Consider the following 71,490-nt stretch of genomic DNA (forward strand, 5'->3'; position numbering starts at 1 on the left):
CTCAGGCTTCGACAATGTCCGGCTGTAGTACCCGATGACTTTTTCCTGTCCGTCGATTTCCTGGGAAAGGACGCCACCGATGCCGCACGCACTTGCGTCTGTGTCCAGAGCAAACTTTCCGCCAGGTATAGGGTATGCCAAAATGGGGGCTCTACATAGCATGTCTTTGAGTTTACTGAACGCCTCTTCTTGGTCGTTGCCCCACTGGAACCTCTGGCCTTTTTGCGTTAAGCGGTGTAGACAGGCGGCGATGTTGGCAAAATTTGGGACAAATCGACGGTAGTAGGTGCAGAGACCCAGAAAGCTTCGCAGCTCATGGAGATTTCGGGGCTGCGGCCAATCTCTGACGGCTTGAATTTTCTCCTTATCCGTCGATATGCCCTCCGGCGTCACGTGATGCCCCAGGAACTTCACCTCTCGTTGGAAGAGACTGCACTTCTTTGGGTTCAGCTTGAGGCCTGAAGACGACAGCTGCTGAAGAACATCCTTTAAATTCTTGAATGACATTGAACTGCCAGAGACCCCCATTAACGCCAAACGCTGTTTTCTCCTTATCTTTCTCGGCGATCTCTACTTGCCAGTACCCACTCTGCAGGTCGAGGGTGGAGAACCATGACGTCCCGGCTAATGTGTCCAATGTGTCGTCGATTCTTGGGAGCGGATAGCTGTCTTTCTTGGTGACATCATTTAACTTTCGGTAGTCCACACAAAACCGGGTGCTTCCGTCTTTCTTCTTGACCAAGACCACTGGGGAGCACCATGGACTTGACGATGGTTCTATTACACCACTCTTTTCCATTTCACTTATCAGCTTCTGGACCTCGTCTCTTTTGGCCAGGGGAACACTTCTTGGAGGCTGTTTAATGGGTCGCGCGTCTGCTGTATTGATTTCATGCTTCACCACTGATGTTCTTCCTTGGTGCTCTTTTGTCAACGCAAAGGTAGAGGCATACTTCCATAATAGCTGCTTAGCCTTGTTCCTCTCGGAAGGTGATAATTGGTGTGTCCACTCTTTTATGTAGCCGTCGAGGTGCTTCTTCTCCATGGCTGCTGGCTTTTCGGTGCTAGTTTCCAAATTAACTACAGCTTCAGCTGGTGTGCATTGTCCAACTTCGGAAAATTGGCAAATTTGCTCTTGCTTGTTTGACAGGTTCAAAACTCTAACAGGAATCAATCCGTCCTCGTTGCTTTTCACCAGGGCATTCGCTATTAGGATGTTACTGTATCTGTTTTCTGCTGGTTCCACCACCCACAACTTCTCGGCTCCACAATCTCCATTCATTGGTACCCATATTATTGCTTCGGCACAGGGCGGTATTATCTCTGGATGGTCCGTAGTCAGACGTCTAATGGGTGTACTTTCATCGTAGCCCACGTTTAACGGAATTTCGACGTTAGACCAGGTCATCACACGCTCTTTCATATCCAGATTGATACCGAAGGCAATCATAAAATCTGCGCCTATTATCACTTCGTCTACGATATCGGCAACTATAAAATCGTAATTTACCGATTTATTGGCAATAGTTAGTCTCAGGGTAATCTTGCCGTGTACGGCCGCGGGCTCCCCCGTTGCTGTGCGCAGTCTGACTCCATTAAGTTGCGTTATGTTTCCCTTTACCAGATCTGATCTTATGATGGACTTTGATGCGCCAGTATCTAACGTCAGAACTCGCTTGTCACCATTGATGTACCCAGTTGTTGTTAGGTTGTGACTTTTCTGTTGTACTATTGCTATGGAGATTGTGGGGCCATCGTCGATGGGAGCCAGTTCATGCCCCGCTGGACTGGCTCGATTTAGTTTAACGGTGACTCATTGGTGGACTGTTGAGCCATTCGTCTACCATCTTTCGTTGGAGGTGGTGACGATGACCTGGATCGTTTGCGCTTAGCTCTGCATTCGCGCGCAATATGACCTGCTTTATCGCAGTTGTAGCATCTAACCCTGGGCTTAGTCTTCCCTACTAACTTTGTTTCTTCTATTACCTGCTTCATGGCGTCCTTGATCGAGTTAACGAGAGATTTGGGTTCGCAACCTTCGGTCTCCAGTTGGCGAATCTTGTGGGTCTGGGGCTTAACAATTATTCTTGCCGTCTCTTGGGCAAGGGCAAACGACACAGTTTCGGCAAACGACGCTTTTGGTGACGCATATGTTGCACATTTAATCTCAGGGTCACGTATGCCATTCACAAAGGTTTCGATTTTCATACGGTCCAGCAATGGGTGATTCTCTCCTGGATACGCCATTAGCACCAAACGTTCCACCTCAGCTGCAAAGTCTTGTAGCGTCTCGTTTGCCCTCTGTACTTTTCCCCTTAGTTCCATAAGGTAGATGTTTTGTTTATGTTCGCCACCGTACATACGTTCCAGTGCAGCAATAACATCTTCATAGTTGCTTCTAGAAGCGACAGGAATACTCTGTATAACATCCGCAGCACTGCCCTTCAATGCCAGAAGTAGTGCAACCGCTTTGTCGCTGTCGTTCCACGAATTTCTAGAAGCCACTGTCTCGAACTGTAACTTGAAAACATTGAATGACGTAGAGCCGTCGAATACAGGAGGTTTGATTTTTAGTGTGTTATCAGGAGCTCGCACCGGACCACCTTTAATTTCCAGTTCCGAAATTTTCTTCTCCAGATTCGTAAACCTGTGGTCGTGGGCCAGAAATTTCTCGTCAACCGACTGCACTTTCTTATCCAAATCTTTAATTTGGACCTCCACGGTTTCCACTCTCCTTCCAATAACTTCTGTAATGTACTCGAGTTTCTCGTTCGTTATTCTCGAATTTTCTTCGAACATTCGTCTCGTGTTTTCTTCTAACTTTCTGGAATTCTCTTCGCTCCTTCTGAAATTTTCCTCAAACATTTTGGCCAGCATTTCTCTGAAATCGTCACCCCTGGCAGCTACTGACGAGACTTCCCCACCGTTGGATTCGCTCATTTCCGATAAATCCACTTCATCCTTACTGTCAAACTCATATGTATCGATGTTCATACCACGGCGCTCGAACTCATCCAACAGACGTTTTTGTAGTTCAGCCTTGTTGCCAGTAGAGGACAATTCCAATTTATTCAGCTCCTTCTTCAAGTCTTCCACTCGTAGATCCTTAAACTTCATCGTAGTATTATCGTAATCTCACTTCCTACACCAATTGTTACGTTCTTGGGTTTTACTAAATCCCGTGTAGACGTTGTTTTATTTCCCGATACAATTCGTACCAAATAAAACGCAGGTTCTTTCGGAGTACGATTATTACAATGATTTTATTCACACAATTTTACTTTGCACTTTACTTTACACGACGGTTTCAATTCGCGATCAGATTCACAACTGACTCACTGCCTTTCCATTCCCTCTATTTATATGAGCCCTGCCTGTCGCTACAGAAGTTTCTAGACGATCTGGTAACACCTAGATCACGAACAATCTACCAATGCAACAAACACATTGAGTAACAATAACAACAACAAACTTACTGAGTGAACAATAACAACAACAAACTTGAGTAAACAAACTTACAATAACAACAACACATATACAGGCGAGGGAATAACAAAGAAAGAGGAATAACAACAACACATATACAGGCGAGGGAATAACAAAGAAAGAGGAATGTCATTTAACAAGAATTGTCCGACAATAACAAAATAGAAAATGAAAGAGGAAATGGAAGGATGTAGAAAAATCTATACAGTGGTTGTTGTTGTGAAGTTATTCAAATAAACTGCGTAGTAGAAATTTACGTTACAATTCAAATTCTTAAATTAACGGAATTCATCTAAATTAACTTAAATCTAAAGTTATATTCGTAACAGTATAATAATAAGTAATTGTATTGTAATACTCTAACCAAGTTCGATATGACATTTTTGATTTATGTAAAACGACCCAGCAGGAAAATTTTGTACACATTATATTGAAATAAAAAATACGATAATACAATTTGAACTTTACGATATATAGGGAACCAGAAAAAAAATAAAACACCATTTGTGAAATGTTTGACATTTATTTTTGATATATTCCCAAATCTGCAGACGATGGAAAAATAGTGCAGACGCGCTACGAAATCTTTTTTGAGCTCGGCTTATGGGACAAGTGTTTTGTAACAAGCCTGCTATGTAGTAAGCAGGCTTGTTACAAAACGGTTGTCCCTTAAGCCGAGCTCAAAAAAAGATTTCGTAGCGCGTCTGGCTTGTGCGCATCTCCTCCAATTTGAAAAACCACGTTCCAAGACGTTGTTTTCTACTAGGTCTTTCCATCTAATTTCTGACCTTCCCCTACTACCGGAACCATCAGTAGGGTCGCTTTTATATGCCTTTTGAGCTGGGGCATTCGCATTCGTTCGCACAACATGGCCTAGCCACCGTAGTCGCTGCAACTCAATACGAATGACTATGTCGATGTCCGCGTATAAATTGTAAAGATCGTGGTTCATTCGACGCCAATATACACCGTCGACGCAGATCTTTCGGAGAATTTTTCTTTCAAACACCCAAAGAGCTGCCTCATCTGCTTGTGCAAGTACCCATGCTTCAGATCCATATTTCAGCACGGATAGTATCAGCGTCTTGTAAAGTGCCATACTAGCATCTGTTAGCCATCACAATCCTTCTCCGAATTTCAAAACTGATGTCATTCGTTTTATTTATGGCGGCACCAAGGTATTTAAAATATTTAACTACCTTGAAGCTGTAGTTCTCAAGTTCCACGGTTAGTCCGAGTCTACTGGACGTCTTGCGCATTGATACCATCAGATTGGTCTAATCGCCGTTTACTTTGGCAGACTCCTTCTCAATTTTTTCAAAGGTGGCTCTTCCCGCTCGCAATGTTCGACCCATTATATCGATGTCATCGGCGTAGGCGAGTAACATGTGTTGTTTGGTGTACAGAGTGTCATTTCTGTTCACCTGCGTCCCGTATGACCTTTTCCAACAGGATGTTAAAAAGATCACACGATGAACTGTCACCTTGTCTGAATCCTCGTTCGGTATTGAAGGTCTCCAATAGGTCCTTTCCGACTTTAACTGCTGACCTTATGCCACTTAAAGTTATCCTGCAAAGCCGTATTAATTTTGCAGGAATACCGAACGTAGACATGGCTTTAAACACCTCTGTACGGATAGGGCTGTCGAATGCGGCTTTATAGTCGACGAATAGGTGGTATGTGTCGATGTGTTTTCGTGGGTCTTTTCCAGGAGTTGGCGCAGAGTGAAATGGTGGATTTTTTAGGCCTGAAGTTATTGACCATTGGCTTCAATCTGTGTGAACCACAGCTCATTGGATATAACTTGCTATCCAATGAGCTGTGGGAGGAAGGCTAATTCCTCTTAATCGTCTTGTCTCCTTTTTTGTGCACGGGACACAGGATGCTGAGGCTCCAATCATTGGCTTGCATTCCTCTAGCCAAATTGTTCTAAACAACTGGTGCATGCTCCTGACCAGCATCTGACCGCCAGTCTTGAATAGTCCGGCTGGTAACCCATCGGCACCTGCTGCTTTATTGTTCTTCAGCTGATAACGTCTATTCTGACGTCATGTTGACTAGGTGGTATACACTATATACCGTCACCGAACCGAACCTTGGCTGCTACAAGGTAGTGGTCCGAATCGGTATTCGCTCCTCGAATCGATCGTACATCTAGTACACTGGATGAATGCCTTCCGTCTATCACAACATGATCAATTTGATTTTTTGTTGCTTGATCAGGAGAAATCCAGGTGGCCTTGTGTATATCGAGATGCTTGAACCTGGTGCTGCTTTGCTGCCGCGAAGTCAATAACCATTAAGCCGTTGTCGGATGTTTCTTCGTGAAGGCTGAATTTTCGGACGGCTAGTTTAAACCAAGGGTTTTTCCGAACTTTCAAGGCTTGGGAACTATGCATTTCCACCACTGTAATCAGCTCAACGAAGACTATTTACCGTACTACTTTCATACAGATTCCGAGTGGAGCCCCTAAACTTCACTTTTGCCGATTATTTGCTATAAATATGTCATGACAAAAATATTCTATTCTAATAATCTATATGTGTTTTATTTGCATATACTTTTGAAACCACGAAATGGCTAACACTTATATATAAAATAGTAAACATTATCCTAATAATACAATTTCATGTGTGGCTCGCGTACTTCAGTGTTTAATCTATGTTGAACATTCATTGCAGTGTGATAACACATTCTGTTCACTCTGGTATATATATTTTTTGAATTAATATTAAGGACCTCAAATGACTGACTTATTCTTCCTTTGATACAAAATCATAATTTATTATTAAAAAATTAAATGTTCATTTTGGTTTCATACATCACAACAGTTTGACAACACTGCTTAATGTATAATGACATTCACTATGAATTAAGGACACAATGTTACACAGCTGTTACTTGTTTATGTCCGGTGTTGGTTGTTCATACAGTCGTTGCCTATAGGTTCGTTCGTTTACTTTCCCAGTAATATTTACTCAGTAAGAATTTGCAGAGAGTAAATACGAATTTTTCCTTTTCAAGAGAGAAAACTGCAAAAAGTAAACGAACAACATCCAGTAAAAAGATTGTTTCGACACAGCTGATTAAAACAACAAACAAATTGGCGCAAACTATAAGACAGCATTTTTATTAGAAAAATGGATAACAAGCGGAAAATTGATGTTGTTTGTTCCCCATAAACATTTAAAAGGGTTGTGACCTGTTATTCCTGTATCTGCAATTGATATGGGGGTGGACATAACCGATGGTGTTCCAGACATGTTAGGGATGCACACTTTTTTGTTTCGATTTGGAAACTAAAAAATCGTTCGCCAATTACTCTTATTTTTAAATACTTGCGTTTTCTTCATCCATTTTGGTATTTAATGATACAAAATCAAAATAAAATTCACAAAACAATCAATTTTCTTGAGAACAATTTTTTGTTTGTTTACAAAACATAACAAAACATCTGATTAAATATCAGCTGATGGTACAAGAAAATTCTTACTGAGTAAATTTTCCTTGTAAGAATTTGCAAATACTCAGTAACACAACTGTCAAATCTGCTCTCTCAATTCACTCTCTTTTACTGGACTTTTGGGTAAACGAACAACATTTTGTAATAATTTGTACAAATTCGTACAAATTATTGAGTAAACGAACGAACCTTATATCAATTTAATTTTTTGTTTCATTTTTATTTCATTTTAAGAAATGACAACATATTCCTGGGCTAATGGCCTGGTAAAAACTCTCAAGGATCCCACTACCCATATTATATCAAATAGTTTGGCTGCTGTCATACAAGATAAATATGCCAAAGCAAAACATCATTATCTAGTATTGCCGTTCGAAGACATACCCTCAATATTTAATGTTAGTTCAAGTTCAAAAGGGGAAGATGTGAAGATTTGGAATCTAAAAGATTGGTGTGATCAGAAATAACGTAATGGTCTTCTGGGAAAATTACTGGATCAATTTCGGTGCTTTTACTTCAAGGGCTTTTATTGTAATCTAGTCTTTGTGGTTGATAGGAATTTATAAACGGCAATAGCAAATGAGCATCATATCGCTCATTTGCTGCAAGACAGACATAACTAAAAACACGATTGTGCAGAAAATGAGCGATATGATATTAATAAAATTTTGTATTCCATTTTCCGGGACAGGATCATAGAAATGCATGAAATTTCCCAAGGATACCAATACCTACCAGTGGTATACATTTTAGATCAATTTTCCTCTATCCGATCCTACCAATTACAAAGACTAATTTATAAATAATGACGATTGCAAAATTTTCGCACCTCTCCCTCCTTTTTTGGTTCATAAAAGTTTAAAAATTCTATTGGATTTTTAAATTCAAGTTTAATATCTTACTCATCAATTCACTTTTCCAGCTCACCCAACAAAATCTTCCTCTTCTACAAGAAATGCATTTATTGGCCTTAAATGTAATTGAAGTTAAAGGCGAAAAGAAAGATAACTTCCTGATAGGTTTCCACAATCAGCCGAGTATGCAACGTTTACATTTACATGTAATATCCAAGGATTTTATATCGGATTGCCTGAAGACCAAAAAACATTGGAATAGTTTTAATACGGCATTATTTTTGAATTATGAAGGTAATTAAAAATAAGCAGATTTTCCACACACAACGAAAATTTAAATGAAAAAATACTTTGTTTTTCAGATTTAATTACCCAACTAAAGGAAAATGATAAGGTAAAACGTTTGGATAGTAGCACCTTGAAAGAACTTGGCAATATGGAATTAAAGTGCAATCAATGTTCATATGTAGCGAAAAATATACCCACGTTAAAACAACATTTATTAGAGCATTATGAAAAGCGTAAGAAAATGAAGGAAGAATAAAAAGCAAGAATGGAAGAGAAATTCGCAATTTTTGTCTAAGGAAGTTCCAGAGACTATATAATGCTTAAAATACACACCTACAAAACTGGGAATGGCCTTTGAAAATTCGTAAAATAATAGGCCGGTGATGACCATTGAAAATACCTAGTTGTGGTCTTTTGAAAATCCTTTAAAAACCTAAGAGCCTTTTAAAAAAACTTGAAAAATCCACGCATTAAGGGCAGAATGTAATCTTTTAAAATATTCTTTAAAAATCTAAGCCTTCAGTGCGAATTGTCTATTTCTTTAAAAAAGTCCAACTCTGTTTGAAAGTTGTTTGAAAATCCAATATTACAGAGCTCATCATGGTTCTTAAAAAAAAAACATACACTTGCAGGGCTAGTTATGTGTCTTCATCCTTATGGCTAATGAGGATATATACAATTTGATTCGGTAAAAATTTTGCCTCATCGAAATATTGGTTTTTAGAACCCATGTTTCTTTCTTTCGAAGATGGCGAATATCGATCCACTCCTTCGGGTACCTCCCCACAAAGAGTCCAAAGTTTCAAACATTTATACGTCAAATATCGGGCGAATGGAATGTCCGATTTGACCCAAAGTTTGCACACCGTTATATCTTTACCAATCCTAGATCAAGCCCGAAGATTGGACCCATTAGTCCACTCCCTCTGGTACCTACCCCACAAAGCGTCAACATTTTCAAACATTTATACGTCCAATATCAGGCGAATGGAATGTCCGATTTGACCCAAACTTTGCACACCGTTTTATATTAACCTATCCTAGATCATGTCCGAAGATGGAACCCATTGATCCCCTCATTCTGGTACCTCCCCCACCAAGTTTCAAAAATTTCAATATTTATAAATCCAATATCAGACGAATGGATTGTCTGATTTGACACAAACTTTGCATACCGTATTATCTTTACCAATCCTAGATCAAGTAGGAAGATCGGACCCACTGGTCCACTCCATCTGTTACATCCCCCACAAAAAGGTCAACACTCCATCTGTTACATCCCCCACAAAAAGGTCAACATTTTCAATATTTATAAACCCAATTTCAGGCGAATAAAATGTCCGATTTGAACCAAACATTGCACAATTTATAACCTTTACCAAACCTAAATAAAGCCCGAAGATGGGACCCATTGGTCCACTCCTTCTCGAACCTCCCCCACAAATGGTCAGTATTGTGTAAAAGTTCATTTTTTAACGGAGTGTCCGATTTGAACGAAACTTTGTACCACCTACTACCTTAACCAAGTATAGACGAAGTCCAAAGATCGGAACCATAGGTCCACTCCTGCTGGTAAAAATTGTCAATAAATGCAATATCAGGCGAATGGAAAGTCTGATTGAAGCTAAACTTTGCATAACCTATTATCTTTGCCAAGCCTCGATCAAATCCGATGATGAGACCCAGTAGTCCCCTCCTTACGATACCGGTACCCTCACAAAGGGTCAATATTTTATAAACATATAAATTTCATATGAAGCGAATTGAAGAGCCGATTTGATCACGTCTTTGATACAAATATATATCTTATATAAAATCTGTGTTTAATTCCAGAGATGGCCTGTCAGAAACAGTGACGTAAATGACATACATTTCCGACGTATAATACATACGTCAGAAACGTCGGAAACCTACCCAAATCCATTAGGTTTTTGACAAAATAGCTATTTCCTTTAATCAATTTGGAAATTACGCATGCTTTACTCAAATCCATAAAAAATTGAAAATTTTCTTCTCAAAAAAATTTAGAAATTTTTATCAGTTCTAGCAAGGAATAGTCAGATATATGTAAAAAAAATATATATTCTTGAAAATAACCTTATTTGCTGATAATATTGAAATAAACGACGTTTACTACATTTATTACATTTTATACAGGTATATGACGTTATCGACGTTTACACCTTTTTGACGGTCGAAAACCTAAAAATTCGTCACACGGACCATCCCTGTTTAATTCCGAAGACCTCCACAAACCATAGGTCGGGGGTATATATCCGTCGGCAACATCGACTGACACTTTTTTCTTGTATTTTTTTTTAAAACTTCCGTGTATCTCAAATTACTCAAACTTTTGTTATCATTTGTTGTTGTTTCTTTTTATGTCATTGTGTATGTGTGTGAGTGTACATGAGGGCCTTGAGTAATCTGAAAACAAAAAATTAACACCTTCACGTGATAATCGTCATATCACATGCATTTTTTTTTGTTAATTACCCAAAACAAAAATCACCTGCCTTTTTGGGCTTATGTAGAATAATGAACCCTTTTTAAATTTTCCTAACAATTTTGCCAAAATTTTTGAGAACCCAAATCCAATAACAATTTTACTTTTAATTTAAAGAGAACTTTTTTATTATTATATAAGACATCTATAATACATGGAAACGAAAGAAACAAAAAATCTGCGTTCTTTTTTGTTTTGATACTGATTGTTTAACACAGAAAAACAAATAAAAAGAGAACAGAACCGAACATGAAAAAAATGAATTTCACTTGTTTTGGGGAAATATTAGTCTATTCAATTATTATTATTAATAGTAATATTTGTGTGTTACTTCCTCATGTTATCTATATATTTCTCTTTTCTGTTATTTGTGTGGTTATTTGTTTTGTTTTTTTATTAATAATGTTTTTTATTTTATTTAAAGACAACAACAACAATAATACATACTTTTTTCTTCTTCTAAATATTAATTGAAACTAAAAGAAATACACACTTTTTTTTAAAAAAAAGTATAATAGTGGGGGGGTCTTTTCTTAAACTTAAAGCCAAGGCTTTTCTTTTTTTTTAAGATGGAATTCTTTGTTTTTTGGTCACTTTATCCTCAAAATGTTAGATGAATAACCGGGGAAAAGGAAAAACAAATTATAAATTGTAAAATGAAAACAAAAATATACACAAGAAGTTTTTTCTTTCAACACTAATAATTTTTTGCTGGCGCTTTGGCTTAATATTTGATTATTATCAGAACACATTAAGAATAATACAAATATATAAGCTAAGAGTAGCAGTATTGGGTTGTGTGATTAGCATTGTTTCTATTGTTGGGGGTGATTCGGTATTTTGCACGTGCACCTCCTCCTTCTCAAGCCGATGGCGAATTTACTTCTTGTGGTGGTAGTTCTTGTGGATTTCAGGCTTGATGTTGTAAACATATTGCAAGATTTCTTGAATGACGGGTTCCTTGCGGGAACCGATGGCACGTTCCATATCGGCCAATTTGACGCGGGTATCGGCATCGATTTTGGCAGCTACACCTTCGCGGGAACCCATGTGCTGCAAAAGAACAAAAAATGGAAAGAGTTAAGATTTATTTCCAAAAGTATTAAAAAAATAAAAAAAAACGTTTCCCCAAGTAGACATGTCCAAAATTGATTTTTATTAAAAAAATATATAGCTGAATTCAACATTTCAATAGAAAACCATTGCTGAATTACTTTATCTAAAAAAATGGTGCTGAATGTGATTTTTGTATAGAAAAAAGTAGCTAACATTCGCATTCAGCACAAAAAAATTAAATTTCCAATAGAAAACCATTGCTGAATTACTTTATCTAAGCAAACAACTTTTCTGAAGTAACTGACTTTCGCATTCAGCACGTTGCTGAATTACTATATCTAAACAAAAAACTTTGCTGAATATGATTTTATATAGAAAAAAGTAGCTGACTTGCATTCAGCACAAAAAATTACAATGCTCTGTAGAAACCCTTTGCTGAATTACTTTATCTAAGCAAAAAACTTTTCTGGATGTGATTTTTGTATAGAAAACAGAAGCTGACTTTCGTATTAGCACAAAAACTTTTAAACTTTCAATAGAAACCCGATGCTGAATTACTTTATCTATAAAAAAAACTATGCTGAATGTGATTTTTGCATAGAAAAAAAGTAGCTGACTTTTGCATTCAGCACAAACAAATTAATTTTCAATAGAAAACCGTTGCGAAATTAAGTATATCTAAACAAAAAACTATTCTGAATATGATTGATTAATAACTTTCGTATTAAGCACAAAAAATTAAATTTTCAATAGAAACCCGTTGCTGAATTACATTATCTAAGCAAAAAAGTTTGCTGAATATTTAATTTTTTATAGAAAGAAGTAGTTGAGTTACGCATTCAGAGCAAAAAAAAATCGTCGCTAACTAATTTTTCTATAAAAACTGCTACATTAAATTAATATTTTTATAGAAAACTTGCTGAATTCGCGTAAGTCCTGTTGATATGAATTTTGTCAAAATTGCTAATTACTGAGAGAAGATCGTGGCAATATTTATTTTTTTATAGAAATTAACTTTATCTTTTTATAGAAATTAACTTTATCTAGTTAATTTATCTGCTGAATTAACTTTATCTAAACAAAAAAGAAAAATATATTTCTAAAGAAAACTATGTTTGGTTTTTTTTTTTTAGAAAACCGTTTCTGAAATAACTTTATCTAAACAAAAAAAAACATTGCTGAATATGATTTTTAATCACTACAGCTAATATTTTCTAAAGAAAACTTTTGGTGAATTCGAATATTTTTCCAACGAATATATAAATTTGTGGCTTTTTTCATAGAAACCCGTTGCTGAATTAACTTTATCTAAACAAAAAACATTGCTGAATATGATTTTTAACCGCTAGAGCTAATATTTTCTAAAGAAAACTTTTGCTTAATTCTCGTTTTTCAACCAATATATAAATTTGTGGCTATATTTTTTATAGAAACCCGTTGCTGAATTAATTTAATGCTATAGCTAATATTTTGTAAAGAAAACTTTAGCTGAATTCGAATATTTTTCCAACGAATATATAAAACAGTATGCTGAATATGATCACAAAAAAATTTTTTTTAGTATAAAAAACTTCGCTGAATTAACTTTTATAAAATAAAACATTGCTAAACGCATTTCAACAAATGTCAGCTGAATTATTTTTTTCTAAACAAAAAAACGTTGCTGAATTCACTTTCTTTACAGCAAAATTTACCGAATTCATTTTAATTAAAGAATATTATGAAACTGAATTTATTTTTTATTTTTAATAAAATAATCGAAAAATGTTTACTGATTTGAATTTAGCTGAATTTACAATTTTCACAGAAGATTGTCGTTGGATAATTTTTTTCATGTAAAAAAATTTCTGAGTTTACTTTTTCTAACGAAAACCACTGCTGAATCGAGTTTTATTAAATATGGTTATAGAAAATCGTTGCTGAATTGACTTTTATTAAGGAAACAATATAGATGTGTTGTTGATTTTATATATACCAAACAAATGTTGGCTGAATTTCCCATTACCGCAGAAAATGTTCGCTGGTTTAATACTATCGTATAAATAAACTTCGCTGAATTAGATTTTTCTAAAGATCACGGCCTTGTGGCTAGGTTCCCACCTATAAAAAAATAAATAAATTGAAAAACATTCCTGAACTAGAAAAAAATAATAGCTTTTTGAAAACATAGCTCAAATTGAGTTGAGAATAGCTTTGCTGAATTGCCTTTCTTGTTAATTTTTTTATAGAAAGCAAATTAAACCAAAAAAATTGTAGTTGAATTGGAATTCACTATAGTAAAGCATTTTTTCTTTAAACAAATATTTTGGAAGTGTTTTATTCGTTTGAAAATATTAGCTGAATGAGGTTTATCTTTGAAAATATGAGACAAAATTTAGTTTGCTGACAAAAGTCTTTGCTGAAATGAATATTCAATTCTGAAAAAGTTTGCTGAATTGAAATTTAATATTGAATAACGTGGGTTAATTATTATTTCCCAAGATAAGTTGCCACTGGTGTAAAAATCAGCTGAATAAATTTTATTGTGCATAAAATTTTGAAACTATGGAATTAGCTTTTATATTCAAAAAATGCTTTGCTGAATAGGATTTGCAAGGGATGAACTTTTTTTAAATACTGCACGTAAAGACTGTCTTTTGACTCAAGCTGTCTGTTCCTATGGGCACACAATTTTTTCTCGAAATATTTAATCTGCTTGATTTACAAAAGGTACTGAGACTATAGGAAGTAGAAGATGTAGGAAGCCGATGTCAAAGTCTGGAGACTATTTAATATCTTCCCACTCCATTCATTCCCATTATCCACCTACCATGTCAATCGTATTCGCATCTAACTAGGGCAGCGTTTTCAAATCGAAAAATGGAATATTGTATTCAAGATCGAATAGGAATATCCAGATCCCGACTTTAAAAATATTATGAGTGCAGATTCAGAGCTATAGTTTTGTTGTGTTTTTACACGATTTGAAACTATTCGGAAATTTGTGTTCCTTATACGACATGGGGAACACATTTTGTGTACCCAACTTTTAGCAGTTTTAAGAAGATGACCTTGTTTTCTATAATAAATAGATAAAAAATAAATAAATCTCAATATTCACTGTGTAACTGATAAGGAAGAAAACACATACCAAACCAGTCTGCTTCCAAATGTTCCATCCTACATTCTATATGCAAATCTATTAATTGCTTTCTCCTCTTTGAATTTTAGTTCGCATAGCATTTTCTACTTCTTTCCATAATTCTTATAAATTATAATTTGTTAACCTATTTTCAAATAATAGAGTCATACATTCTCAAATTTGTTGAGCAGTTATAAAATTGAAAATCTCTACACCACCATGATATTATTTGGTAACATCCAAAAAAAGAGCCTTCTCCACCCCCTTCTTCACTACCCTACACTCCATATACACATTGACCCCCTTCCATACTGTTGTTTTTGTTTTTTCTTTGGTTCATTGGGTTATTACCTTGGCTTCAAATTCCTTGAATTGACGTTCCCTTTCTTGGCGATATTTCTCAATTTCTTCGGTAGCTTCATCCTTGGCTTGCTTCAATCTTCTTGCCTTGCCTGTGAAAAACAGAAAAGAAAACAATAAATATATTAATTTTTATTAATAAAATACACCATCTTTTTATATCTGTAATTATTTTTCATCCATCATAAGCTTTGGTGGTTATCATGTGACCCAACAATAGCTGTCAGTCAGTAGTAACACCATACAATTACGTTTTTTCTTCTCCCTCTCTCTCTTTCCCCCTCCATCAACTATTATAACTTCACCAACACAATGACACTTGTTTTCTTATTGGAATTCGTTTTTTGTACATTAATTTCACTTGCAGAATTGTGCAAAATAATTCCTGTCCTTTTTTTGGTTTTGTGTCTACTTACGTTTTCTTGCTTCTGCAACTTTTTCGGCAGCCTTTTTCTCAGCGGCCAACAATTGTTGGATACCTTGGGTTTGGCTGGTCATTTTTTGTATTTGCACTTGTATTCACTACACAAATTGAGAAAAAATCGGGGGGTAAAAAGTTCCAAAACTGCACTGTTCACAAGACAAGTAGATAAATACAAGTGACGATGTTCGTCGTGGAATGTGAAAAAACGAAAAATGTCATATGACATTGCTTTGGATGGTGGATGGTGTGGAATGCATTGGGCATTGAGATGTGTTTAGTTTGTTTTGTCATATTGTCATAAGGAACAGAGTTGTATTTTTGATGTGTTTGCAGTAGCTGTGTTCAGTTTGTAACGGTGGAGTGGAGAAATAAATAAAAATAAACATAAAATAATAATAACAATAACAAATTAAAATAATGTTTTGATAATTATTAATTTATAATGAAGTAAATAAAGTCCATGTGCCACGTTTTCATTAGATTTGTGATAATAAAACTTATTTGTTATGCCGCAAATTCCTTGTATTATATTAAACAGTGAGCAGCAAAAGTCATGGTACCCCATAAAATTTATTAAAACAAAATCGATATAGTGCCAAGTCCATATTTTTGCACAGCATAAGTCTTGGTACCCCTGGAGAAAAATAACAAATTATTTAATATTACGTAATTTTTACAATTAAATTGACTTACCTAATATTGGTAGGATATACCTTGAGTTTTAAAACTTCATTCAATCGTTCGGGCATTGAGTATACAAGTTTTTTAGTGTAGTCCGACGTATTTCTTTGAGTTGGGCCTTACTGGAAATTGTATGATATCGGATTCGTTTATCTAGATGATCTCATAGGTGCTCAATCGGATTTAAATCGGGCTTTATGGAGGTGTTATCACCATGTGTGGTGTATTGTATACGATCCAATTCTTAACGCCAATAGCAGTGTGTTTTGGAACATTGTCCTGTTGGAAGTAATAATTATGGTGTTTTTACACGATATGTATTTTACATATGTGCTGTCACTTATTTCATCCATATGTAATTCCTTATGTGTGTCAAAATTAGCAGCGTACACAAAACGTTTATTTTTGTGTTCAAATCGGCATATGTATTTTACATATGACATAACCTATAAACAAAAAAACACGTTTATTTTTTCTTAAATCAACATCATTTTTTTTATTAAACACCTACAAACGAAATAAAAAATTGTAATTGTTGCCTTTTCATCCTTTTCTTTGACTTGCAATTGAAATATTTTCTTCCAACAATGTGTTTCATTCAAACAGCTTATTTCCTTATGTTTCACATACGAAAATAGAGCGCGTCCTATTCGGAAAAAATACATATGTAATTGCATAATGTTTTGACACATTGAAATTTCCGAATGTTTCACATGAAGAGTCCGATTTCCATATGTTAAAAAGTGACAGCACATTATCACGAATGTTGATTTTTTGAGCACTTTGATTAGAATTTTGTTTCAAAAAATTCATGTAAACTGTTTTATTCTTTATTTCCTCAATGAATACAAAATAAAGTTAAATTGGTGGAAGGAAACCAATTATGCAGAAATACATATATCTGCGAACACAAAAGTAAAATATTTATGTCAAAAAATCAAAGGAAAACAAAAATTGTTTATAGAATTTTTGTGATTTTTTACATTCCAAACGATCACAGCATTGAAAAAACATTTGCATTATTGTAGTTTTATAGTACGTTTACATTTAACCGGATTTCGTTAACCCAGTGGGTTTCAATTGTCAATTCCTTTACATATATGTTAAATAAATCCTCATAAAGTAGGTTAACCCGGTAAAAAGTTCTAATGTATATGTCGTTTAAATCCAATAAAATGTAAACGTGAAAGTTAAAATCTCTTATTTTACAGTGCCTGGAACAATGTGTTATCAAGTCATAGTGAATAACAAAACGAGTAATCATTTTACTGTGGATTTTACCGTCTTTGAAACAGATGATCAAATATGTGATCAGCTGTTGGTTGTCCTCGTCTCGTTTGCTTTGACATCATTCGTAAACACGAGATTTGTCCTCGGCTCGTTTGCTTTCACCTCAATTTACAGGGTTGTAATAAGCAAACGCTGTCCTATACACGGCTGCCAGATTCGACGATTTATCGTCATTTTGACGCTTTTTTGGTCAAAAATTGAAAAATTACATTTTTTATTTTTTTGTAATTTGACTAATATGACAATATTTTGTCATGGCAACATCAAGCTAATATTATCTGCCATTATGGTAGAAAATCCATCAAACCGCCAATTTTTTTTTTTTGTTTACATTTTGACACGATAAGTTAAATTTTGACAGCTCCGGTGAAATCATTTTGCTTATTACACAACCGGTTTTTTGGACCATGAAGCGAAAGAAGAAATAAAAAAAGATGAATATTTGGCAAAAAGATAGATAGATCAGCATGGCATAATTATAAAGGGTAGTCTCATTCAGTCACATGTTTCCATTTTTAGGGTATATTAATTTGTAACTCATCGAAATATTCATTTCCGACCCTATAAAGTATATATATTCTTGATCAGGGTAAAATTCTAAGACGATATAGCCCGTCCATCCGTCCGTCTGTTGTAATCACGCTTGAACCGAATACGCTAAAATTTGGTACATTGGGTTCATAATAGGTTCCAAATCTCTCCACAAAAAATTATGAATATAGGTCCATTTTTTCGGATAGCCCCCATATAAGGGTACCCCCAATTTTCGGTATTTTGGGGTTCTTGAGCGTATGTTTTGAACTGAATTTGAACTAAGCTTGGAAGAAATAATAAGATGGGCAAAGTTCGGATGAAATCTAAATTTTCTGAAAGGGATTTGGTCCAAAGAAACATGGGGTCTAGAACCAGTATTTCGATGAGGCATATTTTCAACGTCTTAAAGTGTATACACCCTCATTAGCCATAAGGCTGAGGGTATAATTATCCTTTAAAAATTTTTAAAATTTGTATTATGGTTTACATAATCCGTTTTTAGAAATGTCGGTATAGGTCCACTTTTTGGTATGTTCCCTATATTTGCATTTCTAGTACCTGCCAATATATCTATGGTGGAGGGTATCCAAAGTTCGGCCCGGCCGAACTTACCGCTTTTTCACTTGTTTTCATTAATTTGCTTTTGACAACATTCAGCTTTAAAAATTTGAAAGAAAATACCTTCCTAATGAAGGGTATACCAAATATCTATATTACAAAATATAATAAAAATTTATTTACAAAATGAATGACTAAATTTAAGTCGAAATAACTGTACAAATATTTTTTGTTAAAAAAATTGTAATTTTGACGATTTTCCATAAAAATAATCTGGCATCCCTGCTCATATATGCCATTGAATGAATGCTGACTTCTGTTTACAACAAAAACAACACAAACTTCGTCATCTGTTGTCTTTTTGGTCTTTTTGGCAAATTTCCTCGATTTTCCCCCAGAATTCATTTCAATGAACTAGTTCCTTCCGGAACTACAAACAGCTGATCAACTGTTCAAATTGTGATCAGCTGTTGGTTGGTCCTCCTCTCGTTTGTTTTGATTCTCATTCGCCACGGTTGGTCCTTGGCTCGTTTGCTTTCACCTCAGGTTTACAGGGTTGTAATTAGAAAACTCTGCTGGCTGGACTGGACGCAGAGGACGTAGTTTCATCAGAGTGACTAATTTAAACGCTTTTCCAGCAGCTGGAAAACCCCCGAACAAGGAATTTCATTGCTTAGTCATTATAAACTCTCTCCGTGGAGGATTTCATACGCAAGCACAATTGGGAACACCTATATGACATTGCAAAATTCATCAGAGAAATCGACGTCAAAAGAAGGCACGTAGACAAGGTCTGGAGCATTGGTGGTGGCGCTGTTTCGCTAATCGGGAGGCGAGTCAAAACCTTAAACCCCGAATTTCCTCGATTTTCCCCACGAATTAAATTGTTTATATGCATTTACAAATCCGTGTGTAAATGTCATAGATAAATAAACGAATAGAACAAAACAAATACCAGAATATGAAAAGTGGAACATTTCGCAGTACACAGTGGGATCCCTTCCTGCTGATAACACAAATTGTTTCCGTGCAATGTTGTGTTTATTTCTCGCTGGGGCTATTAGTGTTTATAGCCAATTTGCTGGCTGGAGAAAACTATCGACTGGACAACATCTTTGAATATCATGTAAGAGAGCAAAGCACAAAGGAATACCTTGCAATTTGAAATGTAGAATATGTAATAAATATTTCTGGGTTTCCTTTTGCAGGAGATACATGTTTCCGATTTGGGTGGCCGCCTGATAATATGCGCTTTTGTTACAAATGCCTTTGTGGGCTCATTGGCGTTATGGTGCATAGTTAGAAGAGCCAAATTGTGCTTGGACTTTAGGTGAGTAGTACGATTTTTATTTGGGCTTATGTCTGAGGTCTGGTCACGATTGTGTACCATACAATTTATTTGTGTTCTTACGAAAATCCATGCTTTCCATACATCGTAAGGTATTGTTCCTTAGAATTGCATGTGGTAAAAATTTCAAAACAATCTGCGACTGGCCCTAAAAATGACTTGTTCCTCTCTTGTTTTATTGTTATTAATGTATTTTTTTCTTCCAGCTGCACATTTCATCTATTCCATTTACTGATATGCTGGTGGTATAACAGTGCATTCCCCTCGAATATCTCATGGTGGCTATTGAATGCCACCACGGCCACTATTATGTGCATAGGTGGGGAATTTTTATGTTTAAAGTCTGAACTCAAAGAGATTCCTGTAGGTTATTCAGCTTTAAATCAAAAATGCGATGTCTAAAACGATTGACTATGCAAATTTGTATTTTTTTGTTAGTAATTTTATAATTTATGTACTTTTTATTAAGTTAATTAAAAAAACAATAAGAAATTATATTTTTGTGTAATTAAGAGAAATAGGAATAACAACCAATGTTTTATTTGGATATACAGCAGGTTCAGGAGATACTACTACTATAGAATATGTATGATATGTGTGTATATCAGCCTTCAAGAACTCGGTATGCCAAATTACAGCCAATGCGGCTACCGTGGTATGGGGGTTATAAAAACATGAACCGATATATCCGATAGTAGCAACAACCTATGTGCAACATTGCAATGATCTATCTTAATAATCATGCAATCGCAATTTCAACATTCTTTACAAAAGGGATGACTCATAGGACCCATAAAAAATATCCCCAGGATTCTTGAATAATATTCTTAAAAAATAGGGACAACACTTAGAACCCTCGAAAAAATTGGAATGACTCTTCGAACTTTTGAAAAAAATGGCGATGGTCTTTAGGGCTCTTTAAAAAAATCGTTAAAAATTAGGGAAGACCCATAGGAACCCTTGAATAATAGGAATGGCCCTATGAACCCTTGAAAATAGGAATGCAATTTAGGACTCTTTAAGAAAAATTCTCTAAAAAATACACAATTAGGGTTGGTCCTTGAAAAAAAAATTCTGAAAAAATTCACATTTAGGGTTGGTCCTTAAAAACAAATTCTCTAGTTTTGTTTCTGGAAAAATATTCTTTAAAAAATCGACCAAGCCTTGGAACATGAACAATTTTAAAAATATCTGCATCTACGCCTTGGATAGTCTTTAAAATAATCTGCATCTACGCCTTGGATAGTCTTTAAAATAATCTGCATCTATGCCTTGGATAGTCTTTAAAATAATCTGCATCTATTCCTTGGATAGTCTTTAAAAAATCTACGCCTTGGATAGTCTTTAAAATAATCTGCATCTATTCCTTGGATAGTCTTTAAAAAATCTACGCCTTGGATAGTCTTTAAAATAATCTGCATCTATGCCTTGGATAGTCTTTAAAATAATCTACGCCTTGGATAGTCTTTAAAATAATAATAAAATAATCTGCATCTGAAATCTGGATAGCCTTTAAAAAATCTACGCCTTGGATAGCCTTTAAAAAATCTACGCCTTGGATAGCCTTTAAAAAATCTACGCCTTGGATAGTCTTTAAAAAATCTACGCCTTGGATAGTCTTTAAAAAAATCCACTCCTTGGATAGTCTTTAAAAAACCTACGCCTTGGAAAGTCTTAAAAAAATCTACGCCTTGGATAGTCTTTAAAAAAGTATACGCCTTGGATAATCTTTAAAAAAATCTACGCCTTGGATAGTCTTTAAAAAAATCTACGCCTTGGATAATCTTTAAAAAATCTACGCCTTGGATAGTCTTTAAAAAAATCTACGCCTTGGATAGTCGTTAAAATTTAATTTAAAAAAAATCTACACCTTGGATAGTCGTTAAAAAATAATTTTAAAAAATCTACGCCTTGACTAGCCTTAAAAAATATTCTTTAAACAATCTACGCCTTGAAAAAAATATTCTTTAAAAAATCTACGCCTTGAAAAAAATATTCTTTAAAAAATCTACGCCTTCAAAAAAATATTCTTTAAAAAATCCACGCCTCTGTTAGTTCTTCAAAAAAATATTATTTAAAAAATCCACGCCTTTATTACGCATTCAAAAAAATATTCTTTAAAAAATCTACGCCTTGTTAGGCATTTAAAAAATCTACGCCTTCAAAAAGTTTTCTTTGAAAAATCTACGCCTTCAAAAAAATATTCTTTGAAAAATTACGCCTTCAAAAAAATATTCTTTGAAAAATCTACGCCTTCAAAAAAATATTCTTTAAAAAATCTACGCCTTGTTTGGCATTTAAAAAATCTACGCTTTAAAAAAATATTCTTTAAAAAATCTACGCCTTATATAGGCGTCATTGAAAAAATATTATTTAACAAATCTACGCTTTGAAAAAAAATTCTTTAAAAAATCTACGCCTTGTCTAAAAAAATATTCTTTAAAAAATCTACGCCTTGTCTAAAAAAATATTCTTTAAAAAATCTACGCTTTGAAAAAAAAAAAATTTCTTGAAAAAATATTCTTTAAAAAATCTACGCCTTGTCTAAAAAAATTTTCTTAAAAAAAATCTACCCCTTGTTAAACCTTCAAAAATATACGTTAAAAATCTACGCCTGCCTTGAAAAAATATTATCTCCATCTAGTCCAAAAAAATATACTTAAAAATATCATTTTTTTTAATTTTACTTAATTTTGTGTCTTGAAAAAATATTTAATTTTTGTTCGTATTTTGCTTTCCCCATTTCAAATCGTCCGATATATCGTCCAACCAAAACAACAGTCGATAAAACCGTATTATCTTGCCATTAAACGAAAGTATTTAGTAATCACATTGCAAATGGTTAGAGAGTACCCATACCTTCGCATAACCTGATAATCGTTGCTCTCGTTTCTTCGTCAAATCAAATTTCGTCGACATTTTTCACGCGTTGAATTTTGGAAGTGTGTGTCTGTCGAGGAAACGGATAAATATATACACGCAGATATATCTTATATAGTATATTTCTGCGCTTGAAATATATTCAGAAAAATAAAACAAGAAAAACATTGACAATTTATTGTAATACAAAAAACTTTAAAGTGTAACAAAATTTTTGATAATTTTGTCACACCATCCAGCAGCTACCGAGCAAAAAAATAATAGAAAAATTAAAACGATTTAGTTTTTTCTATACGACGAGTGTGTGTATATGTGACTATTACTTTTTTTGGGTGATTGATACATAACTTTTTTCCCTCATGCTAACTATAGAGCGCTAAATCTACAAAAAAAATCAAATAAAAACTATAAAATTTTCGATATTGAAAACGGACTAAAACAAAAAACAACAACAAAAATCGTCGAAATTTTCCTAAACGGAAAAGAGCCGAAAATATAAGAAACTGATTGGAAAGTAATATGAGTAATGCTATTAACCAAAATGGCACAGGTCTAGAGCAGCAAGTGAGTAATATTTTGTATTTCACATGATAGATAATTATAAATTTATTTCTAAGCTTTGTTCCATGCCTTCTTTGCAAATTGCCTGGCCTGGCTTGGTGTGTATTCATCATTGTAGAAATTCTTTGTCGATAAGAAGCAGAAAAAACTGAGTAGATTTCTTTGAAATTGTGAAACAAAAGAATTATTGATTTCATAACATTTCTCTTTTTTACACATGCACATGCAGAGACAAGCAGGCAATGCGGTTGTCGTCAATGTGTTTAATTTTCAAAACAAGAAAAAGTAGAGAAAACTGTAACAAATTTAATTACATTTGTGTAGTTTCACATATTATTTTTAGTTTCTATTTTTCTTTTATATACATTTTTTGCATGTTCTTTCGTTTTTTTCTTTTTTCCTTTCATCTTGGGTATTAGAGGTTATGTATTTGGCTTGTGCTGTGTGCTGCTGACACCACATAGAGCAAACGAACGGCATACAGTGTGTGAAAAAGAGAGAGAGAGAGAGCGAAATTATTTTATTTGCCGTTGGTAACCACGTTATTGTTGTAATATAATTTCATCGGAAAGAGAGGAGTTGGTATACTAAACATTTGCGCTTGGCCTGTCTTGCCTCTCTCTGTTTGTCCTAATGTTGTTTTTATTTTTTTCTCTATATACGACTCTCAATGTATGATGATGATGCCTTCCCTTTGTTTTCGTTTGTTGAGTGTATAATAAACACACTCACACACACGCACACAATGGTTTGCTCACTCGCCCGCTTACACATGTATAACTGGTGTTTGAGTGCATTTCATGGGGATCTTCAGTTCGAGTGTATTTTCTGTCATCATCGTGTTGTTGTTGCTGTTTTATATATGGATTACTGAAAAATTTAAAGGTTATGCTTACTGAACCACATTGTGTTGTTCATTTGTTGTTGTTGGTTTAACAATTACAGTTTTTTTGTTTTGTGTTCTAGGTAGGTAGATGGTGTTATTGTTGGAGTGCATTTTTTTTTTACTTGTGGTGGGTACACATGTGTGTATGTATATAGGGGAGTTTGTTGACAAATGTATTTATTATTGTCTGGGTAAATACACAACGGCGAACAAAATACATTATTCATTGTATGAAAGATTATTTTCATTATCTGAATAACGTGTGTTTTAACATTTATTCCTCATCACATGGGGAAAGAAGTCAAGAAAAAACGTAATTTGAGTTTTTAGCAAATTTACTACTCTTCTCCTATCTCGGAAATCAACAAAATTCGTTTCATTTTCCTTTGCACTTGTCGTCTTCTCGATGACATTGATTTCAATGTGTTTTGTGTAACGAAAGCAAAACTGAGAAAAAATTCATTGAAATTGCAGCGGTTTTTTCCGAGGTCATCCACATTAGAACACTTTGTGTGCGTGTGTGTGAATGTACAGTCAAGCATGATTATACAGAATAGAGGCGATTAATAAATTAATTGACAGTAAAGGCGATTAGTGAGAAGAATGAGAGTAAGAATTTGTCATTTTCAGAGAACAAACGGGGTATTGCTGCAAGTATGACAGCAGCTTTAATGCTATGTTTACACAGAGGGTTCTTTTTAATGAAATTTTTTATTTAAACTGCGAATAATTGTACATATTACGGGATGATAGCCCAAATTTATTAGAACTTTTAAGAGATGATCATATTTGTATTGGGCAATGTATGGGCCACTTGTATTTGTAGGGTTTTAAGGTCCACATATTAGGTTGGGGAAAAAGAAATCCATTATTTATTTTTTTTTTTTTGCGGATGGTTGTACTGATAGATTTCTCGTAAAGTATCGATCGAACAATTTCACATTTATGCTCGTTAGAAGGGTGACATTTCACAGTAAAAAATTATTTGCTTTTTTTGTTTGGTGCTTTCAGTTGTGAGTTGTAGGGTGTTAAAAATGGAAGTGAACAAAGAGAAAATTCGGTACTTGTTATAATTTTTCAAAGCGACAATGCAAGCCAAACGACTAAAATTGTGAATGGTGTTGTGGCAGACAATGAAGCTGATTTTTTCGGCGGCGGCGTAGATTCCGTTCAGGAAATGTTGATGTTAAAGATGATGTTGTTATTCACAGGTACCCAACGAATTGTGTTCGTCTTCCCACTATCCGCAACCTGTGGACGCGTCCGTTAGCATTCAGCTCTGCTCCCCGTAGGCGGACCTCTATATAATGGACCCATTTTAACTTCCGAACTTCTTCCTTAAGGTGTATTCCTTTTAATCTTTTTTGTCTTATATAAAATTCTGCATTTTGATAATATATTTTCTTTAATATGACCCTTTTGCCACAAGAAAAGGAATGTTGCAGAAAGCAAGATGAAAACATATAAATGACATTTCAAGATTAGTTAGTAGTTCTTCGTCTTCTTTTGGCGTTGCATTCTGCATACAACATTTATGTATTGGATGGCGTTGATGAAGAAGGGCATGTTTTTATGTTTTATAATTCTAATAAAAGAATGTGGTTTCCTAAAGCAACAACAACACCAGCATTGCATTGCTTGTTCGCTCGCGCTCATTAGTTTATATTTTATGTATGCCCATGGCAACTTGTCTTCTGACCCTACATGATTTTCTTTTGCCACCAATATAAATTGTTGGTTCCATTTCATTTACACATGTCACCCCACCGCAAGCCAATTATTAATGTTTATATAATATTAATATGCAAGAGATTTGCATGTGTGTGGAAGAAATTTTCAATGGTGGAATTACAGGTGACTTTTTTTGCATTTTATGTTAATTTAGGTCCATTTTAAATAAGTAGGCTGCCTATGATTTTATGTTAAGCTAGTTCCATCTGAAAAAATTAATAGTATTAATATTCATTATATATAGGATATTTGTATACTTGCGCATTCCAAATTGAAATGCTGCTATGCCACATTATTCAACAAGTGATATTTAGCTTATCGAATGGAAATGGACAATTTTATAGTAAATTAGTTTATATAGGATTATATTATGGCCACCTATTGGTAATGAGTTTATATAGGATTACATCATTATGGTCACCAAGTTCAGCATTCTGAAAAATAATATTATTAGATGTTATCAAAAAAATAATACCGCATATGGCTACTATAACTTTTTCTGCCCAAAACTAAAACTGGCAACCAGGCGGCCTATTCATTGTTCATAGGCAGGGTTTAAAATGCAGCATCAAAAAATATTAGCATTAGTCTTACAGAGCTACTGCTAAAAAATATTGACATTACGACTAAATCAGCAAACGACTAGCTTTTTTAGTTCGTAGCATCCGTGCTAAGCACGTATTGCACATGCGAGCTTTTTTTGTTATGACTAATCGGCAGTACGACTACATATTCATATTTCGCTGTCGACGAATAATCAGCCGAGGGTTGTTTTTATGTTTGTGTGTTGCCAACGCAGAAATTAGAAAAAAGGCATTTCATTTTGTGCGTTTTTATTTAATTTAAACTTGTCAAATCGCAATTAAAAACTGTCAATAATAGTACTAAAAACTGAATAATATATTAAATTAAACTCTTTAGCAAGTATTACTAATTGTATTTGTTCGAAAAAATGTAATTATCATAATCTCGATTTTTAATTCTCTCATATAATTAATAAAATTTCAATGGACAACACTGAACTCGAAAAATGCTCGGGTTTTGTTTGCTAAAAATCTTGCTAAGCAGCCACAGTCAAGGTGCTTAGTCTTCATTGAAAGCTTTGGTTGTTAGTCGCGTTGACAATTATGTTGTAGTTGTTCATTGCTATTTTGTAGCTGCTGACAAAATCAAGAAGCTTTAGTTTTGCTTGCTAAAATTATTCGTAATGTATTGCTATTTGTTGCAGTTGTGCTTGGCTGTGCTGCATATTTTGAGGATGAATTTAGTTAGCAGTGCGGCAATTTTCTGTGTTTTTGCTATTTTGGCGTTAGCATTTTAAACCCTGTTCATAGGAATATGAATCTGGTTAATTCCACATTAGCTAAAATATAAATCCCTGAAATTAAAGCTGACATAATTATTTGATCCAGTATGTGGAATAATTTTCTTTGTATGTTTTTATACATTACGATTTTTCCCCATTTTAAATTGCATTGTTTTCTTTACTCATGGTTTGAGGTTAGGTAATGTCATAATCAATCAATCTCCTTAAACAATTTGAAGAATAAATATTATTAGGTGTTATCTACAAATTATATCCACAATACATCTCGTATTACTATTATTTCCGGTAGAGATCAAATGATTAACGAGTTTTGTGAATTACAATTCAAAATCCAATCTAGCTACATCATGCGCAACCTTGTTCAATTCAGCCTGCCAGACATCCCACTCATCATAACAACAAATGCTCTTCAAATATAAACTTCAGATTAGAAATTAAAAAAGTATTAATACTACTAGCCTATTTGTTGTTCATTTCAACAATATAATTCCGTTGTTGTTGCTGTACATTCGACTCTGATAAGTTTCACATTTCCGTACATTCAAAAACACAACAAATCATCATCTGCTCTCTGTGTGTAGGCCAACCAACAAACGCCAACAATTTTCGCTTGGCAACACAAAAAAAAAAAAACGAATAAAAAAATGCTGATGATCTTCCTCTATACAACGACATAATGAATGTGGTGCGCGGAACTTTACACGATAATATATGAACTCTCTAGTTAGCTAGCTGGCTGCCAGTGTTGCTGTTGTTGGTGATGATGACGACATGCTTTTTTTGTTTTTTGATGGTGATACACAAATAAACTTGTGAATTTTATGAGCTTATAATAAAATAGGTGGAGAAACGATGACATGCCGGGCATTTTTATATTTTGCATGTTGGCTTATTTAACTGACGACGCCGCCGCCAACATAACACAATGCATGGCCTTAGAGATTGTAACATGATTGTTGACATTCATATTCTCTTGCTCTCACACTCACTCAGTCTGTACTCTATAAAAGAAATATATTTAATTATTTGTTGTTTTCAGGCGGCTCTACTGTCAATGACATTTCGTAAATTCTTCTCTATTGGCGCAAAATATTATTAACTCGTGTGCTAATTCTAATTTATAATGAGAGAAAATAAAAAAATTTTCCGTCATTGACATTTGCACGGCCTTTGAAATGTAACATTATTTGACATTCTCTCACACTCTCCGCTCTTTAAACCAAACCACTTATTGTTTGCGCCCCACATTGCCAGATGAACTCAACTCTTCTACCATTAATGACAATTGATAAACGCTTCACTATTGGCGGGAAGTATTTAAAAACAATACGCGTTTTAATTAATTATGGATTTTTAAATACACGATTAAATGTTAAAAAAAATAAACATTTTACTTTTCTTTCTACTGATTTGCACTACCTTCGAAATGTAACTCTCGCTCTCACACATTCTCCTCTATTAAAGAACGCAGGGCAAACAATGATTACATTATTGTTTGTGCTGCGTTGTCTAATGTTATCTGATCTATCCACCAATAATGACAAACTCTTTTCTATTAGCGGGAAATATATTTTATTTTTTGTTAAGCGACTTGGTTTAATATCCATGTAAAAAAATCCCAGTTTAAGCCCTAAAAATTTAAAGCTGTTTGCTTTTCAATGTATCGATTTATGTGGCCTTTTAAACACTCCTCAACAAAAAAATTTTATTTCCCAAAAAACTTCCATTGACAATCTCTTTTCTATTGGCGCGAAATGTGAGTTTTATTTATTAACTAGCCCAATTCTAATTGCTAATGAATTTTGGTGTTAACGAAATACCAATTTGTGTCCTTAAATTAACGAAAGTTTACTTTTCTTTTGTTAAATAAATATTTTCTCAAAGACGACGGAGTTTACTAATTACGGTGGCTTTCTCTCTCTATCTATTCTTAATGACATTTGACAATCTCTTGTTTTCTTAACCAAATTACAGACAGGAAATGTGTGTTTCATTGATTATTGCGTCTGCTGCCCTAACAATGCACACACAGATAAGTACTCATAATAAAAACAATACTTTTTTTTTATTTCAATCAATAAATAAAAAAAACATTTACTTTTTTCACATTGCCAAAGGCAGCAGTTTTACTGTCATTGGCGTTTAACGGCGGCAAAAGGCAAACAAAATTGTCAGTAATGACAAACAGCTCCATCGTTTATGTCAATTGGCAAATTTCCTCTCTCAACTCCTCAGAGAACATAAAAACAGCAAACATATTGGCGGGAAATGTCAATGGTATTATTGATTAACAACGCCAGCCAGCACTGCTGCTTCTAATTTATAAGGTATATTTTTTTGTTGGAGAAAACCCACAACTTGAGTCATAGAAAAACAAAAACAATTTACTTTTCTTTGTTCCGATTTGCTTTTGCTTTTTAATGTGTTCTTTGCCCCCCAACGGATGTAAAGATGATAACGCAAAACTCACAGAAGTGTTACAAAAGTAGAGGGAAAATAGGTAATAATGGCCGCCAATGGGTATTTGTTGGGTAGAAATATAAATTTGTGTCGTTTTGGCTTTAAAAACTTTCTCTTTTTTTTTTTTGGCAATTTCTAATTTTTTTCTTTGTAATTTTTGGGTTAGCAGCATTAATTTTAGAATCGGATGATTTTGGGTGTTATGTGTATTAAATGACATGGCCACACATCGAATACTAATAATCATGAAAAATTATTAATTATTTTTCTTGGTAATTTAAGTCCAATTACATTGATTTTTCTTGGCAAATTATTCCACTATAATACAAAAACAAAAAGGCATGGACACACATCAATTTAAATCTTCTCTACATATTTTATTTCTCCTCTACACATCACTCATTTTTTTCTTTATCTTAAAGGTTGCTGGTCTGGACTTGAATGGCGGCAGAGCTAATAATAGCAGCCCCATAACAACTAAAAGTTCTCTTTCTTTAAGCCAAGCCGACGTTTATGTGCCACCACAATTAAGGGGTGACACTAATTTTGCACCAAAAACTTCAAATTCAAGTGATTCCCGTTACGAATCGCGTGGCGGTGGTAATCGTGGTGGTGATCGTGATTCACAACGTGGTGGTGAATTCCGTAAAGGAGGCGGTGGTCGCAATTTTAATTCACGTGGTGGTGATCGTCAAAGTGGTGATTTTAGTAACTTTAGCGGTCGTGGCGGTGGTAGAAGATACGACGATAATTATAACGGTAAGTAGTAACATACAACAAAATAACCTTAAAATTTCCAATTTCAATATTGAAATTCTTATCAGATGTTACCCCCAACCTAACAGTTAGATAATAGGGCTAACTAAATTGAACGGGTCGAGGAATATTTTGAATTTTCTAATTTCAAGGTGACATAATAATAACCACATTTTTCCTCTTTTACAAACTATTTCAGGTGATACTGATTCAAGACGCGGTGGTGACGATTGGAATCGCGGCGGAGGCAGATCTCAAAATAATCGTAACTTTGAACGTCGTGAAGACGGTGGTGGCGGCAGGAACTATCGCGGAGGCGACGGCGGTCGTGACCGACGTGATGACCCGCCACGCAACAATCGTTGGCAAGAACCTGAACGCCGTCCTGATGATGGCGGTGAACGCAGCAAGGACACAGATTCCGTCTCTGGCGATGCCAGTGCCGGTGGTGGCAGCAACAACAGAGGTGGTGGCGGCGAACGCCGATATGGCGGTCGCTGGAATGAAGAACGCCGCGGCGATATTGATTATACCAAGTTGGGTCCGCGCGATGAACGCCTTGAAGCCGAGCTTTTCGGCACCGGTAATACCGGCATCAATTTTGACAAATACGAGGATATACCCGTGGAAGCGACGGGCAAAAATGTCCCAGCCAACATCACATCCTTCGATGATGTGCAGCTGACAGAGATTATTCGCCATAATGTACAAATGGCTAGATATGACAAACCGACACCGGTACAAAAATACGCGATCCCAATTATTATAAGTGGACGCGATTTGATGGCTTGCGCCCAAACCGGTTCAGGCAAAACGGCTGCCTTCTTATTGCCGATATTGAATCAGATGTATGAGCATGGTATTCCGCCGCCACCCCAAAACACTCGTGGCTACACTCGTCGCAAGCAGTATCCATTGGGTTTGGTGCTGGCACCAACTCGTGAATTGGCCACACAAATTTTCGAAGAGGCCAAAAAGTTTGCCTATCGCTCGCGTATGCGTCCCGCAGTGTTGTATGGCGGCAATAATACTTCTGAACAAATGCGCGAATTGGATCGCGGCTGCCACTTGATTGTGGCCACACCCGGCCGTTTGGAGGACATGATCACCAGAGGCAAGGTATGTTTGGATAACATTCGTTTCTTGGTCTTGGACGAGGCCGATCGTATGTTGGACATGGGTTTCGAGCCCCAAATCAGACGTATTGTTGAAGATTCGAATATGCCCGGTAGGGGACAACGCCAAACGCTTATGTTCTCCGCCACGTTCCCCAAACAAATTCAAGAACTAGCATCTGATTTCTTAAGTAATTACATTTTCTTGGCTGTGGGCCGTGTCGGTTCCACCTCCGAGAATATTACCCAAACCATTTTGTGGGTACATGAGCAGGACAAACGTTCGTATCTGCTCGATCTATTGGAAACCATTAGGGCAGGCGCTGAATATTCGAAAGATTCGTTGACGTTGATTTTCGTTGAGACGAAAAAGGGAGCCGATGCTTTGGAGGAGTTCTTGTATCAATGTAATCACCCAGTCACCAGCATCCATGGTGATCGTACCCAGAAGGAGCGTGAGGAAGCCCTGCGTTGTTTCCGTTCTGGTGATTGTCCCATATTGGTGGCCACTGCCGTGGCTGCTCGTGGCTTAGACATTCCCCATGTAAAGCATGTCATTAACTTCGATTTGCCCTCCGATGTAGAGGAATATGTACATCGTATTGGTCGTACCGGACGTATGGGTAACCTGGGTGTAGCCACCTCATTCTTTAACGAAAAGAATCGTAACATTTGTGCCGACTTGGTGGAGTTGTTGATTGAAACGAAACAAGAGTTGCCCAGCTTCTTGGAAGATATGATGGCTTCGGAACGTTCACATGGCGGCAACAAGCGTCGTGGAGGTGGTGGTGGTCGTTATGGCGGTGGTTTTGGATCCCGCGATTACCGTCAACAGTCTGGTGGTGGTGGCGGCGGTCGCAGCAGCAACAATCGTTCATCCGGCAATCAAGGCGGTGGTGGTGGAGGCGGCGGCGGCTCCTACCGTAGCAATGGCAATTCCTACTATAACAGCTACGGCAATGATGGTGGCAATTATGGAGGAAATTCTTCATCTGGTCCCGATTGGTGGGGCAATTAAATGATGTGTGCGCCCACAAAAACCACAACCACACAGAGGAGAAGAGAGGAGAGAGATGATAATAGAATTTAAAGAAAACAAAAAAAATATGAAAAACAAAAACAAACACATTGAATATATTATATATAGAAAATAAATAAAATAATACATAGTTGATCCAATAAATATAAACAAAACAAAACAAAAAAAATATCAGAATACAAACAAACGAAAAGAAAATACAAAAAACGGAAAAATCCCAAAAATCAACAATATGAAACAAAAACAAAATTCTTTTTTTTTTTTTTTTGAAATGCATAACATATATTACAAGAATATATATATAAAAATATAAATATGAAAAAATATTTTATTTATAAAAACAACACAAAAAATCAACTTTTCTTTTTTTCTTCACTATTACAATTATTTACAAATTAGTTGTTTCCTAACATAATAGAAAAGAATTCAACACAACAAGAAAATGAATATAAATGCTGCAATTTTTTAAATCTATTACTAAAAACAACTTTAAAATACATATATAATTTCTTATTCTTAAAAACAAATCCACCACAATCCCAACAACAACAAAATATTCAAAAACAAATGCAAATGAAATTTATGCTTTTATAGCAATATGAATTTTTTCAAAAACCATATTTTGTTTAATTTTACTTGCAAAAAAAATTCTCACAAAAAGCAAATTTTTGTCTTAAAACAACAACAAATTTAGAATCACATAAAAAATAATTTCAAATAATCTTTAATAACAAAAACAAAATTAAATATAAATGTTTTAACTTGAAATTTAAAAAAAGAAGAGATAAACAAAACAAATCAGAAAAACCACAATTGCTAACTAAATTCAAAACAAAAACAATAAAACTAGATAAAAAAAAACCGTAAAAAACCCTAAAAACTAAAATTGTGTGTGTGTGTTTTGTTCATTTTGTTATTGATGGATGGAACTGTGTAAAATTTAGAATAGATGTAGGTGGGAAAAATTGATTGGAGCGGCTTGATGAAGTACTGTTGTAGAGCTTACACACAAAATTTGTGATCATAGGATAATAGAAAGGACATTGAAAACCTCCTCACTGGAAATTTCAATCTATGTTTTATAATTATTCCAAAGATTGTTATTGGGGAGGGATAAAATTGGATGAGGTGTTAGATATGTTAGTTATTTTGGAAATTGTAGAGAGTCAACCACTTCTATAGGTCGAAATTAGACATCTGCAAGAATGTACTCGTACAATGAATTCCCATCCGCATTCATGGGTGTTAAGTCGTATTCAGAGTACACAACAATTTTGAATGAGTGCAAATGAATTCAACCACCGAAGATGTGTTGTTCTTCATTGTGCTCTGTCCGATCAAACGATCAAACTCGAAAGCACAACATTCAGTATGATGGATTACAAGAACAACTTATACAACATCAATGAGTCCAATGAGTGAACATCATGCATTGTATTTTGTATTCTCTGTTTTCATTCAACACTTAACATTAATGGTGGGCATTCATTGTACAGGTACATTCATGCAAATGTTTACCTTGTACAATCTTTAAAACTTTATCAGTGAGCAATAGTGAGAAATAATGTATTTTATTTTATTTTTTTTATTAAATACAAGTAATTAATAACTCAAGAAAAATAAGTATCTTCCGTCGTTTCCCCAAATATTGCAAATTAGAGTACAAAGTAATATGAGGACAATTTGTAGTACTGAATATCCCCCACACTATGGGGTATCCAATTCGAACCCAAATTAAAACGAATTTTTATATGTTTAAAAGGGCGTTTAAAACATTTAAATATTGAAAAAAGGGAAGTACTGCTATATAGTGGATACATTACTAGATATTCATAAATGTTGCTCTTATTAAGAATATATACTTTAAATGGGCGGAAATGATTATTTCGATGAGTTACAAACGAAAACAAAAAAACATAACATACCCTTCATACTTTTGTAGATGGTATAAAAACCATAATATATCTTCAATTAATTCGGGTAATTCGAATACTACTGTATAATTCGACACTCTCATTGTGTAAAACAGGTTCGTGTACGAACTTGTCGCATTTGTTCAAACTTTTTGTGTTACAACATACATTCATACCGAAGTAAACATACACAATGAATACCGGTTCGTCGAGTTTGAAACGTGGATTGTATGAATCAAACGAATATACAACAAATTCGAAACTCTCATACCTGAAGCAATTCATGTTTGTTGTACCCTCACTCATTGCACTTCATTTCCAACAAATTTATAGAATAGAAGCCATTACTTTGTGTGAGTGACTCATGGGTGGTGTTTTTGTGCATTCATGCAGATGTCTAGTCGAAATAATCTATGGGGAGCGCAAGTAGATCCATGTGATGTGCGGACTCTTATCTGCATATTTTCAATTCTAGCTTTGATAGCGTAATTTAGAATGGTGGATAAACATGATGGTAGCTACTATAGGGTACTCGTGGGAGGAGTCGTCATCCGACATTGTGACCACTAATTTTTGATAGGGTTAAGTAAGCAATTTGGCTCATTGACAGCTTCCTTGTCTGCCCGAGTATGTTGGGGCACAAGTCTTGGATGTGCCCCCTCGGGCTCTTGAACGACGTAGGAAATCACTGAAATAAAAACAAATTCTTCATGTTAGATTAGAGCGAAATGGCGGATTTATCAGAATGTCTCCTCTTATTCTTGGTGGGGACATACTCATTCACCATACAAAATTGTGTGTATAACAGATTATAGGGTAATCCTTCCGTACAATGTTGTATCCATTGCGTTAAATTTGGCTATTATACCTTCTACCATGAGGTATCACCCAGCCTGTTACAACTTAAAATATTCGTCGAAGCAGTGATTACTTGGAATTATTCCTAAATTAATGACGATTTTATTAGTATTATATAATTCATGACCTTTTTTAACAAACCTCGTATACGGCAGAATTTTCTTATTCTTCAATTTGTTTTCCTTTATTGGTTAAATTTTGCCGTGCCTTGTACGCGAGATGCAAAATTTCAAACTCTTCAGCATCGTAGGGCCTTCGATTTCACTCATAGCTCAAATACATCAAATATTTTTCCATTATATTATTTTTTTTTTTTGTGATTTTTAAATTTATAAATTAATTATGTTCTATTTTTGTAATTTTTTTAAATAAAAATACACCATCTTAATGTGGATTCGCTTAAACAACATTTTCGCGCCATTTACATACTGCCAAAGCGAGTAAATGTCATAACAGTCTATAAATACGTTGCCAGACTCCCAACGGCGTCACTTTATTTTGAACTATTTCCCCCTCTCAGCCAAAGGGAATAAATGTCATAACGGCCAATAAATACATTGCCAGAATCCCACTTTTAACTTTTCAACGGCGTTACTTTATTTTAAGCTCTTTCCCCACTCAACCAAAGAGTCTAAACGCAACCATAGAGTCTAGAGTCAGCGACAGTCGTTTGCCGTGTGTTTCTTATAGGCAACGGGAAATCGCGACGGCTGACGTTCGCGTCTAGCGGCATGACGCTAGAATAGATTTTATTCATTTTTGCTCAGCGTCATACTCAAAATTTCTCTCTTGCTCTCAATTGAGTTGCCATATTTTAGGTAAAAATCAACAGTGCTACCAAATTTCAATGAGAATTTATATCAAAACATATGGCAGTGCTGTTAAAAAAAAACAAATATTTTCAAAGATTGTGGATGTTCCTTAACGAATTATTAATAAAATGGAAGAAAAATAATTTTTTCAATAATTTTATCCAAGTTCCTTGACATTATTGTTTATTAAATAATAAATTGATTTTGGTTTGCACAACGTAAAATTTTCTGTCAGAAAATGAAAACAAATAATTGACATTTTGTGCCGCTAACGCTAACTCTTTCGTTTGGTTTTCACGCCGGCGAAAAAGTATGACGCTGACTCGTGACTCTCTGGTTGCGTTTAGACTCAAAGAGAGAATGTCATAACCACTCAGTCAAAGGGAGTAATTATCATAACGGCAAAGAAATACATTGCCAGACTCCCAACCGCGTCACTTTATTTTGAGCTATTTCCCCCTCTCAGTCAAAGAGTGTAAATGTCATAACCATAGACTAATGAAGATATAGACGACGAAATACTCAAAAAATGCGCGGTCAAGTGACTCAAAATAAAAAACTCAAAAATGTTTAAATACGTTTTTTGGCAAAAATTGTCTATTTTCCTTTAATGTTTTTATCTGAGAATATACATAGTTTTTGCTTAAAACTAACTATATTTAGTGGCATTCCAAATTAAAAGGTTCAAATATTTAAGTAAATCAGCATTTAAAATTGATTGGCGCATTCATCAGACTCAATTCAGAGAGGACTGGTGAGAGCATTTCGTCGTCTATACATTCATTAGTCTATGGAGGGGTGCGAGGAAGAAAAACAAAAATTTGCCTGTTCAGAATTTGCCGTGCACGCAAATTCTGCTTTGCTCTGTTCGTTGAAAACAATTTTGTTGACATTTCCTTTTGAACCTATTCGCTTTACTGACACACAGCCGGCTTTTGTTTACAAACCTGTTGCTTTAATTTGTGCAAGTGAAATTTAATTTTTAATTTTTGCAATTTATATAAAAAATATATAAAATATTAAAAACAAATCTTTAAAATGCAAACACTTTTGACTTTTATTTTCTTTCTTTTGTATTTTGATTCGCAAAAAATTTGCTAAATAAAAATCTGCCTGTGGAAAAGCAGACTAATGAAGATATAGACGACGAAATACTCAAAAAATGCGCGGTCAAGTGACTCAAAATTTTTAAATACGTTTTTTGGCGAAAATTGTCTATTTTCCTTTAATGTTTTTATCTGAGGATATAGTTTTTGCTTAAAACTAACTATATTTAGTGGCATTCCAAATTAAAAGGTTCAAATATTTAAGTAAATCAGCATTTAAAATTGAGTAGCGCATTCAGCAGACTCAATTCAGAGAGGACTGTTGAGAGCATTTCGTCGTCTATGTCCTGATTTATATTAGGCGAGTTTACTTGCTGCAATTTTTATCGTTCTCTTTTGAACTTGCTTCATGCGTCTATACAAGGCAATTCGGTTGCAAACATATATTTTCTGAATTGAATTATTTTTTCTGAAATGACACTACAAACAAAATACACAAAACGAATTGCCAGAAAATTGTCGGTACGAGCAATTTTTTCCCATTTCTATTCCCCTTGCCCCTCTCTCCAGACTAATCTAAATTGGGACATTTTCATTAGTCTATGAGTCTAAACGCAACCAGAGAGTCACGAGTCAGCGTCATACGTTTTCGCCGGCGTGAAAACCAAACGAAAGAGTTGGCGTTAGCGGCACAAAATGTCAATTATTTGTTTTCATTTTTTGACAGAATATTATACCTTGTGCAAACCAAATTCTATTTCTTCAGGAGATTCCATGTTATACAAAATGCCGTATTTTTTGTTTCCTTGATCAATTTTTTTTTTTGTTCATTTTATTATTAATTCGTTAAAAAACGTCCAAAATCTTTGAAAATATTTGTTTTTTTTTTTAACAGCACTGCCATATGTTTTGATATAAATTCTCATTGAAATTTGGTAGCACTGCTGATTTTTACCTAAAATATGGCAACTCAATTGAGAGCAAGAGAGAAAATTTGAGTATGACGCTGACCAAAAATGAAATAAATCTATTCTAGCGTCAAGCCGCAAGGCGCGAAAGTCAGCCGTCGCGATTTCCCGTTGCCTATAACAAACACAAGGCAAACGACTGTCGCTAGACTCTATGGTTGCGTTTAGACTCTATGTCATAACGACACAGAACTACGTTGCTAGACTCCAACTTTACACTTTTCAACGGCGTCACTTTATTTTGTAATTGTCAAAGTAGTATTGCCCTTAGCGGCGTAACAGTATATTACCAAGGACACTGAACTCCAGCATCCATGCAAACAGCTGATCAAATATGCTTTGACGTCATTCGTAAACACGAAATTTGTTCTCGTCTCGTTTGCTTTCAACTTCATTCGCCAGATTGGTCCTCGGCTCGTTTTCTTTCACCTCGTTTATAGGGTTGTAACTAGCAAGCTCTGAATGTGAGCTACCCTTGCTACTCTTGTTGTTCCCTTAAACCTCATTCGTAAACAATGCAACTCCTTTTTCGTCTCCATCCCACCTCATTCGTAACTTTCCGTCTTCTTTTTTGACTTCTTCTTTACCGGGCATTTTGACTTTCCCATCCCATTCGTAACAGGTGGAACGTTTTTCAACATTTCTGCAGTCGGATGAAGGTGAGGTGACGTGTTTTGTTGTCGTGTTAAAAGTTAAATTTATTGCGTGAAAAATTGTTTTGCATTTTCATTTCTTTTCCGGAAAAGAAAAAATACTTATTTTGCAAACTTCCACGTAAATAACACCAAACACCCATCGGTCCAAGGAATCAATCAATTTTTGGAAACTTCGAGAAGTTCTTTTCTGCCCAGGACAATGTCAACCAAATTAGAATATAATGCCAATGATAGCAATGAAAATGGTTGGGATTTGGATGACGATGATAATTGGGATGATTGGGGTGATGCTGAAGAAAATCCCACAGAAGACAAGGTAGAGGAAACAAAAACAAATAGTGGCAGTGATCAGCTGCAACAGCAGCAGTGCAGTAAGAAAACAGTTGCGGAGAATAATAATACTGCACCCAAAGTCCTGCAAAAAGGGGATACAAACTGTAATCAACCCCAACAACGGAGTCAGGAAACAGTCAAACAAACTTCCAGTGCAGGTGGCGGCGGTGGTGGTTGGGGTAGTTTGTTTGGTGGTGTCATGTCCACGGTCCTTAGCACAGCCACCGAGTTGACAAGCACTGTGACCAATAGCTTGGACAAGGTAATTGGTGTCCCAGATCCTGAGGAAATGGCCCGCATCAATGCCTCGGAGGAGGCAAGACTTAAGTCACAACAACAACAGCAGCAACAACAAGTGAAACCAAATGATGATGACAATGAAAATGATGAGGAGGAAAGATCAATTACGCCCAATAAGGCTGTGCCTGTTTTTGGTTTAAATCTGGTCAATAATGTTACATCCCTGGGTAGTAAAGTTTTAAATACCGGCCTAGATACACTGGAGGGTATTGGCAAGAAGACCATGAATATCTTACAAGAAAATGATCCACTGCTGAAGAATAAAATCAAGAAATTGGGATTGGAGAAGGAGAAATGTAATTTGACAGAGGTAAAGGAAAATGGGGGAAAATAAAAAAAACAATTTTTATTATGAGATGTTTTTTTTTTTTCTTTTACAGATCCTCAAAGAAGCCAAAAAAGAAACCGAACAGTTAGAACAATCCATGAGGGAAATGAATTTGGAAAAAATGAAAGCCCAGTTGAGATTTGAGGTTTTGTTCGAGAACAATTGTGGTCTGGTGCATATGGAAGCTTTGGAAATACTCTCCAAGGAGTCGCAATTGAAAATCCAAACCCTTAAGGAATCGGTTAGCGGCAAAGCTTTGGAAGAACTCTTGGAAACATTGAATGAGGTTAAGGAATTAATGGAATTGGAAGATTTAGATGCGGAGCCGGAAACGGAAGAATATAGTGCAGAAGAACTGAGTGAAAAATTGAAGGAGGCCATACAGGACACAGAACTGAAGATAGGCTTTGATGAAATTACAAAGTGAGTAAATCAACAATTAGGGAAAATATTAATTTGAGGGTATTTTGGTATTGACTTTAAATTCTCCATTCAATTTGTTTTAAATTTATTTTCCTTTTCCAGCTTATGGTCCACAACCCTTACCTGGTTCTCATCCGAAGAATCCCACAGCTCCGAAGTACAACCAATTTTCGCTAAAGCAGTTACCACCCTAGCCGAAACGTGTGCACTGGAAATTTTAAAATTACATAAAATTGCCGAATTACTTCTGATTCAGGAACATCACAGTACAGCAAATGAAGTGGATGGCGTTGTCCAACTGTGTCGACAATTTAATATACATTTACAAGTGGTGGCAAATCGTTTTGCCAGCCATCTAAGTAATCGGGAATCGCCGCAAGAACAAAAAGAGGAGGCCAAAACAAACATAACTACAATATTTACCGAAATGGTACAGGCCCGGCAACAAATTGAAAATGCCTTTAGACTATTTTTACCCATAATACAAATTGGTGCGGTTTAATATTGAAACAGTTTGAGGCGCAAGTCAAACCAACGACAATTCCAAACCATAATAGTGTGTCCCAGCCAGATATTTAATAATGATTTTTTTTGTATAAGATTTAGATTTTATTATTGCTTTTATTTTTTAATTGTTATTAATGTAATGTGAATGTTTTCCGAAATTAAAAATATAAGAGAAGTAAATAAAAGAAAATTAAAAAATATTGAAAAATTTTCAAAAAATTATTCTTTAAAAACTTAAAAAATAGTCTTTTAAGAACCTCAATTTTTTTTAAATCTCCAAAAAATATTAGTTAAAAAACAAAATAATTTTAAAATCTACGACTTGGATAGTTTTCAAAAACCAACAATTTTAAAAATATACGTTCTGAAAAGTTCTTAAAAACATCTCCGGGAAAAATCTACGCTTTGAAAAAATAGTCTTTAAAAATCGTTGATATATTTTTTTTAATCTAGACCTTGAAAAAATCTTAATTTATTTCAATATAGGCTTTTAAAAAATCCAAATTTTTTATTTAGGCCTTGAAAAAATCTTTCAACTTTTTTGTTTTTAATCTAGACCTCGAAAAAAATTGTGTAGGCACTCGAAAAAATATTCTTTAAAAAATTTACGCCTAGAAAAAATATTCTTTACAACTTGAAAAAATATTTGAAAATTTTTTTTTTTTTAATTTACGCCTTCAAAAATTCTTTGAAAAAAATTCTGTAAAAAATCTTCGCCAAGCAACAAATAAAATAAATGAAATTTCATTGAAATTTAGTTCAATATAAAATTGAATAACAATTGGATAGATGAGATGGGAAAAAAATTCACAATTCAGCTACAACGAAATGTATTCAGCAAAGTTGTTTTTTCTGCAACAAATTAAATATAACATATTAGACTAACCAAATACAGTTCAAAAAATGCAATTCAGCTACGAAAAATGTAATTCAGCAATGTTTAAAAGTTGAAAAGATCGAAATTTAGCTAATTTTCATAACAATTTCAATATTTAATTAGGTAACATACAATTCAGCAAATGTGTGGAAGGCCCTATTACCTCAAAGAAACTAAAATACGAGAAAAAATGTATATCCAGCTACGAAAATTACAATTCAACAAGGGTTAAAAGGCTTTAAAATACACATTTCTCCTCAATAAATATAAATTTGTGACAATTTCGCCTATTCACCCACGAAAAATGCAATTCAGCAAAGATATGTCCCCAAATTTGATAACAATTTTAATATTTAACTGCGGAAAACACAATTCAGCTAGATTTTTAACACATTGAAATACTTATTTACTTTAAAGAAACTAAAATTTTATAAAAAAATGTTCCTATTCAGCTATGAAAATGCCAAAAGGCTCTAAAATACATACTTTCCTTCAATAAATATCAATTTGACAAAAATTCGCCTATTCAGCTATGAAAAATGCAATTCAGCGAAGTTAATTTGTAATTCCGCTGGAATATTTTCAATGCAACAGGGCCACTAGGCATACGAGATTTCATTACAGTTCAATTTTGTCATATTCAGCTACGAAAATCACAATTCAACAAAGGTTTTCTTCAGATAAATTAATAAAAAAAAGTGGGGGAAAAAGCAAATTTACCTGCATTTGATAAGAATTTCACTATTCAGCTACAAAAAACACAATTCAGCTATGTTATTAGCATATTGAAATACTCATTTACTTTAAAGAAACCAAAATTTGAGAAAATTTATCCTATTCCTTTACAAAAATTTCCATTCAGCAAGGTTTAAAAGGTATATTTTCCTTCACCTTTGAAAAAATTCTTTAAAAAATCTACGCCCTGTGTAGTACCTTGAAGAAATTCTTTAAAAAATCTATTAGTGAAAGCCTTGAAAAAATTTCTTTAAAAATATACGCCTTGTGCAGGCCTTGAAAAAAAAATCTACGCCTTGTCAAGGCCTTGAAAAAAATCTGCGCCATGTGTAGGCTCTTGGAAATAAAACCTTAAAAAAGCTACGCCTTGTGAAGGCGTTGAAAAAAATTAAAAAAAATCTTCGCATTGTGAAGGCCTTGAAAAAAATTCTTTAAAAAATCTACGCCTTGTGTAGGCCCTTGAAAAAAAATCTTTAAAAAATCTACGCCTTGTGTAGGCCCTTGAAAAAAAATCTTTAAAAAATCTACGCCTTGTGTAGGCCCTTGAAAAAAAAATCTTTAAAAAATCTAAGCCTTGTGTAGACCCTTGAAAAAAATCTTTAAAAAATCTACACCTTGTGTAGGCCCTTGAAAAAAAATCTTTAAAAAATCTACACCTTGTGTAGGCCCTTAAAAAAAATCTAAGCCTTGTGTAGGCCCTTGAAAAAAAAAATCTTTAAAAAATCTACGCCTTGTGTAGGCCCATAAAAAAAAATCTTTTAAAAATCTACGCCTTGTGTAGGACCTTGCAAAAAATTCTTTAAAAAATCTACGCCTTGTGAAGGCCTTGAAAAAATTCTTTATAAAATCTACGCCTTGAAAAAAATTCTTTATAAAATCTACGCCTTGAAAAAAATTCTTTAAAAAATCTACGCCTTGAAAAAAATTCTTTAAAAAATCTACGCCTTGTGTAGGCCCTTGAAAAAAAATTCTTTAAAAAATCTACGCCTTGTGTAGGCCCTTGAAAAAAAATTCTTTAAAAAATCTATGCCTTGTGAAGGCCTTGAAAAAAAAATTCTTTAAAAAATCTACGCCTTGGGAAGGCCTTGAAAAAAATGCCTTAAAAAATCTACGCCTTGTTAAGGCCTTGAAAAAAAAATTCTTTAAAAAATCTACGCCTTGTTAAGGCCTTGAAAAAAATTCTTTAAAAAATCAACGCCTTGTGAAGGCCTTGAAAAAAATTCTTTAAAAAATCTACGCCTTGTGAAGGCCTTGAAAAAAATTCTTTAAAAAATCTACGCCTTGTGAAGGCCTTGAAAAAAATTCTTTAAAAAATTTACGCCTTGTGAAGGCTTGGAAAAAAATTCTATAAAAAATCTACGCCTTGTGTAGACCCTTGAAAAAAATTCCTTAAAAAATCTACGCCTTGTGAAGGCCTTGAAAAAAAATTCTTTAAAAAATCTACGCCTTGTGAAGGCCTTGAAAAAAAAATTCTTTAAAAAATCTACGCCTTGTGAAGGCCTTGAAAAAAATTCTTTATAAAATCTACGCCTTGAAAAAAAATTCTTTAAAAAATCTAAGCCTTGTGAAGGCCTTGGAAAAAATTCTTTAAAAAATCTACGCCTTGTGAAGGCCTTGGAAAAAATTCTTTAAAAAATCTACGCCTTGTGTTGGCCCTTGCAAAAATCTTCTTTAAAAAATCTGCGCTCTGTGTAGATCCCTTAAAAAAATATTATTTAAAAACCAACCCTTTGGACGACAGTCATTGAAATAAAAATCCAATTATTTTTTCACATTTTCTTTTATAAAACATTTTTGTATTTATTTTAAATTTAAATTATATTATGTTGTTGTTTGTTTTATAGTTTAATTTTGTTTATACAAAAAAAGAATTACTAATTTGTTTCATTGCTTAACAAAATGTTAAACGATAATGTACCACATTCAAATTAGGATGCATTTAATGTTTTATATATAGATATATCTTTTTTGGGGAGGAGGGGACGTTGGAGAGTTGTAATAGTTTCATTGTTGTTATTACTATACTACAGTTTGCTTCCATTTGAATTGTAATAATTTAAGAAACAACTAAAACTAAAAAAGTGTTGGAGTAGGATCGGAGAATGTTGACTACTAAAAAATTGATTGTTGATTTGATCTTTCATTGTGTTTATTTTTGTTTTCTGCTTTTCAAGTCATCATCAAACATAATCATCATATTCGATTTAAATAACAACAACATGAAAGAACAACAAAACAACACAGGCCCATATGTTTCTCTATATGTGTTCAATATCTTAAGTCAGCTTTATATTTTGCCATATATCTGCAAAAAAGAGGAAGATTGGAATTAAAAACATGTTCAACTCTTTTGTTTTTGAAGATCAATCTTACTTGTCCAATGTTTCCCAAAATGTCATTAATACTGCCCGATCTAAATGCCGTTTATTCTGTGATAGATTCAGTAGTGTAACAGACCATTTGGCCACATTGGCATCCAACTTCAGTTCACTGAAACGCAAATGAAAGGCGCAAACTGCAAAAATGAAATAAAAATAAATTTTAAATATATCGAAGTTTCTCTAGGAAATAATACCACAAAAAAGCTGCACTTACTTTTGGAGAAAATTTCCACGGGATTACCATCCCAGGGCCAACCCTTAAACTGCCAAGCAGGTCCCATAACAAATACGGCAACAACACGTTGCCAATCTTGGGCAGTTAATTTTTGTGGATTATCAATGACACGATAGGGTACCGTCATATTTTGTTTCTTGCGCTAGAAGAGGATGAGAAGAATAAAATCCCGATTAGGAGAGGTTTATAATTTGGGGGGAGATGTGGAGAGGCTTACCTGCAAGAGTACTTCATTATCTCTGGTACAGCCAGCCCGTTTCTTTTCATCGGTACTAACATATTTCAAATCTTGCAATATATCACGAACATTGTACATGGTTATGAGACTAGTATTAGCCGAGGGTATAATAATGATGGGTGTACGTGATACACGTTTTTGGGGTGTGGGTGCAACCTGGCGGGCCTGTGTCGTGGGCAATAGTTCCTTGGGGCGACCTAGTAAAAAAAAAAAATATTGAAAAAATATTGATTGAAATATTAAATTGTCTCCAAAAAATCGACGCCTTGGATAGTCTTAAAAAAATAATTTTTCTAAAATTATAATCGTCATGAATTGTCTTTAAAAAAATAATTTTTAAAAATCTATGGCTTGGATATTCTTAAAAAAAATATTTTTTCAATATCAAAAAAAAAAAAAAAAATAAATAAATAAAAATCTCAATGGCCCCACGTTGGGCGCCACTTTAGTGGAAATTTAAGAATTTTTGAAATTTAATAATTTTGTATTTTTAGGTAATTTTTGTTATTCACAAAACTAATTTTACAAAAAATTGTTATGCATAGCTGGTTTCACGTTGGGCGCCACTTTAATTAAATTTTAAGAATTTTTGAAATTTAATAATTTTGTATTTTTAGTTAATTTTTGTTATTTACAAAAATGATTTTACATTAAATTTTATTCCGAAGGAGATTTCACTCCGTTGGGCGCCACTTTAGTGGAAATTTAAGAATTTTTGAAATTTAATAATTTTGTATTTTTATGTTATTTTTGTTATTCACAAAATTGATTTTACATAACATTTTTATGCATAGCGTAGTCCCACGTAGGTAATTTTTGTTATTCACAAAATCGATTTTACATAAAATTGTTATGCATAGCTAGTTCCACGTTGGGCGCCACTTCAATTAAATTTTAAGAATTTTTGAAATTTAATAATTTCGTATTTTTATGTAATTAACTGTTACTAGCTGTTATGTAAAGCTAGTACCATGTTGGGCGCCACTTTTGTTAAAATTTTAGATTTTTCACATTTCGATAATTTTGTATTTTTTCTTTTGGATAGTCTTCAAAAAATAATCTTTAAAACAACATTTTTTTATATAAATCTACGCATTTAAAAAAACTATGGAAAATATTCTTAAAAAAATATACGTTCTGAAAATTTGCAAGTCCACTACCTAAATGCGGAAACTACAGAATTTTTCAAGATTATTTCATTTCAAATTTGTTCAAATGAATTCTTAATGATTTTTAGCGATCAAAAAATACATTTTCCGTGCAATTTTAAAAAAGTCTCCAAAAGTGGAGACTTTTTAAAAATAGCTGGAAATGCATTAAAATTTAATTACGATTCATAAAAAAATATTTCTGAAATTTTTATCGTGAAATTTGAAAGTCTCTACTACCTAAATGTAGAAACTACAGTATTTTTTCAAGATTATTTCATTTCGAATTTGTTCTGAAGAGCTTTTAATGATTTTTAGCCATCAAAAAATACAATTTCCGTTCAATTTTAAAAAGTCTCCACTTTTGGAGACTTTTTAAAAATTGCTGGAAATGCATTAAAATTTAATTACGATTCACAAAAAATTATTTCTGAAATTTTTATCGTAAAATTTGCAAGTCTCCACTATCTAAATGCGAAAACTACTGAATTTTTCAAGATTATTTTATTTCAAATTAGTTCAGAATAATTTTTAATGATTTTTAGCGATCAAAAATACAAATTCCGTGCAATTTTAAAAAGTCTCCAAAAGTGGAGACTTTTTAAAAACTGCTGAAAATGCATTAAAATTTAATTACGATTCATAAAAAATTATTTCTGAAATTTTTATCGTGAAATTTGAAAGTCTCCACTAACTTAACTTTGAAAATACATGCTTTCTCGGTTTTATTATATTTCAAAATGGATCGGATGAATTTTTAATGATTTTTAGTAGTCAAGAAAATTATTTCCCAAGCTAATTTGAAAAGTCTCCACTTTATTAAAAAAAAAATCTATCGTTTTCAATAACTTTGTTCCTATCCAATAATTTTTCGCATCAGATTTTCCATTTTCAAATTAGTTTTAAGAATAATATTATTTTAAAATCCGCTTTTTTGTATAACTTACCAATTTGTGGTGTCATTTGTGCCTTGCGCTGAGCCTGAGATCCTTCAGTTACAGATTTCAGTGACATACCATGATAGGTACCCATGGTATCGATTTTGAATCCCTCGGTTTCTACAAAACAAGCAAACAAAAACAATTAATAATAAATTCAGCTCCGTTAAACCTCCTCCTCTTTGACTCACCCTCCTTTTGCCGATTAAATCTTTCCTGATCGTAACGATTATATTGTGTTAGCTGTGGTTGCGGTTTATTAATTCTCGCCGGTTCGGGCATTTTAATTGGATTCTGTTGTATGGGCCGATTGCGACCCTCCTCCCTCGCCTTTATACCCTGAAGAATGGCAAAAATATTCTTGGCAAATATTTTACCAGTACTTTGTAGTATTGTGGTGCGAGTACGCCATTGTCGTTCACGACTAATAATATCCTTGGTGGAATCAACATCAAAATCTAAAATTGCTCGCAAATCTGTGGCCATGGCATCCTCATTATCGGAACGTTTAATGGTTGTTCTCTTATTGGCCAAACGTTTCGCTTTAATGGCTGCAATTTTTTCCACTGACATTGTTTCGGACAACGACTTAATGTTGTCCATATTGACGGTGGCCTCTTTTTTGTTGACATCCCAGCGCGCAGCCAATTGTTCACGTACCTTTTGCACTTGGGTATCCTCGAAGCGGGCCTTTTTGGCCAGACCCTCACCGCCGGCTGAATCTCCATCGGCGGGACGTTTCACCTGAGTGGGTATTTCAAGGGGTGCACTTTTATCAATGCTGGGACAGGTGCTGGTTTCGCCATTCAGATAGGCCAGCAGCTCTTTACGATCGGGACGATTGACTGCGGGTATATCCTCGGCGGCACACTGACGCACATACACCGAATGCTGTAGCAAAACATTTTTCAGCAAATACAGCAAACACTCGAGCGTATAGTATTCTCGTGGTCCGGCCTTTTTACCCGAACTATTTGGGAAAACAAAACACCATTACATTTTATCCGAAAATCACCTCCTCCCCTCCTGCCAACTTACCCATATTTCAAATAATTTGTCTTGACATTTTTTGGCCAGGAGAATTCACCGAATATAATTTGTCCATCACGTTCGATGATTTCTCGTTTGTTTATGTTGTACTGCCGCAACAAACTCAAGGGATCCGCCATTTTTTAGCAAATAAATACAAACCGAGTGTGTTTCTATCTCCGTTGGATCCCTGTTACGCTGCACATTTACTTGGTTTCTTTCTGCGTTCGAATTTCTATAATTTTTTCACTTTTTTGACACTATTGCGAAATAGTGTCAAAAACTGCGAAGTTTTATTTAACTTTTTTTCCTCGGTTTATGACACGCGTCCTCTGTTTTCAGTCCAGCCAGCAAGAGTTTCTCACATTCAGAGTTTGTTAATTACAACCCTGTAAATTGAGGTGAAAGCAAACGAAACGAGACGAGGACCATCCGTGGCGAATGAAATTGAAAGCAAACGAGACGAGGGAATATCTCGTGTTTACGAATGAGGTCAAAGTGAACGTGACGAGGACCATCCGAGGCGAATGGGGTTCAAAACAAAAACAAACGAGCCGAGGACCAACCAACTGCTGACAACAGCTGTTTCAACGTGCTGTCAACGAGTGTATAGGGTTATATAGTTCGAGTTATAACTAATCGATTAATCGAATTTCTTAGTGAGATATTGAATTTTCGGGATAGTGGAGGCCTTTTTTTAGCTTTTTAAAGAGAAAAATCAAAAAACATAATTTGTTTGTTCAAGAAATTGCAATAATAAAAGTTTTTCCTTTATGATTGAAAGCAAAGGAGACGAGGAGACGAAAATCGAATGAGATCAAAGCGAACGAGACGAGGACCATCCGAGGCGAATGGGGTTCAAAACAAAAACAAACGAACCGAGGACCAGCCAACTGCTGACAACAGCTGTTTCTACGTGCTGTCAACGAGTGTATAGGGTTATGTAGTTCGATTTATAACTAATCGATTAATTGAGTTTCTATGTGGGACATTAAAGGTAAAGGGAATTTTCGGGATAGTGGAGGCCTTTTTTAGCTTTTTAAAGAGAAAAATCAAAAAACAGAATTTGTTTGTTCAAGAAATTGCAATAATAAAAAATTTTTCCTTTATGATATGAACAAAAATAGTAAAAATTAGTAGATTCTTGGTGTAAGGGAACATACCACATATATAAATAAAAATATGTTGTCCCGTACTGCAAGAATCTACTAGTTTTTACTATTTTTTTAATCTCATAAAGCAAAAATTGTTTTCTTGTTAAAAATTAGTAGATTCTAGCTGTACGCGAAATGGTAGAAAAATTTGTACATTAATGAAGATTCTGGGACAGACATGTTGTGTTAAACACGAATAATCTAAAATAATAAAGATTAAATATTTAATCAACTGCAAAGACATACAATCGTAAAGACTGGACAAAACGCATTTTCCAATATTAGTGTCAAATTTGTGTTATAGAGGGCTACACATTTTAATGGAAAATGCACTTTTTAAAGTTCTCTCACCAAAAAAATACTTAACAGCAATGTTAATTATTTTGAAAAATATGGTAACCAAAGTGAAGTTTGAGATAGTATGAAATAATTTTTTTTTATTTTAATTTTTTTCTTTTTGCGTGGTTTATTTGAAAAATTTCAATCAAATGCCGTCTTCCCCTGCCCCAGTTCATCTTTAAAAGTCGTGACCCCATTGTCATGGGTGTTATGGTCGAAAATGGCATTGTGAAAGTTGGTACACCGATTTGTGTGCCGGGCAAGGAGTTTGTCGATATTGACATTGTCAGCTCAATCAAATCAAATCACAAATAATTGGAAACGGCTCGCAAATGTCAAGAGATTTGGGTTAAAATTGAACACATTACCCGGTGAATCACCAAAAACGTTTGGCCGTCATTTTGAAGCTGATGATATGTCGGTCAAAGTCTCGATGCTTGCAAGGATTACTTCCGTCATGATTTAATTAGGGCTGATTGAGCTCTAATGCTTGAACTGAAGAAAGTTTTCCAAATTTTATAAATTGTTTATAAATTTTTAATTTTTTTGCAATATATTTATTTTCTGCTGATGTGAATGCCTCAAAATTATGATGCGGATTCAAATAATGACCCATGAATACAAAAACAACAATGCTTCCAGGGTATAGCTTTGTGCAGCCCCAAGAGTTTGTAACGCCGCGAAATGTTGGTCCTAGACCCACCGTTAAGTATACCGGTCGTCATATCTCGACTAGCTGAGTCGATCTAGACATGTGTGTCCGTCCGTCTGTCCATTATAATTTGTAAACATAAACCAATCTTCACGAGGAAACGATAACACTAACGATTATCGTTTCTATGTGGTTGTTGTATTTTCGATAACATATAACGCGACGGATGGCTCAACGCGAGCATTCTGCTTAGCCCTTAAGAAAAAATGCACGACGTGAACATTTCTTAACCCTTTAGAATTATTTAAAAATCCTTGAAAAAATATCCTTGAAAAAATATGCTTTAAAAAATCTACGCCTTGTCTAGCCTTGAAAAAATATGCTTTAAAAAATCTACGCCTTGTCTAGCCTTGAAAAAATATGCTTTAAAAAATCTACGCCTTGTCTAGCCTTGAAAAAATATGCTTTAAAAAATCTACGCCTTGTCTAGCCTTGAAAAAATATGCTTTAAAAAATCTACGCCTTGTCTAGCCTTGAAAAAATATGCTTTAAAAAATCTACGCCTTGTCTAGCCTTGAAAAAATATGCTTTAAAAAATCTACGCCTTGTCTAGCCTTGAAAAAATATGCTTTAAAAAATCTACGCCTTGTCTAGCCTTGAAAAAATATGCTTTAAAAAATCTACGCCTTGTCTAGCCTTGAAAAAATATGCTTTAAAAAATCTACGCCTTGTCTAGCCTTGAAAAAATATGCTTTAAAAAATCTACGCCTTGTCTAGCCTTGAAAAAATATGCTTTAAAAATTTAAAAAATATATATATCATTAAAAATCTACGCTTCTTTGGAGTTAAAATATATATAAAAAATGATTAAAAAAGGATTTTTTGTTTTAAGTTCCCATTTACAATTAACCACCCATATTCTTCTTCTTACTCCCTTTACGCATTTTACTATTCAACATGAGATGATAACATGCATTGCTGTCAGCTGCATATGTTACATGTGCCTTGTTATCGATAACAAACAACCAATAATCGCTCGCCAACTGCTGGTTTTATCATTGGATAAACAACACAACCCACACAAGTACAAAATTTTGTACTTTTTGTACCACTACACTGCCTATTCGCCTATCTCTAACTCCCAATTGTATGGTGTTTTGAAATCGTGCATGTGTGAATGAATTGTTGTGTGAAATTTTGTTGTTTTTTATCGACGACAACGACAGACCCCAAAGAAAATGATAAAATATTCATAAAACGAAGAAAAAACTCCTTCAAGACGAAATAGTTAATTAAAGAAAAGTGTAATAGAAGTGATATGTCTGTGAAAAGTGTCAAATATTAGTTGATAAGTTCTAAAAAACAAGAGTGAAATTTTGTGGTGAGCTTTTTTTCCTTGTTCTACAACTGCTGTTGACCCTCAAAGAACCCCATAACGAAGTAATAATATGGGAGCATCAGGCAGTAAAATCGGTAAGTTCATGGATATTTATTATTGTTAAAAAAGTGATAAAAAATAAAAACTCCATTAATGGAATTTGTGTAATCTTATTGGCATTAATTCCTTTCCTTGCTGGCTGGTTGGCCTTTGCAAACACCCATTCAATAGTATATTTGCGGCATAATTGTGCATGCCATCACCTTCCGTAATTTTTTGTGTTTGTAGGGGGTGGGAGGTGTATGTGTGCGCCTTGCTGTGTTGTGTTGTGATTTTTGTTGTTGTCGTTCGTTGCTGCACTTTGTTTTTGTAACGTGAGAAAATTTTTGATGCTTATGGAGGTGGTGTTGCCAGATGTAATGCAATTGTGTGGTATGTACAAAGGGATTTTCTTGTGTGCCTGTGGTTTAGAAAAAATGGAACAATTCTGATTGGAAAAGAGAATATTTTAGTTTGACTGATTGGGAATAAGAAGATTCTCCTTCCCACATTACAAGTAGGATTTAAACAGCTGATTACAGCTTAAACAGTCATATCGATTTTGTGATAAGGCTGGGTTTTTTTTGGAAATTCGTAATAGAAGGGTACGAAAAGTACTAAAATGTTCTAAATATGGTACATTTTGTATTAGGCAAAAGAGGAGAGCTAGAATTCCGAAATTTTTAAATTTTCACTGTTGAAAGTTAGAAAGATGTACAAAAGGGTTTTTGGAAATTCGATATACAAGTGTACGAAAAGTACTAAACTTGGGTCTAATTGTACATATATTGAACATATATAGCTAGAATCTTGAAAATTTATATGAAATACATGTTGGGATGTGGTGTTGATGCATGGAAATGTTTATAGAAATTCGTACCTTGTGTAGGAAACGTACAAAATGGTACACAATTTGGTATTATGTATTTGCATTTAGTTAAGCCTTTAGAGATGGAATTCTGAAAATGGGAATTAGGATTACCATTGGAGTACAGGATTGAGGTAGCTTTACACGATCGTACTTATGTGTACGAAAAGTACGAAATGTTAGTAAATTTGGTACAAGTAGGATTTAGAGCTGGAGTCTTGAAATTACGATTTTTGGAGTGTCGGATTCAGGTATTTTAGGAAATTCGTACTAAATTTAGGAAATGATACTTAATTTAGTACAACTTGGATTTTGATTGAACGGATAGGGTTGAGATCCTGAAATTTGGCTTTAAGATTATTGTTGAGAATTGAGCTGTAGAGACAGCGTGGGTGAGCTGGATATATAGTACTTGTGTACAGTAAATGGTACTATATTTGATTCAGACTATATGTGTGAACGGACTCCAGAATTTCAGAATAAAAATTAATGTTGGAGTGTAGGATTGAGGTAATTTAGGAATTTCGTACTTATGGGTAAAAAAAGTACTAAATGGTACCAAATACATTACAATTTGTTTTTGTGTGAACGGATAGGGCTGGAATCCTGAACGTTGGAATTAAAACTAGTGATGGAATGTAGGATTGAGACATGGAGGTAGTTTTGAAATGTCATAATTCTGTGTACTAAATGGTACTAAAATTCCATTTCTATCCGTTGAAGGTATAGAAATGGAATTTTAGTACCGTGAACTTTTAATTAAGAATACTGGTAGAAACATGATTGAGATAGTTAAGGAAATTCGTACTTATGGATACAAAAAGTACTAAATAGTACTATATATGGTACAAGTTGAATTTGTGTGAATAGCTTAGCGCTGGGATTCCGAATGTTTTGCAAAGTTGATAAAGTTTTGAAATTTTGTAATTCTGTGTACTAAATGTTTAGTACCATTTAGTACTATTCAGATTTGGTTGAACGAATAGAAATGGAAACCTGAAATATTTTATTAAGATTACTGCTAAAAACAAAATTGAGGTAGTTAAGAAAATTCGTACGAATACGAAATGTACTAAATAGTACTATATATGGTACAATTTGATTTTGTGTGAACAGATAGAGGGCTGAGATCCTGAAATTTGGAATGAAGCGTAATGTTTGAGTGTAAGATTGATGTAGTTTTGCAAATTCGTACCTATGGTTATGAAAATGTACTAAATGGTACTAAATATGGTACAAGCTGAATTAGTGTGAATGTTCAGGCTGGGATTCGGAAAGTTTGGAAGGTTGAAATAGTTTTGAAAATTCGTACATGGTACTAAATTTGGTACAATTTGCATTTGGGTGATAGAATAGAGTTGGAATCCTGGAATTTGGAATTTATATTACAGTTATATAAGCAATATGATACCCTTTTGAAGGTCCATGATGTCAGAAGAGAAGCAAGAGATCCGTTTGTTGTTTGTGTCTTTTGTCTGCATGCAGGTCAAGTTCGAAGATGGGATATATCGGTCCACGTTCAGGCATAGCTCTCATATAATGTTACCCCCCTTTTTCGGTATTTTGGGAGTTTTGATAGTATTTTTCCACCGAATCTGGTACCTCCTAATTTTCAGTATTTTGGGGTTTTTGATTGCATTTTTCCACCGAATTGGGTGTAATTTAGTATTTTGAGTTATTAATAGATACCAAATCTCTCCACAAAAAATGAATATAGGTCCATCGAGATAAAAAAAAAAATAGAAGGTAAGGTTCGATAATGAACTATAGCCTCTAGACCCTGTGTGGTAGGTACCAAAAGGAGTGGACCGATATTCCTCATCTTCGAACTTGACTAAGTATCGAAGAAATAATAAGTTTGGTAAAGTTTGAAAAAAATCCAAATTTTCTGAAACGGATTTGGTCTAATGAAACATGGGGTCTAGAACCAAGCCATAAGGCTGAGGGTATAATTATCCAATAAAAAGTTCTGAAATTTATAATATGATTTACATAATCGGTTTGTAGAAATGTCGGTATAGGTCCACTTTTTGTTATGTTCCCTATATTTTCATTTCAAAGGGAGGGAGGGTATCCAAAGTTCGGCCCGGGTGAACATAACGTGCCATGGTTCCTTTTGAGAATATGCATAGAATCAATTTCTGAGTCGATTTAAGCCTGTCCGTCTATCCGTTCGTCTGTTGATGTTAAATTGTAAAAAGGTACAGGTCGCATTTATCATCCGATTTGGATGAAATTTTGTACAGCTTATTTATTTGGCCCAAGGACGAACCCTACTGAAATTGAGAAAAATAGGTTCAGATTTAGTTTCGTCCAATTTTAGGTAAATGATGCACCAAACTCCCAATATTTGTCCGATTGGGACAAAATTTTGCACAACTCACTGAATCAGGTTTATACTTATGTATGCAAAGTTTTGTTGGAATCGGTTCAGATCGGTTTCCGATTTTATGTGAATGATGCGCCACACTCCTAATATTTGCCCCCCTTGGAACAAAATTTTGCACAGAGTACTGAATTAGGTCCAGACTGATGGCTGCGAAGTTTTCTTAAAATCGGTTTAGATTTAGATATAGCTCCAACTCCAAACCTACCAGTCCCTTCCCTCCCAATCTGCAACCGAACAACCAACCAACTATTCCATCATTTATTCATACATTTGCTGTCACTCTGACATTGTCGTTCGATTTTATGTAAATGGTGGACCGTAGAGCCTATGTTTCTTCGATTTACACGAAATTTGTCAGAGGATATTAAATTGAATATAGAGTGATAACAAAAAAACAAATGATCATAAACGGCATTCATTGGCAATAAATTACAACAATATCCTTTGAGTTGTAGACTACATAGATTTCTTAATACCTCACGTATTCGATAGTCCTGTTTTCAGAATTTTTAAGAAAGTGCACTTGTTTCAATCCCAATATCACACAATGAAAGGAAAAATATGTACCTGTTACAATCCAGTGTCTGCAGCATTGAAATCGAACAACAAGGACATGCAGTGAATATTAAAAACAGGGACTATCAACGATAAAACCCCCCTCTTCCTCGACAGCTTCAATGTGCAACTAACAAAAAACCCCGATAGGTAGAAATCAACCGGTCACATCACTGACAAAAAAACGTATCGGTAATAAAAACGATTTAATTTATAGAAATGATTTTAACAAAAACAGCAGGACCTTGACTATTGCTCGCACACACCTTTTGGATAGAAACCAAATTACCGAAAAACCAAGCCAAGGGTTGGTTGGTGTGTGTGTTTTTTGGCACAAAGTAACAACACAAAGACACTGATGGTGAGGTGATGCTGATGGTCCGGCGCTGCACCACCTTCAAATCGAAAATCATAGAATCCCCCAATAAGCATCTATAGCAAAATACCTTTACAGTTTTTTCACGGTTACAGGTAAAAATCGAAATTGTAAACCTTGCTTGCGGCACAGGTAAAACAAAAAATTCAACCAAAACAAATGTCCTTACAATGGTGAGCAGAAAGTGAATAGTCATCCCGGCACTCAGACGGACATGTGTAAAGGAGGCCTTTAGTGAAAAAACACAGCATATGATCACAAAACAAGGGATGGAAAAAATATTTTTGTTACTCCGCTGGTCAGGACCATATGCCCATAGTCTCTGTGTGTATAGGTATTTTTTGTTTTCGAAATGGCACATGTACACAAGGCGAAATCATAAACATTTTTCATTGGAAACTACGCAAACAATTAAAGACTATTTCATTTGTTCGAATTTCGGATCCTGTTCCTTTTCATCATCATCATCATCATTGACGATTTCTTATCGATGTTACTGGCTGCATCGACATTCTCTAAGACCAGAGTTTTTTCGGTTGTGTTTGGGGGGAACAAATTTCACCGTTGCAAGGATATTCGACGAGGATATGTTTGCGTACAGCATTCATTTTAACGCCAGAACACCATGTGCTTCGATTCCATTAGCCAAAGTGATCTTCCACTTAAGGCTCTTTTGATGGTTGTTTGATTTGGAATCAATTCTGGTTACATAGCTTCCTCAATATTTTATTTTAATCGACAACTACTGCCCTTTTGAATATTTAGATAACGTTATTTGAAATAATATTTGAAAAGGAAAAATAAAAATCATAGGCTACCAAAAATAATTTTTAAAAAATCCAAAAATAATTTTTAAAAATTCCAAAATTAATTCTTAAAAAATCTAAAAATAATTTTTAAATAATCAAAAAATAATTTTTATAAAATCCGAAAATAATTCTTAATAAATCCAAAAATAATTCTTTAAAAAATTTAAAAATATTTTTTAAAAATTCAAAAATAATTTTAAAAACATTCAAAATAATTTTTAAAAAAATTCAAAAATAATTTTTAAAATTTCCGAAAATAGTTTTAAAAATATCCAAAAATATTTTTTAAAAATCGAAAAATAATTCTTGAAAAATCTAAAAATCATTTTAAAAGAAATTCAAAAATCATTTTTAAAAAAATCTAAAAATTATTTAAAAAAATTAAAAATCATTTTTAAAAAAATCCAAAATTAATTCTTAAAAAATCTAAAAATAATTTTTAAAAAATTCAAAAATAATTTTTAAAAAATTCAAAAATATTTTTTAAAAAAATTAAAAATCATTTTTAAAATATCCGAAAATAGTTTTCAAAAAAATTTAAAAATAATTTTTAAAAAATCCGAAAATAGTTTAAAAAAATCATTTAAAAAAAAATTCAAAAATCATTGTTAAAAAAATCTAAAAATCATTTAAAAAAATCAAAAATCATTTTTAAAAAATCCAAAAATCATTTAAAAAAAAATTCAAAAATCTAAAAATATATAATAATAATAATTTTTAAAATTCCAAAAAAAAAAAAATTTTAAAATTCCAAAAATAATTTTTAAAAAATCCACGCCTAAGGTAGACAGGCTCCCAAAAATAATTTAAAAAATCCACGCCTAAGGCAGACAGGCTCCCAAAAATAATTTTTAAAAAAATCCAAGCCTTAAGGTAGACAGGCTCCCAAAAATAATTTTAAAAAAATCGACGCCTAAGGTAGACAGGCTCCCAAAAATAATTAAAAAAAATCCACGCCTAATGTAGACAGGCTCCCAAAAATAATTTAAAAAAATCCACACCTAAGGTAGACAGGCTCCCAAAAATAATTTTTAAAAAATTCACGCCTAAGGTACACAGGCTCCCAAAAATAATTTTTAAAAAAATTCACGCCTAAGGTACACAGGCTCCCAAAAATAATTTAAAAAAATCCACGCCTTAGATAGACAGGCTGCCAAAAATAATTTTTAAAAAATCCACGCCTAAGGTAGGAAGGCTCCCAAAAATAATTTTAAAAAAATCGACGCCTAAGGTAGACAGGCTCCCAAAAATAATTTTAAAAAAATCCAAGCCTAAGGTAGACAGGCTCCCAAAAATAATTTTTAAAAAATTCACGCCTAAGGTAGACAGGCTCCCAAAAATAATTTTAAAAAAATCACGCCTAAGGTAGGAAGGCTCCCAAAAATAATTTAAAAAAAAAATCCACGCCTAAGGTAGGAAGGCTCCCAAAAATAATTTTTAAAAAATCCACGCCAAAGGTAGACAGGCTCCCAAAAATAATTTTTAAAAAATCCACGCCTAATGTAGACAGGCTCCCAAAAATAATTTAAAAAAATCCTCACCTAAGGTAGACTGGCTCCCAAAAATAATTTTTAAAAAATCCACGCCTAAGGTACACAGGCTGCCAAAAATAATTTTTAAAAAATCCACGCCTAAGGTAGACAGTCTCCCAAAAATAATTTTTAAAAAAATCCACGCCTAAGGTAGACAGGCTCCCAAAAATAATTTAAAAAAAAATGCACGTCTAAGGTAGACAGGCTCCAAAAATAATTTTAAAAAATCCAAAAATCATTTAAAAAAAAAAAATTCAAAAATCATTTAACAAAAATTCAAAAATCATTTTTAAAAATATCTAAAAATAATTTTTTAAAATTCCAAAAAAAAATCCAAAAATAATTTTAAAAAAATCCACGCCTAAGGTAGACAGGCTTTCAAAAATAATTTTAGAAAAATCCCCGCTTAAGGCAGACAGGTTTCCAAAAATAATTTTAAAAAATCCACGCATAAGGTAGACAGGCTTTCAAAAATAATTAAAAAAAATCCAAATATATTTTTAAAAAAATCCAAAATAATTTTAAAAAAATCCACGCCTAAGGTAGACAGGCTTTCAAAAATAATTTTAAAATAATCCACGCTTAAGGCAGACAGGCTTCCAAAAATAATTTTAAAAAATCCACGGCTAAGGTAGACAGGTTCCCAAAAATAATTTTAAAAACCCAAACCTAAGATAGACAGGCTCCCAAAAATAATTTTAAAAATATCCACGCCTAAGGTAGAAAGGCTCCAAAAAAATAATTTTAAAAAAATCCACGCCTAAGGTAGACAGGCTCCCAAAATAATTTTTAAACTAATTTAAAAAAAATCCAAACCTAAGGTAGACAGGCTCCCAAAAATAATTAAAAAAAAATCCCAAAAATAATTTTTAAAAAATCCAGGCCTAAGGTAGACAGGCTACCAAACATAATTTAAAAAAAAATCCACGCCTAAGGTAGAAAGGCTCCAAAAAATAATTTTTAAAAAATCCAGGCCTAAGGTAGACAGGCTCCCAAAAATAATTTTTAAAAAATCCAGGCCTAAGGTAGACAGGCATCCAAAAATAATTTTTAAAAAAATTCAAGCCTAAGGTAGACAGGCTCCCAAAAATAATTTTTAAAGAATCCACGCCTAAGGTAGACAGGCTCCAAAAATAATTTAAAAAAAAATCCACGCCTAAGGTAGACAGGCTCCCAAAAATCATTTTAAAAAAATCGAAGCCTAAGGTAGACAGGCTCCCAAAAATAATTTAAAAAAAATCCAAGCCTAAGGTAGACAGGCTCCCAAAAATAATTTTAAAAAAATCCACACCTAAGGTAGACAGGCTCCCAAAAATAATTTTTAAAAAATCCAAACCTTAAGGTAGACAGGCTCCCAAAAATATTTTTTTAAATAAATTTTAAAAAATCCACGCCTAAGGTAGACAGGCTCCCAAAAATAATTTCAAAAAATCCACGCCTAAGGCAGACAGGCTCCCAAAAATAATTTTTAAAAAAATCCAAGCCTAAGGTAGGAAGGCTCCCAAAAATAATTTTTAAAAAATTGAAAAAATCCGCCGTGAAGCTAAAAATATATTTGTCTTCCCTTTGAACCTAGCTGCCTTGATTTACCATCTCATTACGGGTACCTGACTCGCCTCTCTCATATTTGTTGTTTTAAGATTTTTGCCTTTATCATCGATGCGTTGCTTCTGTTGCTTTTGTTTTTCCTTCTTCTTGGTCAAACCACAATTCCTTCATTGTTATCCTCATACAACAATAGAAGAATCCGAGGCCAAGAAGACGACGTACCCAAAAACAAAATCTTAATTGTGTGTAGCGAACGAAGGCAACGGCTGTGCTATCTTAAATTATTTTCCTTGCACTCTTCTTCCTTTCTCCACGTTGTTGTTGTTGTTTTTGGTTTTCCTTTCTTGCAACATAAGGATGTGCAAGGATGTTGGTTTTCCCTAAATGAAAAAACTACACAACTACACATGTCGGCTGTCGAAGTATTCACATCTACACTCTCCCCAGTAATGCGCACTCTGACGCAATTCCGATTTAGTTACATTACGTTATGTAGAAAGATATGGGTATCTGAAGAGAAAATTACCGCCACCACCACCACCCAATACGGCATATGTTTCTGTATATTCCATGGGACAGACTTGCATCTTCCAATTGATGTTTATCGCAGGTCCTCGTTTCGCCAAGCATGTGTTTCTTTCAGGGAGAAAAAAAAGAGATTTCCTAAGAGAAACGATTCCAGTGCAAAAGAAAATACGCAAGAATTTTCATTTGCATGGCCTGGAAGCAGGAGTAGGAGGATGTACAGACAGACACATCGGCCGATCCACAAATGTTGCTTCTTCGTAACAATGGAATGTTCTTAAAGAACCCAAACAAAAAAAGAGCAACCATTATGAGTCAGCTGCTTTTGGAAATGGAATTAGCAGCGGCAGCAGATGATCATTGCTAGTGAAGATAACTAATGGGAACCACTAATGTAGCGGAATGGTTCTGCATACACATTTTTACATATGCTAAAGACATATTTTCTTGATAATAGAAATTATGCGGTCGTGTTTTAGAGATTAGCAAAGTTTTCAGTATCAAAAGATTCCGCCGACTAGACTGGGCTACATTGAATGGAAACGTCTTTATTCCAATATTATTTTTAATTGGGACAATTGGGACTAAAACTAAATATTGTAAAAAACAAATTTATTTTTTACTAGCATTTGCCCGCAACGTCGTTAGCGAATCTAGGAAATATTTAAACGTGTATTAAAATCGACCATAAATTACCAAATTGCATGATTCGAGCTCTAAAGGTTCACCCAAATCCAAATTTTCCAACAATTCATGCATACCCCGATCCCACACCCCCACAATGATTCTAGAATAAAATTTCAGGATTCCAACTCTATTGGTTCACCCACAATTTAAATTGTACCAAATTTAGTACACAGTAGTACGAATTTCCAAAACTTCCTAAATATCCAAATCCTACACCCCGACAGACAATTCAAATTGTATAAAATTTTGTACACAGTAGTACCAATTCCAAAACTTCCTATATACCCCATCCTACACCTCACAGTGATCCTAAATCCAAGTTTCAGGATTCTAACTCTATCGGTTTACCCACAATTTAAATTGTACCAAATTTAGTACACAGTAGTACTTATTTCTGAAACCTCCTTCCTACCCCAAGCCTACACTCCCATAGTCATCCTAAATTCAATTTTCAGGATTCCAACTCTACTGGTGCACCCGCTATTCAAATCCTACATACCCCAATGCTACACCCCACAGTGATCCTAAAACTAAGTTTCAGGATTCAAACTCTATCAGTTCACCCACAATTCAAATTGTACCAAATTTAGTACAAAGTAGTACGAATTTCCTGAACCTCCTTACCCCAAACCAACATCCCACAGTGATCTAAAATCCAAGTTTGAGGATTCCAACACTATCGGTTCCACCCACAATTTAAATTGTACAAAATTTAGTACACAATAGTACCAATTTCCAAAACTTCCTACACCTTCACAGTGATCCTAAATAAAATGTTAATGATTTCAACACTATCGCTTCACCCACAATTTAAACTGCACCAAATTTAGTACACATTAGTACAAATTTCTAAAACTTCCTACATATTTCAATCTTACACTTTAACAGTGATCCTGACTCCAAATTTCATGATTCTAGCTCTATTGGCTCACCTAAAATTAAAATGTACCAAATTTAGTACCATTTAGTACCCATAAGTATTAATTTGTTAAACTGAATCCTGACCCTAATCCTACACCCCTACAACGATCCTAACTCCAAGCATCATTGTTCCAGCTCTATCGGTTCACCCAAATCCAAATTGTATCAATTATAGTACGATTTAGTACTTTTCGTACACATAAGTAAAAAATTTCCAAAACTGCGCACATATACCAATCCTACACTTCGACGGTAATGTACTTTCAATTTTAAGGATTCCAGCTCGATTTGTACCTCCAAATCAAATTTGTACCAAATATAGTACCATATAGTACTTTTCGCACACATGAGTACGCGCTTTCCAAACTCTCCTCATATCGACCCTAATTCTCAACCTGAATTTGTATTCCAAATTTCAAGTTTTTTTTGATTTTTTTAAACAAAATTTTAGAGACCTTTCCATTTGGATTTTCAAAAAAAATATTTTAATGACCGAGCAATTTTGATCAAGAATGATTTATGGTTTTATGTGGATGGTACTACAAAATGTCCAGAATGTGAAGCTGCATCGAAATGCAGAATAATGGACCAGAAGGCATGTGCAGACTTATTATTATCAATTACGCCTTCAGAGTTGGGATTAATATCCGAAGGCAGAACATCAAGAGAAATATGGCAAAAAGTGGAGGCAACTTTTCAATCAAAGGGTCCTGCCAAGAAGGCAACGTTATTGAAGGATGGTGATTGTGCTCGAGATCACGCAAATGAATTTGTTGATGCTGTGAGCAAACTGAAAGAAATAAATGTGACCATAGGAGACGGCCTATTCGCTATATTGTTTTTATATAGTTTGCCTGATTCCTTTGAGACTTTGCGGTGTGCTCTGGAAACCAGCGCTGAATTACCAACGCCTGAGGTTCTACTAGTGAAGATATTGGAAGAGGACCAATCTCGTAGATCAGAATCAGAAAGGGATGGGCAAAGCCGAAGAAATATAGAAACAACAATGGAAGATATTCAAAATCTGCAAGGGAAAATAAAACCGAGGAAAATGCCAAGACACCTAAGAAAGATCAGGGATGTTTCAATTTTGGAAAGCTTTGGAAATTTCGCTAGAAATTGCCTGTCAAAACAGAGTGCAAATATGGGTGAAACAAAGGAAAAAAAAACAAAAAAATTCCATGTTCAATAATATTGTTGCTGGTTTCAATTGCATGGATGTATCAAACGAACGAGCATCCGCTGTCCAAACACATGTCAGCGAATAAAGAAAGTTTTGAGCAAATTAAGAAGATCGACAATAGTTTATATTTAGCAAATGGTGAGTTAAGCATCATTACGGGTATAGGAGACATACGAATAAGGGCTGCCGGAGTGAAAACAGAGCAAAGCTTAATTGTGAGAGACGTGTCATGTATGTCGAGGATTTGAGAACAAATTGGTTATCCGTATCGAAGTTAACCGACAGGTGATACAAGGTTATTATTGACAAAAACGCAGCTAGAATCTTGGATGGAAATAAAGTTGCGGGTAGAAAAGGTCATCTATATTTTTGCGACAATCGGTTCAATCAGCAATTCGTGAGTTAAGCAACATTACGGGTATAGGAGACATACGAATAAGGGCTGTCGGAGTAAAAACGGAGCAAAACTTTATTGTGAGAGACGTCATGTATATCGAGGATTTGAGAACAAATTTTTATCCGTATCGAAGTTAACCGACAGGGGATACAAGGTTATTTTTGACAAAAACGAAGCTAGAATCTTGGATGAAAATAAAGTTGCATGTAAAGCGGGTAGAAAATGTAACTTATATTTTTTGCGACAATCGGTTCAATCAGCGAATTCGGCTGAGGTAAAGATAAATGACGTGAATATGTGGCATCAACGTTTGGGACACATAAATGAGCGTGACTTGAGAAATCTTGCTAATGGTAAAATGGGGCATGCTATCAAGATACGTCCTCAACAACATTTGTCAACAGGCAAGGTGTGCTTGAGCGAGAAGCAGACAAGGGAACGTTATCAAAGTAGCAATGAAAAACGCACAAAGGAACCGCTGGAGGTGGTTCACAGTGACGTATGTGGTCCGATGCGAGTGAATTCGCATTAAAATGCAAGATAATTTGTTACATTCATCGATATCAATTATTCAAGATATTGCGAGGTACATTTTTTACAAAAGAAATCGGATGTATTGAACACGTTTAAGAAATATAAAACTTCTGCTGATCTGTTTACTGGAAAGAGAATTAAAGTTTTGGCCAACGGATAATGGAACCGAGTACATAAATAAAGAGTATAATCAGTATTTAAAAGAAACGAGAATTAAAAGACGGCTAAGCGCACCCCACACTCCGCAACAGAATGCGGTTGCAGATAGGAAGAACAGGACACTTTTAGAAATGGCTAGGTGTATGATGAAGCAGAGGTAGGGGTTCCAGAAGTATTTTGGGCGGAAGCAATCAACACTGCATGCTACATACGCAATCGATGTCCTACTAAAGTTATAGATGGTGAGTTACCAATAAAATTATGGACAGGAAAGACTCCTTCAATCAAAGATTTGAGACCTTTCGGGCTACGAGAATAGGTGTTGATTAAGGATAAGTCAAATGGTGTATGATGAAGCAGGGGTAGGGGTTCCAGAAGTATTTTGGGCGGAAGCAATCAACACTGCATGCTACATACACAATCGATGTCCTACTAAAGCTATAGATGGTGAGTTACCAATAAAATTGTGTGACAGGAAAGACCCCTTCAATCAAACATTTGAGACCATTCGGGTTACGAGGATATGTGTTGATTAAGGATAAGTCAAATGGAAAAATCGATTCTCGTTCAGAAGAATATATTCTAGGAAAGGAAAGATCCCTTCAATCAAACATTTGAGATCTTTCGGGTTACGAGGATATGTGTCGATTAAGGATAAGTCAAAATTCGAAAATTCGATTCTCGTTCAGAAGAATGTATTCTAGTACGGTATTCTGAAGAAACGAAGCCTTATCGAATGTGGGCAAACGTCATGTAGTGATCAGTCGGGACGTCAGATTCATCGATGATTTCTATGGAGAAAAAGCAGAAAATTTCGTTGATATTAGTTTGACACATGAAGATTCTCGAGATATGCACCCCACACTCCGCAACAGAATGGAGTTGCAGAGAGGAAAAACAGGACACTTTTAGGAATGGCTAGGTGTATGATGAAACAGGGGTAGGGGTTCCAGAAGTATTTTGGGCGGAAGCAATCAACACTGCATGCTACATATGCAATCGATGTCCTTCTAAAGCTATAGATGGTGAGTTACCAATAAAATTGTGGTCAGGAAAGACCCCTACAATCAAACATTTGAGATCTTTCGGGTTACGAGGATATGTGTTGATTAAGGATAAGTCAAATGGAAAATTCGATTCTCGTTCAGTAGAATGTATCCTAGTTGGGTATTCTGAAGAATCAAAGCTTATCGAATGTGGTCTCTAAGTAAACGTCATGTAATAATCAGTTGGGACGTCAGATTCATCGATGACTACTATGGAGAAAAAGCAGAAAACTTCGTTGTTATTAGTTTGACACATGAAGATTTTCGAGATATGCAAATTGAGGAAAATAGTGAAGAAATTTGATGAACAGTCTGAAGAGTCAAGAAATGAAGATGTGTCACAAGAGATTGAAACACCGATTAGAGGCAGAAAACGTATTGTTCGAGCAGGAAACCCAAGCCGACCGCGAAAAGTATCGGCAAAGTCTAAGTAAACGAAGCAGAACATTAAAGAAGAAAATGCCAATAAGGAAGATGATGATAATTTTTTTTGAAGAATGTGAATACATCAATGCGGTTTTTACAGACGATCCTGTTTCCTCTGAAGAAGCGATAAATTCCACAGATGGTAAAAACTGGAGGTTAGCAATAGAAGATTAATTTGTGGCCCAAATCTTAAATGGAACTTGGGAAAAGTTATTGGCAATAAATTTGTTTTACGAACCAAAGCGGGCAACAAAAGAAAGGCTCGTCAAGTAGCGAAAAAATGTTCTGGACATCCAGGGGAGGATTTTACTGACACCTATTCGCCAGATCATCAACAATTCACGATTTGAAAAGAGGCGAAATTACAGTTCATACATCAAAAGCAAAATTAAGGAAATAAAAATTCGGCATATAAAAGAACAGAACATATGGCAGGTTATCATCAATAAAGCATCGAAAATGCATACACGAACTTGAAGTAACTGCAGGAATAAAGACGGCGCACTTCGAGGGGAGGTGTTGATATAAACGAAGTACTTTATCTTATAAGTAGTATTTTAATTTTCAATCATGTTCGCCTTGATATATGTTAGCTTTTCTAGAATTGTCATTTTCGATGTGCCAAAGTCTCCGTCTATTCCTGGAAGACCTTATGCCACGGATTTCTACCTTTTCCTTTAGTTATTTTCCGATACATCCATCCATTCAATAACAAGATTTATGGTAAATTTATGATCTTCAAATCTTCACTGGAACATTGTTACATTTCCGAACATTTAAAAAACCAGCTGATCTTAGCCGATGCGGAGAAAAACAAAACATAACAGATGAAGCCTTTACCTTTAGAAATAGGAAATCTTATCGCATGCATACAATTTCCACATGCCCAACACCTTTCATCCTGCGTTAGATAGTTTCTCGATATTTGTCATTTTGGAAAAATTAAATCTGTTCCACCATTACCACCACCACCACTCATTGTCATTATGCAGGCTGATAAGTGTAAGGCAGTGTAGGACAACAACAACAACAACTGCGACACTAGCACACTGATCGAATTTCATGACCTGCAGATGGTTGGCTGGCTGGCTGGTTGTTTGGGTTGAGCTGCAGCAAGAAAAAGAGGAAGAAGGAAATGTGCGCATGCGCGGAAATGAATATCGAGGTTAAATTTAGACAGAAGACAGAAACAAACGTCCGTCTGTCTGTCTGTCTTTCAGACAAACCAAATATTTGTTTAAAGAAAACATGGTTTGAAAGAATTATGACAGCAATGATGAGGAGTAGTAGGACGATGACGACAATGAACCAAGTTATCAGGATAATCAAAACTGAATAATCTACGCGGGTTTTTTTGGGAACATATGCTTTATGTCTGGCGGTGGTATCCTGCGTATATATTGTTAATTAAATGCACATAATGTGCAAATAATTACTAAACACAAATATTGTCCTGGTGGCATCAGTCGTCCTTTTTTCGGTTTTGTTGGGGGGAAGGCCAATAGCAGATGGCTTAATTTTTATTTCAAAAGGATCTGATCTTCAACACAAAAAGCTCTCCACTATTCTCATCTCTACCTACCATTCATATAAATGAACGAAGATAAATCGATTTTGTGAAGAAGCAGTTCCTTTGCGCAGGACTAATAATGAAATCAACTGCAACTAAAGTTGTAGACCAAGGGCTCAAGTTTTGAAAGATCCAACAAAAATTAAAAAAGCGAAAAAATATTAAATAGGAATTTATCAAAGATGATGGCAAGTTTTGTGCATGCATTCAAATTCATATCCTGTGCCAATGCGCCAGTCAGCCAGCCAGCCAACGTGCAAAATACAGCATCCTGTAGCAGCCGCCTCCGGGACAGCTGTTATGAGTAGTACAGCATTATTGTTGTTCGTTGCGTTTTATGCATATGCATCAGCATCATCACAATTTCCAGCAGCCGTCATTATTAAAATTAAAAAAAAAAAAAACGGAGGAACAGAACACAGAAGAGGAAGAGCCATAGATCACCTTAACACTGCCATCGCCACACCACCACACCCCTACCATCAGACGGCGAACATAAAGCCAAAGGACTCATCATCCGCTTGGTCGAACAAAAGGCAAGGCAATGCCAAATTATGAATAATGTCACCTTGGTTGGGCACAGTGTTCGGAAATCATGTCAAAAACCATAGGCATGGAATTTTCTAAAAATTCTTTTTGGGAGTCTACCTTAGGCGTGGATTTTTTTTTAAAAATTATTTTTCGAGTCTACCTTAAGCGTGGATTTTTTAAAAATTATTTTTCGAGTCTACCTTTAGCGTGGATTTTTTTTAAAAATTATTTTTCGAGTCTACCTTAAGTGTGGATTTTTTACAAATTATTTTTGGGAGACTGTCCACCTTTGACGTGGATTTTTATACCCTACACATCTATGTTGTCAGGGTATTATATGTAGCTTTGTGCAGGCCCAAAAGTTTGTAACGCCGCGAAATATTGGTTCTAGATCCACCTTCAAGTATACCGATCGTCATATCTCGACTAGCTGAGTCGATCTGGACATGTGTGTCCGTCCATCTGTCCATTATAATTTGTAAACACGATACAGGCCACAGTTATGGACCGATCTTCACGAAATTTGGCATGTAGGATGGGTTCTGGCCAATGAAGACCCCTTTTGTTTTTGGTAAAGATCGGTTAATATTTACGGGGTGAAATAGACCAAATATTTAATTTTTGTCCGCAATTATGTCGCAATTATGTCCCGAACATCGCGAAATTTTATATGGAGAAGGGGATCGGGCCAAAGAATAAGCATGTCTGTTTTGATAAAGATGGGTCAATATTTAGCGGGTTATATGGACCCTGACTTTTGTGTGAAAAATTACAAAATTTGTATTCTAGAGCGTATATATTTGCCCCTGAAGGACATAGACCCGATAAGTTGATAGTATATCCAAGAGGAGTGGTTAACCTTTAAATTGATACCAATTATATTGTCGTATATACTCGGATGTGGGAGTTATAGGTAAACATTTACAAGTGTTTACGTATTCAGATATTATTTAATATATAATATGGTCAAGGACAACGCCTATAATTTTCGGTGATAATCAGATAATAATATCGAGATGAAAAGATAATAATATCGAAATGAAAATTTAATTTTTTGTGTTTTTCGAGTTCATCTATAGTCCTCAATTTAAAGTCGAACATCATAACACAACCCACGGTGAAGGGAATCTGGACAAGTAATTAGAAGGGCTGTACTGAATATTAGTAATATTTGTTGACCTCTAGTCGATCAAGAGGGTGCAAATATCGGCAAATAGTGTCCATGCTCAGAATATAGAACCAAAGAAGTTTAGACTTTCGTGGAAGTTATGTAGGGTATCATATGGTCGGCCCCGTCCGACTGATTGCTCCGCTCACTGGTTTAAATTATTTCCAGCATAGGCGTGGATTTTTATACCCTCCACCATATATTAATTTTGTCATTCCGTTTGTAACTCATCGAAATGTTCATTTCCGACCCTATAAACTACATATATTCTTGTTCAGCGTAAAATTCTAAGACGATCTATCCATATCTGTCCGTCCGTCTGTTGTAATCACGCTCCTGAAGGAATTGAGATTGGGTGATGAAATTTTGCATAGGTTTGTCGTTTGTCTGCAGGCAGGTCAAGTTCGAAGTTGGGATATATCGGTCCACGTTTAGGCAAAGCTCCCATATAACAGTACCCCCCAATTTTCGGTATTTTGGGGTTCTTGAGCACATTTTTCAACCGAATTCGCTGAAATTTGGTACTTTGAGTTCTTATTAGGTACTAAATGTCTTCACAAAAAATTATAAATATAGGTCCACTTTTTCTGTTAGCCCCCATATAAGGGTACCCCCGAATTTCGGTATTTTGAGGTTCCTGAGAGCGTTTTTCAACCGAATACACTGAAATTTGGTACATTGAGTTTTTATTGGGTACTAAATGTCTTAACAAAAAATTATAAATATAGGTCCACTTTTTCTGGTAGCCCCCATATTACGGTACCTCCTAATTTTCAGTATTTTTTTGGGGTTTTTATCGTATTTTTCCACCGCTGTAATTTAGTATTTTGAGTTCTTAACAGGTTCCAAATCTCTCCACAAAAAATTATGCACATAGGTCCATTTTTTCGGGTAGCCCCATATAAGGGTATTCCCATTTTTCGGTATTTTGGGGTTCTTGAGCGCGTTTTTCAATCGAATTCGCTGAAATTTGGTACATTGAGTTCTTATTAGGTACTAAATGTCTCCACAAAAAATTATAAATATCGGTCCACTAATTTTCAGTATTTTGGGGGGTTTGATCGTATTTTTTCGCCGAATTGGCTGTCATTTAGTTTTTTGAGTTCTTAGTAGGTACCAAATCTCTTCACACAAAATTATAAACATAGATCAATTTTTTCCGATAGCCACCATATAAGCTTGCCCCCTATTTTCGGTATTTTGGGGCTCTTGAGCGGGTTTTGGACCGAATTCGCTAGAATTTGGTATTTTGTAGTCGTATATTGTAACCTACCAAAAATTATTAATATTCGCCCACTTTTTGGGGTCGTCCCCATATAACCCCCTTTTTATACCCTTCACCACACTGTGGTACAGGGTATTATGTTTTTGTGCCTATGTTTGTAACAGGCAAAAGGAAACGAGATAGGCCCATGGTTCCTTTTGAGAATATACTTAGAATCACTTTCTGAGTCAATTTACGCATATCCGTCCGTCTGACCGTCCATGTATTTTTGTGAAGAAAGTACAGGTCGCATTTATGATCCGATTTGGATGAAATTTGGCATAGGTCACTTATTTGGCCCAAGGACGAACCCTATTGAAATTGGCGAAAATCGGTTCAAAATTAAGATATAGCTCCCATAATAGTTTCGTCCGATTTTTTGTGAATGATACACCAAACTCCCAATATTTGCCCGATTGGGACAAAATTTTGCACAGAGTACTGAATTAGGTACAGATTGATGTCTGCGAAGTTTTGTTAAAATCGGTACAGATTTAGACATAGCTCTCATATATATGTTCGTCCAATTTTTAGCAAATGGTGACCAAAGAGTCAAATTTAGGCCGATTAGCATGAAATTTTTACAACGTTCTAAAGTTAGTATAGCCTAACGTAAAGCTAAGGTACTAAAGTGAGTTTAGAGTATTCAATTCGTACCAGCAAAAATCGTCATAGAATTTTACCCTGATCAAGAATTTATATACTTTATAGGGTCGGAAATGATTATTTCGATGACTTACAAACAGATAAATTAACTTAATATACTCTCCATACCATGGTGGTACAAATATACCCGGTTATTGATCGTTGGGTTAAGTCGGTTCACATATAGACACAGATCACATATCAAGGGGTCAAGGGTCGTTCAAAAATGCGAAGTCTGTTAGGGTGCATCTCTTGAAAATAGCTAAAGTGATAAAGATATTTTTAAGGCCAACCTGAGCTCCATAGGCGTGGATTTTTAAAGAATATTTTTAAGGCCAACCTCC

At 34.6% G+C, this 71,490-nt stretch overlaps 6 protein-coding genes across 6 annotated transcripts; 4 read left to right on the top strand and 2 right to left on the bottom strand.

Annotated features, from left to right (window-relative positions):
• The first annotated feature begins 7,187 nt into the window (after positions 1-7,187).
• LOC133333873 (aprataxin-like protein) lies at positions 7,188-8,349 on the top strand. The gene is made up of 3 exons (XM_061542183.1): positions 7,188-7,349; positions 7,874-8,099; positions 8,168-8,349. Exons 1-3 carry the CDS (start codon positions 7,188-7,190, stop codon positions 8,347-8,349), a joined length of 570 nt encoding a protein of 189 aa, XP_061398167.1.
• A 3,123-nt stretch (positions 8,350-11,472) lies between these two features.
• On the bottom strand, positions 11,473-15,686 carry LOC133333876 (V-type proton ATPase subunit G). Its single transcript, XM_061542186.1, has 3 exons — positions 15,553-15,686; positions 15,128-15,228; positions 11,473-11,652 (listed from the first exon to the last, which is right to left on the bottom strand). Exons 1-3 carry the CDS (start codon positions 15,632-15,634, stop codon positions 11,479-11,481), a joined length of 357 nt encoding a protein of 118 aa, XP_061398170.1. The 5' UTR covers positions 15,635-15,686; the 3' UTR covers positions 11,473-11,478.
• Positions 15,687-19,565: 3,879 nt separating this feature from the next.
• On the top strand, positions 19,566-20,374 carry LOC133333878 (protein SYS1 homolog). Its single transcript, XM_061542188.1, has 3 exons — positions 19,566-19,749; positions 19,832-19,953; positions 20,178-20,374. Exons 1-3 carry the CDS (start codon positions 19,585-19,587, stop codon positions 20,371-20,373), a joined length of 483 nt encoding a protein of 160 aa, XP_061398172.1. The 5' UTR covers positions 19,566-19,584; the 3' UTR covers position 20,374.
• A 2,819-nt stretch (positions 20,375-23,193) lies between these two features.
• On the top strand, positions 23,194-32,705 carry LOC133333874 (ATP-dependent RNA helicase bel). The gene is made up of 3 exons (XM_061542184.1): positions 23,194-23,415; positions 30,239-30,575; positions 30,772-32,705. The coding sequence occupies exons 1-3, from the start codon at positions 23,371-23,373 to the stop codon at positions 32,703-32,705; spliced, it is 2,316 nt and encodes a 771-aa protein (XP_061398168.1). The 5' UTR covers positions 23,194-23,370.
• A 6,473-nt stretch (positions 32,706-39,178) lies between these two features.
• On the top strand, positions 39,179-40,865 carry LOC133333875 (protein FAM114A2-like). Its single transcript, XM_061542185.1, has 3 exons — positions 39,179-39,922; positions 39,993-40,363; positions 40,466-40,865. The coding sequence occupies exons 1-3, from the start codon at positions 39,179-39,181 to the stop codon at positions 40,863-40,865; spliced, it is 1,515 nt and encodes a 504-aa protein (XP_061398169.1).
• Positions 40,866-44,851: 3,986 nt separating this feature from the next.
• On the bottom strand, positions 44,852-48,627 carry LOC133333877 (parafibromin-like). The gene is made up of 6 exons (XM_061542187.1): positions 48,461-48,627; positions 47,614-48,392; positions 47,432-47,542; positions 45,316-45,533; positions 45,078-45,240; positions 44,852-44,997 (listed from the first exon to the last, which is right to left on the bottom strand). Exons 1-6 carry the CDS (start codon positions 48,589-48,591, stop codon positions 44,852-44,854), a joined length of 1,548 nt encoding a protein of 515 aa, XP_061398171.1. The 5' UTR covers positions 48,592-48,627.
• Positions 48,628-71,490: the final 22,863 nt, after the last annotated feature.

This window comes from Musca vetustissima, unplaced genomic scaffold (assembly GCF_032173495.1).
Source record: "Musca vetustissima isolate MV318-11 ecotype Yass unplaced genomic scaffold, APGP_CSIRO_Mvet_v1 utg65054, whole genome shotgun sequence".
Taxonomy (NCBI): Eukaryota; Metazoa; Arthropoda; class Insecta; order Diptera; family Muscidae; genus Musca; species Musca vetustissima.

What these genes read in the sequence shown, in the direction of transcription:
- LOC133333873 (XM_061542183.1), top strand. Translation starts at nt 7,188, where the DNA reads ATGACAACATATTCCTGGGCTAATGGCCTGGTAAAAACTCTCAAGGAT. An exon ending in ACATACCCTCAATATTTAAT is followed by an intron (nt 7,350 to 7,873) that starts GTTAGTTCAAGT and finishes TCACTTTTCCAG; the next exon opens with CTCACCCAACAAAATCTTCC. An exon ending in ATTATTTTTGAATTATGAAG is followed by an intron (nt 8,100 to 8,167) that starts GTAATTAAAAAT and finishes TTTGTTTTTCAG; the next exon opens with ATTTAATTACCCAACTAAAG.
- LOC133333876 (XM_061542186.1), bottom strand. Translation starts at nt 15,634, where the DNA reads ATGACCAGCCAAACCCAAGGTATCCAACAATTGTTGGCCGCTGAGAAA. An exon ending in AGTTGCAGAAGCAAGAAAAC is followed by an intron (nt 15,229 to 15,552) that starts GTAAGTAGACAC and finishes TGTTTTTCACAG; the next exon opens with GCAAGGCAAGAAGATTGAAG. An exon ending in TCAAGGAATTTGAAGCCAAG is followed by an intron (nt 11,653 to 15,127) that starts GTAATAACCCAA and finishes GTTCTTTTGCAG; the next exon opens with CACATGGGTTCCCGCGAAGG.
- LOC133333878 (XM_061542188.1), top strand. Translation starts at nt 19,585, where the DNA reads ATGAAAAGTGGAACATTTCGCAGTACACAGTGGGATCCCTTCCTGCTG. An exon ending in ACAACATCTTTGAATATCAT is followed by an intron (nt 19,750 to 19,831) that starts GTAAGAGAGCAA and finishes TTCCTTTTGCAG; the next exon opens with GAGATACATGTTTCCGATTT. An exon ending in AAATTGTGCTTGGACTTTAG is followed by an intron (nt 19,954 to 20,177) that starts GTGAGTAGTACG and finishes TTTTTCTTCCAG; the next exon opens with CTGCACATTTCATCTATTCC.
- LOC133333874 (XM_061542184.1), top strand. Translation starts at nt 23,371, where the DNA reads ATGAGTAATGCTATTAACCAAAATGGCACAGGTCTAGAGCAGCAA. An exon ending in GCACAGGTCTAGAGCAGCAA is followed by an intron (nt 23,416 to 30,238) that starts GTGAGTAATATT and finishes TTTATCTTAAAG; the next exon opens with GTTGCTGGTCTGGACTTGAA. An exon ending in ATACGACGATAATTATAACG is followed by an intron (nt 30,576 to 30,771) that starts GTAAGTAGTAAC and finishes AAACTATTTCAG; the next exon opens with GTGATACTGATTCAAGACGC.
- LOC133333875 (XM_061542185.1), top strand. Translation starts at nt 39,179, where the DNA reads ATGTCAACCAAATTAGAATATAATGCCAATGATAGCAATGAAAATGGT. An exon ending in AGAAATGTAATTTGACAGAG is followed by an intron (nt 39,923 to 39,992) that starts GTAAAGGAAAAT and finishes TTTCTTTTACAG; the next exon opens with ATCCTCAAAGAAGCCAAAAA. An exon ending in GGCTTTGATGAAATTACAAA is followed by an intron (nt 40,364 to 40,465) that starts GTGAGTAAATCA and finishes TTCCTTTTCCAG; the next exon opens with CTTATGGTCCACAACCCTTA.
- LOC133333877 (XM_061542187.1), bottom strand. Translation starts at nt 48,591, where the DNA reads ATGGCGGATCCCTTGAGTTTGTTGCGGCAGTACAACATAAACAAACGA. An exon ending in ATTTAATCGGCAAAAGGAGG is followed by an intron (nt 47,543 to 47,613) that starts GTGAGTCAAAGA and finishes CTTGTTTTGTAG; the next exon opens with AAACCGAGGGATTCAAAATC. An exon ending in CGTGGAAATTTTCTCCAAAA is followed by an intron (nt 44,998 to 45,077) that starts GTAAGTGCAGCT and finishes TCATTTTTGCAG; the next exon opens with TTTGCGCCTTTCATTTGCGT.